The following is a 67,151-nucleotide window of genomic DNA, read 5'->3' as shown; positions in this document are numbered from 1 at the left end:
TGGACACGATAATTCCTGGATAAATATTTCCAAATATTTTGTTGCTTGCCGCTCTACCGCACCAACAACTTTGAAAAGACAACAATGGTATTTCTTATACGTACATTCTCTGCAACTCTTTTCTCTAACACTGGTACTTTGAGTATATTGAGTAATTTGTACAAAATGAACACACTGAATCCTAACATTAATACTCCTATTTATACTAATTCGACCCTAACGGTCTTTCTCCAGGAACATGTCACGTTCGATGTTTGTATGATTCTTTCGAATAATAGACCTTCACGCGTCTCTACAGATAAAACACTTCAATTTGAATTCAAATTCTTCCTTGTTCACAGGCGCTAAGTTTTCGACGTATTGTATCCAAATGACTTCAAATTTAAATCCATCAATGAAAACAATTCTATTCGATCCTTCTGTCTTTAAGACAATTTAGGCTTTTGTGTAAACTTGTCCAATTGATGTCAAAATTATCAGTTAACAAAGTGTAATTTGTTTTCTTATATAACTTAATAGCTCATATTATAATTTTCTAATTCAATTTGAAAAGTTATATATTCGTTAAGGGGTTGGAAAAACACTTAAACCACATACGATATATTAAACCCATCTTCTAAACAAACCTTAACAACGACATACATCAACAACAAACCTTAAACAACACATAAGATACAACAAACAACTTTTAGTAACAACAACAAACTGATCAACATCATACCATAAATAACATAAAACATACAACTTTTATTACTAACAACAAATAACTTTCATCAACAACAACATATCAACTCATAAAATATTTGACAAACATACTTGTCTTACAGGAGCAATCGATGTTGAAGGTCGCATCCCATGGCTTGAAGTTGAAGAACTTCCTAGAGGGGGAGACGCCTGAGCAGGTCAGGTGTATTATTATCGACTTTAGTCTGTTAGAGTTCGTCGATTTCTCATTTTTCATGCTCGACACCTCCCTTCTGTCAGCTTTTATTGAGCGGTGGCATCCTGAAACATCATCCTTTCATCTTTCATTTGGGGAGATAACTATCATATTGGATGATGTCTCATCATTGTTTCATATTCCCATCGTTGGTAAATTCTTCATTGGTCCTTATATTAACCAGGGGACGACGCTGTCACAGGTTGTAGAGGATCTGGAGGTTGATGAGGGTGTGATGCTTTAGGAGTCTACCTTTAACAGAGACTTGGAACTTCAGATATCTTGGCTGAGGTAGAGGTACGATGAGCTTGTGGCGGCATAGAGGTATGAGGTTGCAACTAGGGTGCACATGCTACATCTAATGGCATGTACTCTCTTTGTAGACAAGTATGGTGTTTATATAGATGTTTGCTACCTTTTGCTGTTCAGTAGCCTAGACACTCCAAATTGGGCTTAGGAAGTGGCGACATTGACTATGCTATACGCGTCACTTAAAGTTTCTTCCCAGACTGAGACCAGACAGCTAGTTGGTTACTTGAGCCTATTTCAGGTATACTAACATTTCTTTTTATTTGTTCACATTAATCACATTAATCATTTTTATTTGTTCAGTGTTGGATATACGGGTATTTCTCCCGCATATATGATAGAAGACTGCAATGTATCCTAGTGAGTGCTCAGCTGGTGAGAAGGAAGGGAAAACAGGCAGTTCGTGGTGGTGTTATGGAGTACAAGAGGAGGCTTGATGCGTTGACAGTAGATGATTTTGTTTGGATACCATAATTGGCGCAACGTCCACATCGCCCATTTGACGATGCAACATTATATTCAAGGCATATGTGGTGGGAGAACCACATGGCTAGACATCTGCTTGAGAGGTGTATGTGACAGTTTGGTGTTTTCCAGAGCATCCTTCGTTCTGCACCTGAAGCTCCAACTGGTGGGATTGATAGATGGTTTCAAAGTCGCATCATCAGCTTTGTCCATGAGATTAGAGCTACCGCAGTTTCGGTACAACATCCTTCATAGTGCGAGGATGGTTACTTGGAGTGGTATCACAATATATCATACCATCGCTTCATACCATCGACTGCAGTGTCTTCTGATGTTTCAGGACCTTCTGGTGTTAGGGCTTTTGCCGTTGAGGTACGGGCTGACGACGTTCCGCCACCCCCACCCCTACCTCCCGCAGGGGACCACGATAGTCGTCTCCAGTTGATTGTTGTTCTTGCAGATAACTTCACGGATTTGGTAAACTCGAATGGTGAGGTTTTTATAGAATTATCTAGGATAACAAACATAGCCCGTGGGGGGGCTATGTAGACATATTATATTTTATTTGTATTATATGTATATTTTGTGACACAGACTCGTTATTACCATACTTATTTATTGCATAATATTTTAGGGATTACATGATTCAAAGATGAACACAGCATAAAATAGTACAACAAACATAGATTAAAAAACACTAAACATGAAAACCTATGTACTACTAGATGATTTTGGACGTTTCAACATATTCATCATGTCGTCGACGAATCTTGTTATTTGCGCTCCAACTCGATCGGACCTTTACTTATCCTACGCTAAAATGATTCCCACATGGCCTTGACATCGTCGTTGGTCTTCAACTCAATCAGGTTGTATTTCACCCTTCCATTACTATTAATCCAATCTTTACGAAACTCGGTCTTTCTCACCGTTCAGTTATCGGTATTAGGCACCAACTCATTTAACTTGTCTGTCAAGTTGGCGAGGGATGCGGCGCCATCTGGAAGCTTGAATTCAACAGGAGGGTTGTTTTCGTTGAAATACACTTCTACTTAATTAGAAATTGAGGAAGAGACGTTTTTTGAGATGTCTTTTTCTATAACATATGTCCTATTTATACAAATGGCAATTCATTCTAAACCACAAAAATTTTTCGGTGCAATCAGAACCCTCCAAATATGTCGACAAAAACCTAATTGTTGAAAAATTCCAAATGAGTACATTATCGGAAATTTCAGTGTACCACAAATTTCCGACATTCAGTGGTAAATTTAAAATTTCCGATAAAAATGTACCAATACCAGAAATTTCAAATGCACTACCAAAAATTTCAACTACTGAAAATTTCATATACTCTATGGGAAATTTTTTTTGAAAAAATTGTGCCATTTTCCCAAAGACATTTTTGGAATAATGAAAAATGGGGGTGTGAGGCATAATTTAGAGGATGAGAAGTAAAGTTCTCCGATAATTCCCATGGGCAGGGAGCAAAATTGTAGAGGTCACTTCTTGGCCCAAAAGCTATTAAGAGTGGCAAGAGTATTTGGAAATAGGGGTGGCAAATGGGCATGTCCGTCCCGTTTAGGTCTGTCTTGTAAAAAATGGGACGGACGTAATGGAGGATGCGGGCCTAAAATCTAGTTTTATCCCGCAAAAGCCCGCGAAAAAAATATTTATGTAAATTACCATGCCCGCAAAAGCCCGCGAAAAAAACAGAACATAACGGAATGAACACACTAAAATACGAGCAAAACGGACATGTCCAATAGACCGAACTCATTTTGCCACCCTATTTGTAAGTACTTCCAACAATACTAATCGCAATATAAATACAGAAAAGATATATGTACACTGAAAGTGTACACTACACCGTATAAATCTACACTTAATATATTATTTCTATTTTTTTATTAATTTATATTTTCTTGGATTTTGTGCGACCAACATTTGCTTTGTTGTTTTTTACGGTGTACATACATGTGTAAGAAATAATAGTGTATAGACAGCACCCCTGATATAAATAATCCATAAATAATTGATTGTGTTTTTTCATTAAAAAGAAATTAAAATAAACTCTTATTTATTTTCAAACAACAAAAAAATACATTGAAAACGGTGTCGTTGGCTGTCGGTTGCCTCAAAAAGCAGACGTACCATACTCGCAAAGACACAGCCAACAAATCAACGGTGACAGTAACGCCACATAGGAAAAGAAAAAAAAAACCAAAGTCAAAATAAAAAGAATTAAATAAAAAAAATCCCTGAAACACCAAATCCGTCATTTCACAATTTCCATATCAGTAACGCAGTGCCGGTGGTATCTCACATCACATTCACACAACAAACAACAAACAATTAGATCGGAAAAACAAAACAAAACAATGAAGCTTCAACCGGTGTAGAAAGAAACCACACAGAAATAGAAATCATAACTATTAATCACTAACCGTTGTTAAATCTAATTGATTGTGTGCATCGCGAAACACATCGATTAGATCGAATTCGAGAAATGAAGGATGACGATGGACTTCCAACCTCAACAACAACAACGAGTAGCAAAAAGGAAAACGTGGATTCGTCTTTTCTCGGGAAAGGACGCTACAAATTCTGGGCATTAGCTGCTATTTTGCTTCTCGCTTTTTGGTCCATGTTCACCGGTACCGTTTCTCTTCGTTGGTCTGGTAATCTCAATTCCTTGTCCACTGACCTAGATACCCCAATCCACGATGACCTAGATGTTCTCGTAAGTGACATTTTTCTGTTTTTGTTTCTGAAATTGGTGATGTGATTTGTGAATTGTGATTATGTTTTGTTTTGTGTGTGTAGGAAATGGAGGAGAGGGAGAAGGTGGTGAGGCATATGTGGGATGTGTATACCAACAGCCGTAGGATCAGGTTGCCGAGGTTTTGGCAGGAGGCTTTTGAGGCTGCTTATGAAGAATTGACCAGTGATGTTCCTGGTGTTAGAGATGATGCAATTACTGAGATCGCTAAGATGTCTGTTCGTTCAGTTAATTTTGATCCGCCTCCTATCCAATCTACGGTTCGACATTCTTCTTTGATCCATGATGCTGTTAGTTGATGTTATTGTTTTTGTACTTGTTTGGATCTTTCAAATTTTATATTGCATTAGAAATTTGGATTACTATTTAATTCAAAGTCTATAACTTTTTGGGTTGAACAAACTCAAGAGTGTCAGGTCTGTTTGGATTGGTTTATTTGAGCTTATCTACTTGAAAGAGTACTTGTGAGGCTTATAACATTAAAATCAACTTATAGCATGGCCATAAGTTGTTTTGAACTTACTTCTATAAGCTCTTCTGGATAAATTATGAAAACAACTTATTTTATTTTGTTTTGAGAACAGGTTATATCTAAGTAGGCACTTGTATGATAGTGTTTATGTTACAAATGATAATTGTTATCCAAAACATGAGTTAAACTTCTCCACACAACAACTTGTGAAAAAATAAATACTAAAAGATTTTTGTGATTAAAATTATGAGTTTGTGAAACGAGCTTTTCATGAGTTAAAATTAGTTTGTGTTTTTACTTTTAAAATGCTCATTCGTTTTGCTTCTCCATAAGAACATATATTTAGGCTTATGCTAGAAAATATCTTTTACCTTCTATTACCTATATTTAGATCATGGTTACCAAGCTTCATTGGTTTCCAATTCGTTAGTTTTGTTACAAAAACTTTGTTCTGAATATCACTGCTATTTGCATAAATGGTGTAATCAGTTTGAAGTAGGTTTACATTACAAGGTGTTGCCAGCTTTCTTTATCTGTTTTACTCCAATATGCTTAAACACAGATCTTGCTTGCTTTGATTTATTAGAATTCTCTTCACTTCGTTTGTTGTCTGGTTGCTATGATGTTGGTGAAATAATTCCCAAACATATTTACATTCAAGTAGTATGATCAGATCATCATCTAATTAACGATACTCCTCTCCACTCTCTCATCGCTGTCCCTTTTACTTGGAATTTTGTGTGTGTGGGAAGGACATGTAACCTTGTGGTTATCTTGGATGAAAGAGCAAAAGGAAAACTTGGGTGGGGGAGGATAACATATCCAATGTATAACAAGACAAAATACAACAAAAAGCTTGAAAAACGTATACCATAAAAGTGCTTTGCTGCATGATAGTTGAGCCTAAAAAAACACTATTAGCTGCATGTGTTTTTCTTTTATGTTGTCAACTGGAGTAATTCCTTCTTGCTTCTACATTAAATGACATGGTATTCCCTCTTTATGCTTCCACATCACTTGTAGAGTATAATTGGAGATTAGTTACCTCATAAATGTAGAATTTGTTGAATAGCCACATCATGTGATTTAGGAGGAGTACTTTTGAGGAGTTTTTAATTAACTAGATTTTTTACCAGCGTCACTGACCAACTGTTAATGATAGCTTTATGGGTTTTCCTTTTTGTTTATTTACACTTTTGGTTCTCTTGTTTGATAAAGTTCAATTTGATCCCTGGTTCCCAAATTTCAAGGGACGTGCATGTCTTGTTTTGGAGTTGATGCAAAGTAGTCATGTCCATGTGTTGCGCGACTTCTGTATAACACTGATAGTTCCATGTCAGCAAAATGGCTGGCATGGCTATCTTTTTTTTCACTTAACACCATCTTTGCCGACTTGCTGATGGCATGACTCGACTCCATGGTAGTAATTATGGCTGTCAGAAAACAGAAATGTTCCAATTTGAAACAATATATAGGAAAATGGTTGAAAAATTATTGTTTTGTTAGAAGAAAGTTCGCAAGGGTTGACAAATTCTCATTAGTTAACTGAAATTGTTCATTCATTAGAGTTAGATGAAAGGGTCTGTCGCAATGTTCGTTATTTTATAGTTTAATTGAAAGTTCATGCTGGCTACTCACGATCACCCAAAGAATCAAGGAAGAAGTAGGGAATCCCAAAATGCCTTTTCCCTCCAAGGCTTCCTCTCTTTGTTACTGCAAAAACTGCACCCTTTCTAACTAACTGTACCCTCTCTTACTATACTTTGAGAGCTTTATTTTTCAATTGATCAAAGATGCTAAGTTCATAATTGAACTTAGACTGAACAAAAATTAGAAGGCTTCCTCTATTTATTACCTTTAACTTACTAAATGTACCCGTGTTAACCATACTTTTAGGGTTCTATCCTTAAAATTGGTTATGTCATAAGTGATGCCTGAATGTTGGGTTGATCTGTATGTTGCATAAATTGAACTTTTGAGAAATTAGACAGAACAAAAATTTGGTTATGTCATAAGTGATGGCTGAATGTTGGGTTGATCTGTATGTTGCATAATATACTCTAAGAATACCTTACTTGTTTTTCTTCTGCGAATAAAGCGAGTTGAATTGGAGTTGTTTTTGTCTTTTCAAAAGTATGAATGTATGATTGGTAAAGTGTTATCTGCTTACAAATATTCTTAGTATAGCGTGCTGCAGATGATTATTAGAGTTGGTTGGGATCGCCAGCACCATTGTGATGCCTCTGTGCTCCCTTTTGTTATAGAAAAATAAAATCATACTCTGCATGCATATATTCCGGCCTGATGTATTTACTGTGTATTATTTCAGAGAACACAAGAGTTTAGTAAAACCCTCAAGATAGCTGAGAAAGGAAAAGAAGCCATTGCATCTCGGCGTGCTTAAAGACTACTATAATGAGCAGTCAAGGGTAAGTCATGTGCTTGAGAGTGCCATCAAAAGATTGCAAAGAAACAGCTATGGATGAAGCCATACTGAAATTTCTATTCTTTCCATAAGCAAGATGATTATGTATTTTAATAGGTTGTGGTTCTTTCAAATTTTGCAGCCAAGTTCAAAAGTAGTAGTAAATTAAAACGCTTTTCGTCAGACAAATTTGACTGACTATATTTTCCTATATGACAAGTTGATTTATTTATATCTAAATTATTTGGTAAACCAATAATGGGTGTATAAATTAAATTTACTTGTGGATTACATGTATAAATAAATGTATTTATATTTTAGTGTTAGGTATATTTTTCTAAAGTAAAGATGCGAATAAAACTTAGTGCTAGCCAAGTCTAATTGAAACACTAGTTGCGCCATGTACTCATGGTCCAAACACAGACGTTGCTTTTCCTAGAGCCAGCAATATCCACTGCTGGGGTATGTGTTTGTTAGTTCTCGAGGTAACGACTAGGTATCCCACTTCATTTGGAGTCAATGAAGGTGAAGCTTTTGGAGTACCGTAGGCTCTAATATGTGCTAAGCGTAAATATTTCTTAGTTAAATGCAGTTATTTCTTGCAAAAACAAACTAATTTTACATTTTTGATATCCAAATCCTTTTGGGTTGTAGTGTATTAATTATTTTAAGAGGTCTAGAGTTATTTCTTTTATGTAATTTTTATTCAATTAATTTCACATTACAAAAGGTTCCAAATAACAGAGCTTTTTACAAAAATTGTATTAGGAAACAGTATGATATCACTAAAATCCGCATTACAAAAGATTAGATATCTTCAGGTTTATAATTTAAATCATTTTTATTGTATAAAGCTCTTTGACTATATAAGACCAAATATAAATTTTATTTACCTATAAGAAATTTTTTTAGAATTTCATGCAAACTAGCTATTTCATTTATTAAAGATTTACAGGTTTCAAATTTTTCTGATTGGCTTCTATTATCGGCTATTTCATATCCCAGTGATTTACTTTTATTTTCAAGATATTCAATATAACCTTCTAAATCTTTAACGTTCTTTTCTAATTTGTTATTCTTTTTGAAACAAACGTGTTCTTCTTTTGTTGTTCTGTTGGAGACTGCATTATGTGAATCTTCTGTCGAACTAGTAGAGACATTGTTGAAGGCATACTTGCATGAGTCTCTTGAGGTTATATCTTTTCATGTGATGATGAATCTTTAAACGTTCTTTCTTATGTTGACCTTTCAAAGATTGTTCTTGATGAAGCCTCTTCATAATTTTTTATATCAAGGATTCTACTAGATGAAGCTTCTTCAAATATTCTACTGGATGAAGCTTCTTCACCATGTCTTTCGGATGATGACTCATTAGATGGTCGTTAATTTATTGTGATTGTCCTTTCAAAAGACACCTCTAATGTTGTTCCTTCAATTATTTCTTCTAATGATAAAAATAAAGTCGATGATGACTCTTCTAATATTTTTGAATTCATTCTTTCATCTTTGAATAGCAAGATTAATTCGTCGAGTTTCTCAAAGATCTCCTTCTTCATGGATTTTTTTTTTTGAAATTTAACAAAAACACTTTTATCTTTCAAATCAAGGACTGAATCACATTTTTGGCCTCAATTATTAAATCTGAGATATTTGTTAGACATAAAGTTTGATCTTACCTGATCAGACTGGATCGTCAATGGTCTTCAACAGTTGGGCTTCATGTGAAACCTGCAATGTACTCCATGCCAAAGTGAGAATTCAAGCAAGGGAGAGCAAGTACATAGATTTAGGCCAGATGAATGAATTACCTGACCCTCTAGTGAAAGAGGATATTTATAGCCCCCAGCGCGGGGCCAAGATTTCTTTATTTTAGGCTGGATTGTTGGAGGCCTAAAACGAAGGAAACTGCCATGATGCCACGTTGTAGGGCAGAGTCAGCAAGCGACCCACTTCCTGGTTGAATTACCCATAAGGTTCGGAGAGAAGGTTAACTGATTTTCTCTCTTCTGAGTGACCACGTGCTCTTCATGGAGCACGTGGGAATGAAGCTCCAACTGTCACAGGAGAGCACGTGCTCAGTTGGACTTGGGCCCTGACTTGCGTTTATTGGGCCTGCTCAGCCCAGACCAGAACAAAGTTCTTAACACAATCCTAAGGATTTTAATATTTGAGAACCACCTAGGAAGATTACCTCCATATTCATTTGGTATTTCATCTTCCTGGATATGCATGTTCATTATCTCTTGTTTGATCTTGGGAGAAATTTCATAGATCATCTTAAGAGTGTCTCCTACTTCTTTGGCGGTATTATATTTAAGAACATAAAAGTACCCTCTAGTGATTAAATCACGTATCATCAAGCTCATAACTTTAAAATCGGGTTTTACTTTTCTCTTGTCTTCTTTTGTCCAAAGAAAATCAGGTTTAATTACTACTTTATTATCAACACAAAAAGTAGAAATAAATTGACCATTAATTACAATGTCCCATAATTCAAAATTATTAGTTTCCATGAATCTTATAACATGATGTCACTTATTGAACAAGTGACTCCAAACACAAGAGTGAGAGTGCTTTGTGTAAGTTAAAAAGCGATGTCCAATTTTAAAAAATAATAAACGAAAACGTTTAAAATAATTTTGTAAAACAAATAGAAAATAGGCGGTAGAATAAAGAAAAACAGAGAGAATAAACAAAAATGCACCGTAAATAAATAAATAACTAAAATGTAAAGAGATAAGAAATAAGAGAAATGCATCAATGATTTATACATGTTAGGCCTAACCACTTAACCTATTTTTGTCCAAAAAAAAAAATCATTTGAGAGCTTCTACTGTATCATAAGCTTTTCATAGTTTATGCTCTCAAATGTTCTTACAATCAAACACGAGATTTTACACCAAGACAATCTCATAACCAAATAGAGCTTTTACACCAGGTTGATCTCATGAACCAAACTTCATCGAGCTGAGCTCACGAATCAAACAGGGATTATGACTGGCTAATTTCACAAACCAAACATGAGTTTTTAGTGGTTTAGCTCACGAACCAAAAAACAATTTCTCTCAAGAGATATTACACAAGATACAAAGTCCTCTTGAATATATTACAAGATAAACCCAACACCAGAACAAACAATAAATTTCACTGTTATTTTTCACTCAAAAAGCACTAAGGTAATTTCGTGAAAAATAAAGAAATGAAATGGAGAAAGACTATAAAGTGAGAAAGTAAACAAAAATATCTTTTCTAGTGTGTTTTAAAATGAGGAGAAGCTCTTTATCTATATGAGAAAAATTTGGCTTAAAAAGGAAAAAGATTCATGGGCTTTTAAATGAGCTAATCTATTAAGTCATAGGGTTAATCGAATACATAATCCAAATTCCAAAAAGGAGATCCTACTACGTCTATATGTTTTACCCTATTAGGGGGGTGTTCTTAATCGATTAGAAAGCTTTTTTCCTTTATCTAATCGATAATTTAAGGTATCTAATTGATTGGCAGTGTATACAAGCTTCCTCAATGCCAGAAACACTTCTGGTCAATCCCACAAGTATTTTGATGGTTCCTCTATAAATTTTAAGATTTTTTAGAAAATATAGAGAGATTGAAAACCTTTTTAGGTGATTGTATGGATTGCCTTAGTAAATTAATAATTACTATAATATCTTTATAATAGATCTTTTTGTAACCTTGAAGCTTTAAGATCCCTTACTTGATTCATCATTGTTTTAACATTTCATCTAGGACTTGCTTCTTAAGACTAGTGAGGCTTGATAGAGCTTTTTTATTATACCACCATCAGAAATTTCTTGACTAAAGATCATCAATGATTCCACCAAACATCGTTTGACAGTAGGTATTGAATCTGACTTTATACTTTGATCTCTTGATCTGTGTATTTTGATGCACACTCTTTTACTATTATATCACGACAATTCTAGAGTTTCATACGTTATTTTCACTATTTTAGTGTGCTTTTCTATGTTTAGTTTATTTCTCCTTTTGTTTTATTTTCGTTACTTATTTTCTGAATAAGTTGTAATTTGACACTTTTTACTGTGTAGGGCATAACTGTTAGACGCTGGCCTAAGGATCTAGAGGGGGGGTGAATAGATCCTACACAGTTTTTCCGGGATTATTACAGACTATAGCGAAAGCGGTTCTGAATCGACTTGCGTCTATTCCGGACCGCTATTGCAAAGAGTTATATGTGTTACAAAACCACAAAATATTCGAAATCACAGATAAAGAGATATGCTATCGAATCAATACGTGTCACAACTGAATATCAATTAACTTCTAGATTGACAAACTTTGATTTACAATGCAGTAAGGTGGATTAAGCAAATAGACAAACACTTGGTGACAATATTCAAATTGATGCTAATTCAAGATGTGGTGAATTGTGATGTTTATGCAGAACTTTTGATTCACAATTTTAACACTTGAATCATTAATCAATTCAGCAATTATACCAATAATGAACAGAATGTAACCGAAAAGATAAAAGCGATAAGAACACGATATTTGTTTAGGCAGTTCGTCGACCGTCCTCGCTACGACTACGTCTGCCCCCAATTCCAAATTGAAATTGGGTAATCTTTCATTAATGTTGAAAGTAGTATATACAAAGAAGATAACAAAGCGATAAACGATAAACCAATTATGTCAATCCTTTGAATCTTCTTCCCCCTTAATCTTGAGCCAGATCAAGGTTATCCAAGAGCTTCACTTTGATTCCCTTCTGCAGTGTCTTGATTCCTTGAACTCCCCGTTCCTCAATCGTTACACTCAGCCGAATCCTCAATGAACGCCTCTTGATAAAAACCCCCAAGAACCACCCGTCGTGGAGGATAAAACCCGCAGATTTTATTCACCAACAAACCCCACAAACCTTCACCCACTAGGAATCTTCAATTCCGTTCCATGGACGTTATCGAACTCATCACTAACCCGCAACGCAAGAATGATTATGTGTAATTGTGTTGGAGATGATGAAGAACGAAGATGAGAAGCGTTTGTGTATCTTTCAGTCGTTGGTGTTGCTTGAATAATTACCCTTGCACAATATATATGATTGCATAACAGTTAGAACCAAGAAAAACTGATTTTTGAACTTTCTTGATCAGTTAGGTCGACCACTTGTAGTGCTTAGGTCGACCTAACAGAGCTTGCAGAATTTTGCTCCCAGTTAGGTCGACCTGTTGAAGGAGTAGGTCGACCAGAATCCTCTTCTGATGCATTCTGGGGACATTTTCACAGATTAGGTCGACCTAGTTGATGTGTAGGTCGACCTAGCAGGCTGGTATGTAAAGTTCATCAATTTAGGTCGACCTAAATGATGTGTGGGTCGACCTAGCAGGAGTATATGAATTTTTCTCCATTTTAGGTCGACCTGGGTTGATGGTAGGTCGACCTAACTGCTGTTTTTCTGCATTCTTTTTGTTTAGCTTGTGTTGAGTCAACCTTTATGCATAGTAGATCATCCTGTGCTTTCATGAGTGATTAAATGCTTTGCTTTTCCGATTCCTCCTTGTTGTTTGGATGCTGATTCCTCCTTGTTGTTTGGATGCTCATTTGAGTTTGCCATAAATCAAAAACATTAGAGTGTGATCTTGTATTCACATACTCCCCTTTTTTGATGATGGCAAACCAATAGTCAAAAGCTTTGGTAGTAAGTGACACAGGCTCAACAAGGCTCCCCCGTACATCCAGCATCTATTTCTCAACCAAGCAATCTCTCCACAAAGCTCCCCCGTACACTCAGCATCTATTGTATCTATCTCCCCCTTTGACAACATCAAAAAGAGAAACAAAGAGAACAGAGTAGGAGAGTAACAAGAGAAATAAAGAATACCGGTAGTCATAGAGATAGATAACATGTAAATGGTGAAATCATAAGAACTAATCATGTTTTAAAGAAAGCCAACAACATACATAGTAGTTCAAGAGATTAATAAAAGAAAACAGAGAGTACTACATCATATAATGTTTTTAGCAACAAAAAAAACTTAATGGCATGAAATGCAATGAAATGATGATATGATAAACAATATGTCCTAACGCCTGCCCCTTCTTCCTCTTCCTCTTTGAAATGTATGAGGTCGATCTTCTTCAACCTGTTCCAACAAATCCAGCACAGACATGTTAAGAGTGTTGAAGCTTTGGCTTATGTTAGCATGGCGATGCAATGCCGTTTCCTCAAACTGATTCTGCCTCAATATGGAGTTGGATGCAAATGTTTCAAAATCGTTCCTTTGTTCCTGAACCAAGCCGTACAAAGATTGGTATTGACGTTGTTGTTCCTCATATCTATCTTGTTGAAGCTGCTGCATTGTTTGAAATTGAAGCTGTTGAGTTTCAAAGTTCTGCTGTTGTTGAAGTTGCATAGCTTCAAGCATAGATATTATATTGGATTGATCAGGAGGAGGTGGAGCAGTGTATCCCCAAGGAATTTCTTCATGTTGAGACGGAACATATTGCCAATTTGGATCCGTGTCATGAGCTATGTCTTCCATGGTTTGATCCTCATCATTTGCTATTTCTTGATCGTTTCCCTCTTCCTCATTTCCTACATTGTTTCCAAACTCCGTAGGATCATCATAGTTGTAGATAACCTTCCCTGTTCCTTTTTGAATGAGATAATAGGTTTTCCTAACAGGATTCCAATGATATCCCATAAGAGTCAAGGTGGTTTGTGAGAATTCTTGGGATTGATGTATGCGAGTGTAGTGTAAGTGATCAAGTCGCATACCAAAGTGATTGACAATTGTTTGAATGATTGAACCATAACACAGGGCTGTAGTTTTCTGTTTGACCTCATGAAACTTAGCAGCTAGGAAGTGAGGCCAGTGTAAACGCGTTCTATTTTGCAGCAGATACATGAGCACCACTTCATTTCTTTCAATTCTCGAATATCCTCCTGCCCTTGGTCGAATGATTCTTGAGATTACCCAATTCAAGAGCCTAGGATCTCGCTTCAAATGACCAGCTGTTATTGTTTCATTTGATCTGTCAAATACAGAAGGATCTTTGAGGATTGACTTCATGTAGGCCTCATGGTCATAGTTTCCCGGTACATCCCCGTCTACCATACGGAGTTCATCACCAACAATTGTCAGACCAAAGATACTAATCCAGACCCGTTTGTCAACAATATGCGACCTAGATCCCATTTTGAAACGGAAATTACAACCGTCCCCTTTTGTAAATCCTGCATAGAAAGCCCTAACGGTATTTTCACAGTACGGGGTATCACATTGCACTAAGGGATGAATATTTTGATGTTCAATTAACGCAGTGACATCAGGAATATGCATGTTTTCGACAAGATTTGGATCATAAGTATATTGCTTAACAATTTTCCTTTTCATCTGCCACTTCTCAAAGTTTTCTCTACAATCAGGATGAACAAGAGCACTTACCGGTTGAGATGATGAACTGGAAGCAATTTCCTTTCCTTTTCTTGATTTTGGAGGCATGGTTGGAGATGCTTTGAGTGAGAGAGGGATGATATTTTGACAATTTTGAGTTTGAGGAATTAGGGTTAGCCGTACCAAAAGAGGTGAGAATGAGAGGGAATGCAAGAATGGAATGTTTTGAATGAATGATATTGGGTCGGGTCGACCTAACAGACCCAAATATGGAAAAAATTAACGCAGTAGGTCGACCTAAAGTGAAGCTGGGTCGACCTAACAGAAGTAACAAAGCAAAAGACCAAATTAGGTCGACCTAAATTGTGAGTAGGTCGACGCAACTGGACCTTTTTAGTTTTTCTAAAAAAGCTTCTTATGTAGGTCGACTCAAATACAGAGTAGGTCGACCTAAGCTTCTTTCAATGATGAAAATGCCTTAGAAATGTTTCTATATGATGTATTTTTGTTTTGTCATTTGCTTGAATGCACAACCATTGTATGTTATGAATGAAAATGATGAACACATATACATAAGTATTTGAGAAGAGTAGATAAGAGCACATGAAGTCACTATAAGCATGTTAATTGATAGCATATTATAGCATCAATAAAATTTTTGGAAGTGAACAATAAACATGTTACCGCTTTCTCAATATGTAGGTGTTTTGTCATCATTGTGTGGAGTCTTCTTGTCAGAGTGCCATACTCCTAGATTTGATGATGAATTGTTTTGATGGAATGTTTCACAGGTTGATTTTTGCGAAAAACTCATTTAGTATCGATTACTCGATGTTCTCCCGGATGCGGGACATAGTCCCAAACAATATTCTGCTAAGAATAGGTTTAAAATCTCTTTGCAATGCAACTTGCCAATTTGCACATCAAGTACTGCGTCCTATGTGTTTTTCGGAATATCTGTATTTGTAATGTATCTCATACATTTGCGATGGTTAGGACACCTACATTTCCTTTGCCAAGTATGGTTCTTCAATCTGTCTTCATAGATGACATACCAAGATTGGTATGTCTTCCTTTATGTGTCTTGAGCACCAGCTGTCAAGGAACCACCACCGTTCGGCGATGTCAAGACACTTTTCCTGCGAGATTAAATTAGAGTGGAAGGTCCCCAATCTTCATTGGGTCCTGGATGGTGAGTACACAATTTGTTTCACTTAGGCAACCATTGAAATACTCCTTTAGGAACTAAAATTCTCCTAAATTTGCATTTTTCAATGGTATGTCCCTTTTTGCAGCAATAATGACAGGTAATATGATGAGAATATGGAGTTTTGCTAGTTGATACTTTTGGTACAAAAGTGTATTTACTATATAAAGGAGTATACGATCTTTTGAACTTGTTTGGATCAACCGCAAAAGTCACTTTTGGTTGTAGAGCCTTGTCTAACTTGGCTTTTAGATCTCTCACTTCTTTTTGCCAAATGTGACATGTCTCACAACCAAACCATGATGTAGGATCTATTTCAACTTTGTCCTTTTGAATGTCTAGCATAGATTGTTTTAAAGCTTCCATATCCTTTTCGGTTTTCTCAACTTTTGATTCAAGATATGAAAATATTTTCTTATTTGAGGCCAAAAGTTTGAAAGCTTTAATTGCATCTCTATGTAATTCTTTAAAAGCAAGTTTTAGTTGAGAATGAGATACCTTATCTATGAGTTCAGGTTTAAGATGACTTACAGCTTTCTTTTTCTTGTTTTGATGAGCCATGAAACATAGGTTTGCTGATTCTTCTTCATCGCTTGATGAGCTTTCACTAGATGAATCACTTTCCCATGCTATGTAAGCTCTTTTAGATTTGTTATGACCTTTGCTTTGGTTCTTCTCCTTTTCTTTCTTAAGATATGGACAATCCGGTTTGTAGTGACCGGCTTTCCCACAATTGAAGCAAAGACCTTTGATCTTTCCTTTGTTGTCGTCATCTTGTTTGAACATGTTTGATTGCTTTCTATAGTTGATCAAGCCTTTGTCGGAATGTTTTGCTCCATTTTTCTTTAGATATTTGTTGTATCTTCGCACAAACAGTCCCATTTCCTCATCATCGGAGTCTTCGTCATCACTTGTGTCACTATCCTTTGGCTCTCGTTTTGAGGTCTTGGAGCTCGAAGCTTTTAGAGCTATTGACTTCTTCTCTACCTCTTTCTCCATGTTCTTTTCTTTCTTTGTCCTCTTCTCATGCATGTCAAGGCATTTAAGATGCTGTTCATGTTCCTCTAGTTTACCAAAAAGAGTGGTAATGTCTAAAGTGTTGAGATCATTTGCTTCCTTAATTGCTGTAACTTTAGGTTGCCATTCCCTGTTCAAGCATCTTAAGATTTTGTTAGTAGCAACTGCATTGGAAACAGGTCTATCAAGAGAATTTAATCGATTTTTCAGATGAACGAATCTCTTCTGCATGTTTTCGATGGATTCACCATCTTCCATGTGGAAGAGTTCGAACTCTTGAGTTAACGTATTGATCCTAGCTAGTTTGACATCATCCGTTCCCTCGTGGGCAACTTGCAATGTGTCCCACATAGCTTTAGCTGATCTACAATGGGAAACGCGATAGTATTCATCAACTCCTAGAGCTGAGATTAGAATGTTTCTCGCTTTCCAATCGTATGCATATCTCTTTTCATCTTCAGCATTCCAAGTATCTTCTGGTTTTGGAACAACTGCACCAGCTGCATTTGTCATGGTGATCTGAAATGGACCATTGACAATAGCTGTCCAGATGTTCCTATCAATTGCATTGATATGGACACACATACAATCCTTCCAATAGCCGTAGTTTTCGCCGTTGAAAACTGGAGCTCTATTATGAGCCCCTTTAGGTCCGGAAGCCATCTTTCCAATAAGTGTTTCACGTAGCACGGAATAAACCAGAGCTCTTGATGCCACTTGTTAGACGCTGGCCTAAGGATCTAGAGGGGGGGTGAATAGATCCTACACAGTTTTTCCGGGATTATTACAGACTATAGCGAAAGCGGTTCTGAATCGACTTGCGTCTATTCCGGACCGCTATTGCAAAGAGTTATATGTGTTACAAAACCACAAAATATTCGAAATCACAGATAAAGAGATATGCTATCGAATCAATACGTGTCACAACTGAATATCAATTAACTTCTAGATTGACAAACTTTGATTTACAATGCAGTAAGGTGGATTAAGCAAATAGACAAACACTTGGTGACAATATTCAAATTGATGCTAATTCAAGATGTGGTGAATTGTGATGTTTATGCAGAACTTTTGATTCACAATTTTAACACTTGAATCATTAATCAATTCAGCAATTATACCAATAATGAACAGAATGTAACCGAAAAGATAAAAGCGATAAGAACACGATATTTGTTTAGGAAGTTCGTCGATCGTCCTCGCTACGACTACGTCTGCCCCCAATTCCAAATTGAAATTGGGTAATCTTTCATTAATGTTGAAAGTAATATATACAAAGAAGATAACAAAGCGATAAACGATAAACCAATTATGTCGATCCTTTGAATCTTCTTCCCCCTTAATCTTGAGCCAGATCAAGGTTATCCAAGAGCTTCACTTTGATTCCCTTCTGCAGTGTCTTGATTCCTTGAACTCCCCGTTCCTCAATCGTTACACTCAGCCGAATCCTCAATGAACGCCTCTTGATAAAAACCCCCAAGAACCACCCGTCGTGGAGGACAAAACCCGCAGATTTTATTCACCAACAAACCCCACAAACCTTCACCCACTAGGAATCTTCAATTCCGTTCCATGGACGTTATCGAACTCATCACTAACCCGCAACGCAAGAATGATTATGTGTAATTGTGTTGGAGATGATGAAGAACGAAGATGAGAAGCGTTTGTGTATCTTTCAGTCGTTGGTGTTGCTTGAATAATTACCCTTGCACAATATATATGATTGCATAACAGTTAGAACCAAGAAAAACTGATTTTTGAACTTTCTTGATCAGTTAGGTCGACCACTTGTAGTGCTTAGGTCGACCTAACAGAGCTTGCAGAATTTTGCTCCCAGTTAGGTCGACCTGTTGAAGGAGTAGGTCGACCAGAATCCTCTTCTGATGCATTCTGGGGACATTTTCACAGATTAGGTCGACCTAGTTGATGTGTAGGTCGACCTAGCAGGCTGGTATGTAAAGTTCATCAATTTAGGTCGACCTAAATGATGTGTGGGTCGACCTAGCAGGAGTATATGAATTTTTCTCCATTTTAGGTCGACCTGGGTTGATGGTAGGTCGACCTAACTGCTGTTTTTCTGCATTCTTTTTGTTTAGCTTGTGTTGAGTCAACCTTTATGCATAGTAGATCATCCTGTGCTTTCATGAGTGATTAAGTGCTTTGCTTTTCCGATTCCTCCTTGTTGTTTGGATGCTGATTCCTCCTTGTTGTTTGGATGCTCATTTGAGTTTGCCATAAATCAAAAACATTAGAGTGTGATCTTGTATTCACAATAACTTGAGCAATGTGATTCTGTTTGACGAGTTCTAATATGCGTTGGAAATCTGAGAGGATAAGCTATCAGTTTCGTGTTGAAGTCAAAAGCTAATTCGAAGTGGAAAAGAGTCAATTACTGTTTTGTCGCACCAGACTTACCAAATTAATTAGTTCAGGGCCGATTTTTATGTTTTTTTTGGGTCAGATGCTATCAGGGCCCGATGTCTCTTGTATTATTATTTAATCAAATTTTGCAGCATTAGATTATTCATTTAGTACTTACGAAATTAGAAATACAGCTTACGAATTCTATGGAGAACTAATGACCTAAGGTTGATCTGTTTTTCGAGTTTCCACCGATATTTGGAGGTTTTCATAATTTTCAATTCAATTTAAATTTATTTTCCATTATCATTATGTCTATGAATTTGATTGCTTAATTCGATTGCTATCGTTTGCTTAATCTAATTGTTGCTTACATAATAAAATTGATTTATTTCGATTGATGTATGTTCTTTACCGTAATCGTGTTAGCGTAGCTTTTTTGTTAATCCGTGTTTGATTAAGTTGCGTTTGTTTAATTCCCGTATGCCTTATCTGTTTGCTTAATTCAGAAATTAAGCATATATCATACAGTATCAATTGCGCTTGTTGATTGTTGTTGTAATAAAAAAGGAATAGAATTCGCTTGGGATTTTGGGATTATAATAATTGATGATAAGTTGGAAGCAGAAACAGTAGATCAACTTGTTAATCTTATTCGTAATCAAATTATTTTGATCATAATCAAAAACCTAAACCCTCCTTTGTTTCAATCAGTTGGTTAAAATAATCAAGAGTCCTTGTGATACGACTCGAGTGTCGCTTCCGTTTTACTACATCTTAATTGCTCGCTTTTTACCCGTGTGCGACATCGAATCATCTCTCAAACAAAATATCTTGAACTTGATAGAATATATTTTATCATTACTTCTTCCTTATGGAAAAAAACTATGTAATATAGTGTTGTCATCATCAAAATCATCATGAACATTTGACTAGCGGATAGTTGTAACTGCAATCATAGATCCACAAGCACAAAAGTTCTTTATATTGGAAAAGAATTGACTCAAAAAGAAAATAATTTATGGACAGGTGAGCTCTATCTTTAATCGATTAGATGCCAACTCAAATTGATTAGATAGAATTTCGTCTTCCTAATCATTCAAAATCGATTAGTTTTATAAAAAATTTAAAATAGATGAATATTTTTAAAACTTTTTTGAATATGTGTGCGCTTTGCCTTAGGACCTCAATTAGTCTTTTTTAACGTTGATGTTTGAATTTTAACTTACTTATTTTTACTCTTAAAATTAAAACTTGATCAGCTTTTTCAAAAGCTTATATGCGATGATGCTTGTGACTAAATTTGTTTTGCTCATTTATCATCATCAATAAGCTCACTCACTTAAGATATTTTATTGGCCTTTAAAAATACTTCCAGAATTATAACATTCTTAAGAATGCCCTCTTAGAGCACATTTAATGACCAAAACATACAAGCATTTTTATTTTTTTAAGTTAATTTTTTAAAAAGCTAAAAATACAAAAGCTTCTAGCAATGTGTGTTAAATACCAGCTAGCAATTTTTCATAAATTTTAATCCATACAACTCCTAGAAAAGACGATGAGTCCTGCATACATTACAAATAAAATTTACTTTGAATAGCATACACACCATCTAGCTACTGATATTGAGTTACCTACTAAAGTTTATACAACAATAAAAATCAAAATAACCATCAAGGATCTGTGTTACTATAACTGCGGAACTCTGCTCCACCGCCATGGGAAAAGCAAGGGCTAACAGAATGAAGATCTACAAGAGTATTGCTGTAGTCATCTATGAAGATAGCCACGTTGAAACTACTAACAGAGGAAGCATTGAAACAAGGCCATAGCAAACAACATCGTCAATGCTTTCAAAAGTATTCACTTTGTTGAGAATAGTATTCCACAGCTGTCCAACACCGTCGAAACGTTCCTGCACAGTAAATCCAGTCTCCGTGAGTAACAGCTTATGATGAAATTGAGTAAACTAATTCTATTGGGGAATATGTTCAATTCACCTCTGTGCTTAATTTATTAAATTGGCCCTCATCATCGGAGTTTCTCAAAATTCTTCTGCCACTGTCTGAGGTGGATTGATCCAAAGACATTTTAATTTTAGCTCCACCAAAATTTTTATTCGACCGAGACCTGTAGGCTGAGTTAGTGTGTATTGTTTTCATTACAGAGCCAAAAAAGTTTGTCACAGGTACCTAAAAAGAAGTGATGGAAGAATCATCAATTTAATCAAACAAAGCATCCAAGCTGCAGATATTACATTAATCAATAGTTATATTAATCCAATTAAAATAAAATTTGAGCTCGAAACATACCCAGCGTCACACTACCTATATTTTATAACTTATTGTTAGATTGAAAGATTGGCATACATCAATATTAATATCATTTAATAAATGTACATCAGATATTAATCTTGACATGGCACAAAAACATAGCATCTGATGAAAAGGGCAAAAGATTCAAAGCATGTGCATAACTTTATTACCTTCTCTAACTGTCGTTGATACAGGTCCATTCGATAATATGCAGTTGACATCAACAAATTTGGGTTATATGAGTTGAAAAGACTGCAAAGAAAGAACAAAAATGCAAGATTAAACAATTAAGCCTTCAAAAGAGTGATGCTCCATTGCTTGATATACTGCAGATATAACTTCAAAAACTATTACTGTGTACTCCAGCTGCTCTTGAGTCTTGACTATAAACTTTCTTAATAAATAAGCGAGAGTAATGGTTTTGTGCATATAACGGATATAAAATATGAACAAGCAATAGCTCTGTTAAAAGCCAAAGAAACATACCGCAAGAACATGCAAAAGAGGAACATACTTTATAGATACTTAAAAATAAGGATAAAATACTAAACTTGAAGCAGCTTATAAATATTTTACATGTACCTGCTCAATGAAGCATTGTCATATATATTCAGCCTCTCAAAGAACGCAAGAGTGTAGAATGTAAAACGGTCAACAACTGAAACACCCACCTGTGTTATATACAAAAGCAACAATTTTAGTTGTTCATATTATTATTCAGGTATCGGAGAGAACATGAGAGATACCTCTAAAGACAAATTTAGTTGCTCATATTATTTGATTCTAATCCTAGTTAGCATGAATCAGGGATGCTTTACAGCTAAGGAATAGTAACATTGCCTAACACTCTCTCAAGCTGGAGCATACATGTCATAACAGAAATCTTAATCAACTTTTTCCGCAGAGTAAATGTGATCCCTCCTACAGGTGCATAACAAATATGGCTAATGAATCTATACTTTAATTTATATGGACGAAGATATAATCACAAAGGAAGCTCCACGCATCTAGTACAAACATTGATTTCCAAGTTTTCGCTCTTAAAGCATCCTCTGGGAGAGTTGGATTACATTCACGGAATTTAAGTAAAGCACACCTCATCTGGGTCTATAATTCTGTCTCAACCCAAATATTCAAGAGACATACTGCCGAAGGCTGAAATGTCCCGGCCAGTGCAAAAGGCTACACCTCTTCCAGGGAAGCTCAAACTTTCTAAATGTAGGTCTGGTTATTTTGAAGACCCTGCCATATACCAGTCAATTGTAAATCTTCTCTGAAGTATGTCACAGTCGCCACACCAGAAATTGGCTATCCTATGAACAAGATGTGCCAATTTGCAACACATCATATTTGCAGTCTCATTGGGCTTATGTTAAAAGGATCTTGAAATATCTCAAAGATACACCTGATTTTAGCCACGTTCCAGATTAAGGTTTGAGTTGCTAGAGTGAGCATTAACCTAAAACATTTTTTCTTTGAAGTAGCCACGCCTTCAAATTTGGATTTCACCAAACCAAATGAGCCTAATATCGTTGCAGTTAGGTTTTTCTTATTGTAAAGCATGTTTTATTTTACTTAATGGTTAAGCTTGTCTATTTTGGCCTTTATCTGTTGTTACCAAATTAGGGTTCTTATTTTTTTGGGTCGCTAGAAGAAGTTTTCTTTGAATCATGTAACTGAGGTCATTGCCCTGGTTGTTTTCTCTTTTTAAGGGTATATTTTTAAACAACCTAAAGTTTAATAAGCTTTGGCTTTAGGGGAGCGTTAGAATATTATAAAATATCAAGTTACTATCAAACAATTATCAACAATATTCAAACGTATTATTTCTTTCCTTTTTATATCTAAAACCCATAACTTTACTAAATCTATCACTATATTTCTATAACCACAATAACTATTATGTTTTTACATACATCTGAGTCCAAGTGATGTGAATATGAGTTTTGTCCTTTCATACTACTTCCAATTGCCAAAACGCCTGGTGAATGAAGCTGTCAATATAAGAAAAACGAAGAGCCCCATAAGCAACAAAACTTAGGGAAGAATAATCAGCAAGACGAAAAATACCTTGCTATTGCCCTGTAAGCAATTATAAATTTCAGGAGAACAATTATGAAACAACATGGCTAGTGACAAAGGAAAATATAGTATATAATGAGTTCTACAGGTATATATTTATAGTTAAGAAGATAAAGCCAAAACTATAACACATGGTGTAGGATATTTATAAATTTCCCTTTGATGTGACTATCTAATTGATATGAGTATGCTCATGACTAAAAGCAAAGTAACCATCATTTATGCAGAAGGTAAATATTTGATAATGGACTTGCTTATAGCCCCAAACAAATTGTATAACAACCCCATAGGACATCAATCAATAAAAACCATCTAATGAGAAACACATCGGCTGCATTTAAACACGGGCAAAACCAATTCTAAGAATGGTAGTGTTCATTTTATGAAAATGAATACCCCAGATCTATGCTTGAGACATGTGAGTTTTCTAACAACATTAACATATACCAACAGGTAGTAGCATAATCAGACCTGTGAAAACAGGGTAGAGGCTTGGCAGGTGTCCACCATTATCAGCAGCTCCTTAAACCTAACAATTTACATTATAAGGGGGAAAGATTAGTTCTTTGACTTATTGCCTGCAACTTAGCTTTATTTGTTACATTACAGCATACTTTTTTTTAATACATGCTGACTTGTTTCAATCATTTTGTAACTTCCTCTATTAGCATGCAACGCCAACTGCTATTTCAAATAGCAGATTTTGGGCACTCTGCAATTCCCTATTGAGATATTTTGGGTACTCTGCAATTTTCAAATTGCAGATTTTTGGCACTATGCAAATTTTTATCATAAACATTTTAAAATATTCTTCGTTCAATTTTAAATTTTTTACCACTTAGATCATCTTCATAAATTTTAACAGAAATCTAAAATCATTTCTTGTCTTTGAAATGCATCTAGTTTAATGTCATTTAATGAAAGCACTTGAGATGTTATTCTTGATGCACCTCAATAACATCCAGTAATTTTAGATTTACCTAAAAAGATACCAAGATTATCTATATGATATAAACATTCAACCCAGAGGTAAATTTTTCAAATATGAATCCGGTAAAAAGTTGTTGAGTGGTGTAACACTAATCAAGTGTTAATTATTTATTAAGGTCACAATTTCTTATATTTTGGATATTATTTACTGGTTTGTGTCCCGTGAGTGTCCATCTCTGCATTTTACAGATTTACACACAATTCTCTTATTGCTTTCTCACTTTCCTTTCACAATTCAATTGAATAAGAAATGTGTACCTGAGTTTCTCTTTCATTTGCTTCACAACATCAGCTAAATCGTGGCTTTGAAGCTCTTCTGAGTCCTGAAACTTCAAAAACTCATCACCTCCATGCCCTGTCATGTACAAAAGAATATGACTTCCTTCATCACTAAGCAGTCGTTTGGACCTCGGAACAGCGGTCTCATGACGACCAGTTAGCACCCGCATAAAGTTTTCCACATTTACTTCATAGCCACGATAATCTACCTGAGGAATTGCAGTCAAAAACCATCCTCTAAAAGATATTACATATCAAGAGCACTAAAACAACTAAGTTTAGACAAAATGCATACCTAGAAACTTACCTCCACATTATCCCCATACAGGTTAAGTTTATGGTTTTCATTATTAACAACTTGGGCAGGGTACTTGTTTCTCGCATTGCATGCCATGTCATCTGCTAGCATGAGTATAATCCTCTCATCAGGTATTCCTAGCCGCTTAACAGTCCTGAATGTGAAATATAGTATAATATAATAATCTAGTGAACAATAAATCAATATCAAGCATAATTTCAAAAACTCAAAATAAGGCTAAACTTGTATTATTACCTATACAATGATAAAGTATTGGCCATATGTCGATAATTAAACCTGAAATGTGGAAACAACACATTTAGTAAACTAACCATGTTGTAAATGTTTTGGTTTATGAGACATAAACCAAAACCTTCAATAATTAAAATTCCCTCTATATTCCATGAATAAAACAGAATAAAACTTAATTACCAAAACCGAGAGGTGCAGACTAAAACAGCCCAATTATTAGTGTGCATCGTAGTCTCGGATGAAGGAAAAGAGTGAGCTACAGAGTGGCTGTTATTTGTCAGAAATATCAGCAATAATATCACCATCAGCATTTTCATAGAGAGCTTTAAAAAGTTAAAGATCTTGAATCCCATGCTTTAATTCAGTTATCCTTGCACCACTTTACCGAATTTGTTCTCTTCTATATCTAGAACTGATCATTTGTTAACTGAAAGAAAAATTAAGCCATCATAAATCAATCCCATGAAAAGGATATATCTTACATATAATATTTGGTGCACAAAATTAATTCCATTAAATCAATGAATCACGGAATTCAAAAATACCTAAGAATGTTGACGATTGAAGATTTAAGGGAAATCCTGACACGCGATTGCAGATTGAAATGCTAGGTGGTTCAAAACGCGGTAGTATGAGCCGATGACTCAAAGTGGGATGAGTTTATATGGTATTGAGTGATGCAGTGAAAGAAATTGAATTAGAAAGAAACGGTGAGAATGAATTGGCAATCTAAAAGAAAATTAGGAAGGGGGTCGAATTAATTAGAAACCAATACACTCAATTTACTCTTGGATTATTGATTTTTCTTAGATTTTGTCAAATATCTATTATTTCTAATTCCATCGTACAATTAAATCTAATCTTATAAATATAGTTTCAGTAAATCAATTATTTATGGATTTAATTAATTATTTATTGAGTACCGAAATTAATTATATAATTAAATTATATAAAACACTTCATAATTTTTCACTTAAATCTATCACTAAATTAATATGATATATAAATGTAAAAATGAATAACATATTAAATGAGAAGCATTTTAATAATAAATAATCTCAATTATTTATATATAATTAATTAAAATACTACAAATATAATCTTCACAGTTAATCAAAATCATTTATTTTATATAATATATATATATATATATATATATATATATATATATATATATATATATATATGTATATATATATATATATATATATATATATATGTATATATATATATATGTATATATATATATATGTATATATATATATATATGTATATATATATATATATATATATATATATATATATATATATATATATATATATATATATATATATATATATATATATATATATATATATATATATATATATATATATATATATATATCATTTAATATAATAAACAAAAGGAGTACTTTGGCAAGTTTGCCAAGTGTCACTCGCTTATGTTTTCTAACCATTTCTTTCAATTCTATTTATAGTAATTTCTAATTACTTCTTTCTATTTTAAGTTTTTTTATATATTTTTTAGTTATATTTATTTGTATGATTATTCAGTTTTGGAAATCCGAAAGAATCAATTATTATTATTATTGGCTGATTCTTTAACTTCCAATTTCATATTGAGCCATGCAAAATCACAAATCCATTTTGTGCCTTGGAAACAACCAAAACCACCTTCGCAAAAATTGATTTGGGGAAGAGGAAGATACAAGTCGTTTCGCCTCTTCTCCCTCTCCAAATCACATCCACATCAAAACCACGTTCACCACCCTTCTCCTCATATCTTTCCACAATCTAAAACTTCCCACCACCGTGAGACAACAGCTCCAACCAAGACAACAACAACGTCCTGCTAACCCTGACAGAAACCCCCACCTTCTCTCTATCTCCATAACTTCCTCTCTCTCTCATTTCTAGAAAGATTTGCTTCAACCCTGTATCATTATAAGACAAAGAAGCATGGTGGTCGGAAAACTTTACCCCGCAACGGAGTAGATGGGTGAGCGGCGACTGTGCACTCGAACTTACATCTGTTTGGTTTAACGAAAAGCTCACGTGATAGAAATATCAAATATGGCTATAAACCAAAGATACATTTCATCACCTTTCTCACTCCCTCTCTTTATACTATAAACCAAAGATACATTTCATCACCTTTCTCACTCCCTCTCTTTATACTATAAACCAAAGATACATTTCATCACCTTTCTCACTCCCTTTTCTGATATGAACTGATCTACACCCACAAAATTCGAATTTGATCTACCAAACTCGATTTCTCACCTATTCCTAAAATTCAAATTCACAAAACCTAATTCATGAATCCGTCCATGTTTTTGATTGCCACAATCATCCGATTTGCATTTATTCTCATCAATGGTTTACGTTTTTCAGGTAATTTATTGATTTCAAATTTGAATTGTTTTTTATTTGTGGGCAATCCATAAGAATTCATGAGTATACGTATGTCAAAATTGTCTCAAATTTCATACAGATTTTGATTTGGTATTCATTGTTATCCATCGTGATTTTTTGTCCTGTTTATTGTGTTAGGTTTTGTTCATGGATTCTGGAGGTCCGTGGGCTGGTGCTAAAATCAAAGTTCCAGTTTTGGTTATTATTGGATTATACTTTTTCTTCTGTTTTGGGTTTTCTTAACTATGTTCATAAACTAACATGTTGTTTAATCTTTGTTAGGGTGCGTAGGTAAGAGTGATGTGATAAGCTCAGAACTCCCCCTCAATTGGATGAATCACGACGGTGCAGACATTTCAATTGGATGATCCCCACCGATCTTTCCACAGCCTTCGTCGAAGGAACCTATGCCCATGTTATTGTGGTAGATATATGGTGGCGACAAAGCTTTTTCGACGGCGAGTGTGGTTGTGGTAGGATTGAAAATGGTTACTATGTTTTATTGACTAAAATGGCAATGATGTAAGTTATATATTTTGATTAGTTGTTGTGAAAAGGTTTTGGTTTTTTATGCCTTTGTGAATGGTTTGAAATTTGCTTTTTGACTACTACTATATTTTATACAACTTATTTTATACAACACTATGCCTAAGGAGAAACAATAATTTCATTCCCCTGTTTCAGGAGTCACAATAGTTTCTGAAATGAACAAGTTATTTATTCAAAGCCATGTGTCGTGTCGCTCAATGATATGAGATATAATTTGACAATTTAGTTTTGTTATATTATAATAGTGGATGATTCTTTGTGAAATAGTAGTTATTAGTAAGCCTTTAGAGCATATTTGATTAGAGATGGATCTTCCAGATATTAGTTGGCATTTTCTTTGTTGATTTTGATAAGTAGATGGAACGAATTACATGAATTGATGCATTTTTGTGTGTGAATGTGTCCGTAGTGACGTCGGCTGATGATGGAGAGAATGTGGTAATGAAAGGCATAAAATATGGTGCTTGTGATTATTTGATGAAGCTGGTGTGAATTGAGGCTTTGAAGAATATATGGCAGCATGTGTTTAGTAAGTGAAAGAATTAGTGGAAAGATCTGAAGCAATCTGGTAAATCGAGAACAAAAACTTATCTAAATTTGTTTTAATCTATACATGTTTTGCCATTTGATATTGATATACAAAGGTTGTTCCTAAAAAGATTATGGAAATGATTAATGTTCCTGGGCTCACTAGAGAAAATGTTCCTAGCCATCCTCGGGTATGATGCTATAATGAGACATGCTACTTTTCAGAGTCTCACATTAGATGAGAATGAGATATGACTTGGTGTAGGTGTTGCATTTGCTAAACATTTTAATCTGCATCATCTTTACTAACTGAGATATACTTTTTTGTGAAGCCGATGTTAAGGTAATGTATATGTGATTTACACAATTCTATGTCGATGAATTTGGTTGATATTGCTGTTTTGATCCTCGATGAAGCTGATCGTCTTTTGGAGCTTCGATTTAATGCTGAAATTCAGAAACTACTTTTGAATTTACGTTTTGTTTTGCACTGCTTTTGAATTATTAATTTATTTTCACTGTTCTGCTACCTCTAACTACTACTTTCTCATTTGTTATGCTGTGGAACAAAGCAAGCGACACATAGACTAAGAATTGACGTCGTCGTAAGACATATTTTTCCATTTTATTTCAGTAGCTGGTACTCATTTGGATCTTTTTAACAAGGATTTTTGCTAATGTAAAACTGGATGTATCTTACAGCAACACCATGATTGAGTTGGGTTCAGTTTTTATCACACCATAACCAATCTTACAGCAACATACATTTAAGTTCTAATATATCTTACAACAAAACCATGATTGAGTTCGACCGAAGTGAAAGAAGTCCAATAACAAAGAATCTGGTGTGTGTTGTTTTGGTAGTTTGTTTATTTAATTGGTCGTTTATTTTTCATTACATCAATTTGTTCTTAGTAGGTAGTTAATTTGTACTAATTTCATATTCACGTGATTGGACCAAAACGTATATATTTTGGCTTACATTTAAGATCGAAATAATTATAATTTTTTTCCTGTATTTATCTTCATTGTCTCTATTACTCATAATGCAAATTGGACCATTGTGCAGTTATTGCTAACTCAAGTGGGATTCGTTCATGGGTTGCGACAGGAATAAGAGATCTGTTCGCGCATCAAAATATCACAAGTGTAAAACATGCTTATATTGTAGTATACGCTTTAATGCTTCTTTTCTACGTCCTAATGATAAATGGTTATGCTGTTATATTGGTATTCAGGAGAATTGTATCTGGCTTTCTTCAATCTGAGTGAACAGCAAATGACGATAGAAACAACGACATTAGATTTGGATAGGTTTGTCCCTTACGGAGGCTTCCATACATGTCAAGGTAATGAAGTATCGATTGGACCGAAAACTGTACGAAGGGCTTCCGTACATTTCAAGGTACTGAAATATGGACTGGACCGAAAGTTGTACGAAGGGAAACGCGAGGGATGATAGCAGCAGACGTTGGAGTTAATGGATGTGCGATATTTCATTTTACTTGCCAATAGTTTGGCTTTCTATTATTCATTTATTATTCAAAAGAAAAACAAAAGATAAATTTATGAATAACATCTCATCGTTGAGTTTTTTTATACACTTTTCTATTTTCATTTGGTGTGGTGCTGTAAGTGTTGGATCCCACCAAAGTATGTAATGGAATAGTTGTTTATTTTTTATTTTTTTTGAATAAAACTATGAGTTAATTGATATGCACCTTCCAAGTGTTGCTGCCGGTTTAAGTTACAATCTACATTGAGGTAAACTAATACAACCTTACAAAGTTTGAAAATAGAGAAATATTATATTGCTAAGTTTGCATTTTATATTATCAAAAAAATGTAGTACATATATTAAATAGTACAATCATCAAGATACAAATTAAAATAAATCATCTTTTCATGTGTATAATTGTGTTAATCTTTACACATGTATGATAGGTTCAGTATGTGTTTTATTATTATTGGACTTTTTTTTTTTTAATTAACTAAATGACTGAATTTAAGTAAAACAAATAATCTATAAATATTTAAGTAATATATATATATATATATATATATATATATATATATATATATATATATATATATATATATATATATATATATATATATATATATATATATATATATATATTAATAATAAATACTATATTTTTTTAACAACACTTTTTATTTTTCTATTACTTTATTTGGAAATTATTGATAAGTTGTAATTTTTTTAAGGTAAAATTATACGCAGGGTCCTTTATCTTATTTTTTCGTAACAAGGTGGTCCTTTAAGTTTATTTCGCTACAAAGTGGTCCTATATCTTAACTAACGTTTACACCGTTTACCTTTTCCACAAACTCCGTTCCAAAAACGCTTATGTGGCAGTATCCATTGTTGATGTGTCATTTAACTCTGGTGAACTAGTTATTTGTCACATGCAAAAATAGGATTATCCCTAATTTTCAGATTAAACCTAATTTCAAGTCGTGTGACTGAACCCAGAGCTTGAAGACGAAGCGACTGGAGACGAACACGAAGCGGCTGGAGACGAACACGAAGCGACTGGAGAATCATAACTCGTGTGAGCAAACGAAGCTAACATAGGTAAGAAAGCTGCATTTCCAGTTTTTATTTTGTGTGTTTGATTGTATGTTTAGGTGTAATGTTACGTTGATAGTAGCTTTGATGTGTTGATGTTAGGGTTTGTTGTCTATTTGATTGTTGGGTCTGGAATTTCATACTGTTAACAGGTAATGGATGGGTTTAATGTTGATTTCCACCATGGGGGGTATTTTGATGGTGACAAATATGAAGGAGGGGAACTGACTAACTGGACGTGTGATGGTGATAGATGGAGTTACTTTGAGATCTTAGGGGCTGTGAAAGAGATGAAGTACGAAGGGGTCTTGGAGATGTGGTATGACTTTGCTGGAACATTGAAGCCGTTAGAAGATGACTTTGGTGCAATAGAAGCACTTAACTGGTCCAAGACTAATGGGAAGGTAAAAATATATATTGTCCACCCTATATCTCAACCTGATATAATAGTGACCCCTGAGGAAGACCAAACTGAGGCCCAAACTGAAACCCAACCTGAGGCCCAAAATGACAACCAAACTGAAACCCAACCTGAGGCCCAAAATGATGACCAACCTGAGGCCCAAAATGATGACCAACCTGAGACCCAACCTGATAACCAACCTAAGGCCCAAGTTGATCCACAAGCTGATGTGCAACCTGAAATCCAAACTGATAACCAACCTGACAGTGATGATAGTGCATTGGGGCACAGGTTTGATGACTCAGATGATGAGGTCCTAAATGATGGATTTGATGAAGTATTGGTAGAAGAAGGTGTTCAGCCCGTAGATGAAATACTAGTAGATGAAACACCTGTATGTAGAAAGAGGAAGGGTGGGAGACCCAAGAACAGTAAGAGAGCAGGTAGTTCCAAGAAACATAAGGGAAGACCAAAGAAAAAAAAGGTGTCTGAACTTGGCACAAGGGAAGTAGATGTTGAACCACCAAGTGATGAGGATGTTCTTGAATTTGGAGTTAGGGAAAGGAGTACAGGTAAGAGGTCGTGTAATGGTTTGTCAGATTCTGACTATGTAACTGAAGAGCTAGAAAGTGAAGATGAAATGAGTAGTGATTATTCATATGAGGGTGAGAAGGCTAAGCATCCATCATTTGTTGCTCCTAAGAATTTTAATGACTATAAGTGGGTCTTAGGAACATTATTTTCAACAAAGGAGGAGTTTAAAGAAGCTGTTGCAAGTTATGCTGTCCACAATGGTAGGGATTTAAGGTTTGTTAAGAATGACAAAACAAGGGTAAGAGTGGGCTGCAAGGAAGGATGTGGATGGGTTGCTTTGTGTTCTAAATTGCCTAATGAGGATACATGGCAATTGAGAACATTAAATGACAACCACACCTGTAATAGAGAGTTCAATGTAAGGATGTTTAACACCAACTGGCTTGGAAAGAAGTTATACTCAACTGTTAGAATTAACCCTCATGTGAAGTTAACTGCTATATGTGAGAAAGTGCATGAGAAATGGAATGCTGGTATGAATAGGATGAAGGCTTATAGGGCAAGGAAGGCAGCACTCAACATTGTTGAAGGTTCATTCAAAGAGCAATATAGAAGACTATATGACTACACACATGAGCTGTTAAAGTCTAACCCAAACAGCACCATCAAGTTGAATGTACAAGCAACTGAACAACAACCTGAAGAGCATGTTAGCAGACCACTACTTCCAAGCTTTCATAGATTGTACATGTGTCTGGATGCTTGCAAGAAAAGTTTTCGTATTTGTAGACAAGATAAAGGATTACAATGAATCTGTATTACCAAGAATTAAGAAGGGACTTGAAAGAAGACAAGAAATCTCAAGGTTCTTTATAGCAAGGTAATTTTCACCCTTTACTAAATATATGTTGATGATTTATTTAAGCTGACATGATATATGTTTGTTGTATAGGTTGTCAGGTGACATGATTTATGAAGTGAGACATACAAATATGACTGGAGAAAAATACACAGTTGATCTAAAGAAGTTTGAGTGCTCTTGTAGGAGTTGGATGCTCACTGGCATTCCTTGCTATCATGCAATTACTTGCATCCAAAGTAGATCCTAAAGCTCAACTGACTACATTCCCTCCTTCTATAGAAAGGATACTTACCAGGCTTGCTACCAACCATTGATTTATCCAACAAATGGGGAAAACTTATGGGAGTTGACACCATATTCGGATATACTTCCACCACCAACCAGAAGAGCACCAGGTAGGCCAAAAAGAAGGAGAAACAAGGATGCTGATGAAAAGAAGAATGATGCAACACATGTTTCAAGAAAGGGGCTGCCAAACAAGTGCTCAGTATGTGGTATGTCTGGACACAACAAAGCATCTTGTCCAGCTGCTCCAAGGCAATCCCAAACTGCCACCAATATGGAATCCCAAACCGCCACCAATGTTGAATCACAAACTGCCACCAATGTGGAATCACAGACTGTCCAATCTCAACCAATCCAAAGAATGCAAACAAGACAGTCATCTCTAAGCCAGCCCCAAGTTGGTGAAGCCCCAACAACAAGAGTCCAAACACGACAAACCATCACAATTGCTCAGTTGCTTGCAATGAGAAGGGCAAGACAAGGACCAACTGCTGCATTTCAGCCACCAACAAGCCAAAGACTAAAGCTGGCCATAAAGAGAAAGGGAAAATAGATGATACTGCATTCTGTTGGATTGGTGTTACTGCATTTTGTTTATTTTGTGTTTTTTTGGTGAAATCTTGTTGGATTGTTACTTTGTATTTTGGAACTGATCTTGCTGTACTGATGTAATCTTGCTGTACTCATGCTAGACCTTTAATTTTGAATATATGGTTCTTATTTTGGAGTTTGGTCCTAATATGGATCTAAAACATATATGATTCTGCCTTTGTATTTTGAGTACTATATCAATGTATTATGGATCTACAACATTGTGGATGTGTTTCAATCTAGTAAGTTCTTCTTTAGGTTATTTTTGAGGTACCAAATATATAAACAAAACCTGTAAATTATATTTAAGATTGTAACAAAACATGACTATTTGTTTTAAATTTGTAACAACCAGGTCCTTCTACTTATATTGTAGTAACATAATTCGTACATTGGTCAATGCAGAATGTTATACAAATACAACACAAAATATGCAGAATTGATATAATCATTAGCTTCATGTTTTACACTGCAGTACAATTTGGTTATTCATTCACCATTGCTTGATCAAAATAAACATCAACCCTACAACAAGCATAACTAAAAACATAATGACATAGACTTGTAGCTTCATCATTTTTATCATATTCTTCAGCATCTCATTGTCATCCTTTGCAGAGGCCCTTCTAAGCATCTTTATTTCTACATCTTTTTCTTCACATTTGGAACATTTGGAAATTACTGAAGCATCAATCCCTAGATTGGTTTCATCATTGTAAAGGTTCTCATACCACTCAAAAAAGTTGCATCCAACATTATCAGGTTCACTCTGTTAAAAAAACATTAACAAGTTAAGAAAATAAGTTAAATATGACTCAAGAAAATAAGTTAAACTTACCATAAAGTATCTACATCCCCAAAATAGCTTCCCAAGGTTCCTTCCTTTCTTCTTAACTGTTCTAATAACTGCTTTGGCTCCACACAAACAAGTGGGTGCAATTTCATATTAAGAAGCACCTGAAATGAATGTATTAGAGCTCTGACTTCTTCGATTTGGACCGCTGCTACCATATGAGGCCGTTGATTGAATTTGGGGAAGTTAGGGTTTTAAGCAATTTGAAATTGGGGAGATTGAATCCTACGTATTTCAGTCCTAATATAGAATAAATATTATAATTAATGCTTATTCAGCACAGTTAAGTGACACATCAGCGACGTTACTGCCACCTAAGCGTTTTTGGAACGGAGTTTGTGGAAAAGGTCAAACGTGCAAACGTTAGTTAAGATAAAGGACCACTTTGTAGAGAAATAAACTTAAAGGACCACCTTGTTACAAAAAAATAAGATAAAGGACCCTGCGTATAATTTTGCCTTTTTTTATAAAAAAAATCTAAACCCGTGCCTCGCACGGGTATCCTACAAGTATGTGTGTATATATATATATATATATATATATATATATATATATATATATATATATATTCTACTATCTATCTAGTTTCTAGCCATTATTAAAAGATGTCACGGCTTTGGCTAATATGCATAAGGATTTTTCTTATGCACCATGCATAAGCCTATATAAGCCATTGGATCATGTTTTTTTAATTCAGTATTGAGTATTGAGTATTGAGTATTGAGTGGTGAGTATTGAGTATTGAGTAATAACAATTGATGTCTAGAATTGATCCAAGGGTCCATAATAATCTATGCATGGTGCATAGATTTTTATTTATGCACGGTAACTGCACCCAGATGTCACCATTCTACCAAAGTGTTCTTTAAGAAAAATGGTTGTTTTATCTACTCATAATCAAGTCAATATTTCAACCTTTCAAACAAATGCTCAAACGCTACACGTATTGACCATTGAATTACCATTTATGTCATCCTCACTTCACATGTTTCACTCTTGTCTTTCTCTCTCCAATGTTTTCACTTTCATTTTAATTTTCTCTTGCTCAATTTTTTTCCCTTTTTTATTTTTTTAAACATAAATAAATTAATAAATTATCTTTTTTAATGTAACGAAAAGGAACACATAAATATTTACTCAACGGACAACATATTATTTTATGATTATTAAAAAAATATTCATAATGATTAAAAATAAATATTTTCAAATGTCAAAATTTCTACTTTACTGACAGGCCACTATTGGCAAAATATTTTTTATTTTAATTAACAATTGTCTTTATTTGAGACACAAAATTCTTATTTTTAAATGTCAAAATTTTTATTTTTCTTACGGGACACTATCAGCAAAACACTTATTTTATTTTAATTAACAATTGTTTTTATTTGAGACACAAAATTCTTATTTTCAATGTCAACATTTCTATTTTTATTATGGGACAATATCAACACGATACCTATTTTATTTTAATTAACAATTTTATATAAATACAAAAATGAATCACAATTCTATATATATTCATTGCTACATAAGAACATTATTTAGCTTTGTTATGATTTTTACAATATTTATCTCAAAATCATATTACATCTTGCTCATTACAACTTTGCACATGTCTTTAATGTTAAGGGACACAACAAGTTAGATCAAAGCAACAAAGCATATATAAATGTTAATTTGCACTTGATGAACTGACACTAAACATATAATCAGTTAGATCTAGACAAAAAAACATACATAAATTGACATTTTCAATAATGAAATATTTAAATATTAATATTGTACTTCAATCTTTTCATTGTAATATGATTGAATAACTGATTCATTCTTACTCGCAAGATAATTTGTTATTTAATAGGTGTTGAGTTATCACTCATTTGCACTTGTCTTTAATATTGAAAATGTGAATGAAACACTTTATGAAGTGTCATGGGACACAACTAATTAGATTCTAAGCAACTAAACATATATAAACATAACCAATTAGATTCTAAGCAACTAAACATACATAAACATAACACCTCCGATAATTCTTCACCTCATGCCCGTATACTAAAATCCGCTTTTTGGTTGAAAGTTATTATTATATAGATTATGTTTATAAAATTTAACATCAATCGGAAATCATCTAACATGTCAACGAAATGTATAAAAACTAACGTCTTACAAAACTTCAAGAAATGATAAAGGGTTAGAACGAGAAAAATTTAAGTTTCGAGCAAAATCCAGGTCTCTGAATCGATTTAGAAGGGGCCCTTAATCGATTCAAGCAAATAGAGTCAAATTTCATTTTCTAGAGCACTTCATGAATCGAGTCATGATAGTAAAATTTCAATTTTATGCATTCTTCAGCATTATGAATCGTGTTAAATTAACATACTTAGGATTCATAGCATGAAAATCGACGACTTTTCATGAATTCATCGGCAAAAATCATTTATAATCCTCTCAAAGCATTTTGATCTCACGAGTTTGCATTCAAGGGATGTAGAAATCAGAACATACATATGGTACATTCACAATCAACACAAAAGGCACAACATGCATAGAACAAGATAACATCAACACTCATTGATTTTCCCCAACTTCCCACATGCAACCCTTAAAACCCCAAACTTGGTCATAACTATGAAATCCACCTTAGGGAAAAAACCTAAAAACAAAGAGGAATAAAGAAGATGGTAGAGCAATAAGGAATTGTTGTTCCTTCAATCTATTCTTTGAATTCAATTCAAACAAGCAAAAATGATAGAAGCTCTTCATCCTCCTCTCTCATTATGCGTTTCCTCTGCCTCTCTCACTAATTCGTACACAACTCGAAATTTTAGAGAGATAGTGAAGTGAAGAAAATGAGAAACTTCTCTTAAGATAGGATTTTAAATAGGTGTTGGGTCAAATATCATTTTACCATCACCATTAAAACAAAATCTCTAATCAATGTCACTCTTACTCTTAATAAGGACTTAGTCTAGATTATTGATTATTAATGACTATTAAAGACTAAACACTAAAAAACGATTCATTAACTATAGGATTATCACATTCTCCCTCCCTTAAAATAAATTCATCCTCAAATTTAAAAATCCTACCTAAATAAATAGGAGTAGGATTCCCACATCATCAAAATGACATTCATTTTAAAATAAATATCAACTACCTAACTAATAATAAAACATACCACTAAACACCCTTATTTACCCTTAATGAAAAAAAATATTACCCTTACAAAAGCCCTTAATTGTAATTTGCTAAATCAAAATTTATTCTCACCAATCAAATTTCTCCATTCTTACAAGTGGCACACATATTTTCCACTTTTCCCTTTCTCCATCCATCTCATTTAAAAATACCTATTTTCCCTCACTTTTCTCTTTCTTTCTCCTCCTCTCTCCCGAAACCCTAGCACTTTAGAATAGCATATTCTCCCTTCAAGATCCTCCTTTCTCTCACATCAGATTTGTTCTCTCTCCATACCCAACCAAGACCTGTCCTTCCATCTTCCTCTTAAGCTTTCAACATCCTTGCACTAAGGTAAATATGGTTTACTTGTAGTATCTCATTCTTTTCTTCTTTTAGATCCACCGATTTTCCTCTCCGATTTCATCTTCCTTCCTCATACCTTTGTTGGTTATTATTTTTTCTCTACTATTATTTAGTTTTTTTATTTACAGTTCTAGATCTGAATAGTTCGATCTAATTTGTATTTCGTGTTATTTTTGTTTTTTTTTTGTAGATTGAAACAAAGATGGTCGAACGGGAAGAAAATAGTAGAAAAATGTTGTTGTTTATAATGTTTAAATCAAATCGGAAGACTCTGTGTTTCATCATGTAAAGCTCTTCATTTCTGGACACAGTTTTTGGTTGTTTACCACTATAACTGATAAACTGTGTGTTAATCGTTTTTTTTTTCTGGTTTGCAGACGTGTTCGATGAAAGGTCTCCGCCGAAAATGCCTCTCTGTGCTTTCTGTGTATTCCTGTTTGCAGGTATATTTATCTTGCTTTCTTGGTGTTATATTGCTGTTGGGAAATGTGTGTTCCTTAAAAGAAGAATAAGGTATAAAAGTTACAGAAGAGTGTGTATAAAAAGTTACAAAAAGTTTCATTCTTATGTTATAGTGTTCTGCTGTTTCTATTATCATGTTATAGTGTGTTGTAATATGTGTTATTTTTATGTCATGGTTGTGTTTCGCCGGATTTGAGATTTGGTTGGAGAATCACTTCAGATTTGTACATATATTTGCAATATTAAGGATAATAACTTGATGATTCTTTTCACTTGGTATTTATTATTTTCTCTGGATTTGAAATCAACAGGAAGAAGCGATAGAGAAAAGGAGAGCAATGATGCACCAGGATCTCGAAAACCTGTGAAACGAAAGTGTGACAAATTGAGTTATAGTTTTCTCTTTGTCTAAGTCTGTAACTTACAGTGATGGTTGCTTCTCTCTACTGAAGCAAAGACGCATTAATGGTAAAATACATGTGATAATCTCACAACTTTCTTTGTTTTCTCTACTTTTTAAGTCAACATTTTCTTCTTCTTACAGTGGCGTGGATTAATGGTTTAGTTCTTAACCATTTAATTGAACGTGCAAAAGAAGAATGCTGAGTTGGATGAAGAAAACAAGAAAACAAGTTTAAAGGTGAAGAAGATTCAAATTGTTATTTGTTGGTTTATGTTTTTAGGTTAATAAAAAACAAACGCTTAGGCTGATTGTAGTTTTTCTGTTGTTGCAGCTTCTACAGCGAGAACATGACAAAGTGGGCAAAACACAAATTTCTAGCTCAACATTGTTGTAACAAAACCTTTAAACTAGCTTTATTTAATGGTATTCCTTCTGTTAAGTTTTAGGGGACTTATGCCTTAACTAGCTGTTTTTTTGTACAGGGTTATCATGTAGCTTTTGCGGAAATACAATCCCCACGTTTTCCGCAAATCCTTAGACTTACAAGTCACAGGCATAAGAGACTTACATTGCACTTTTTAATTGGTTGATCATTACAGGAAAATCATTCAAGTCTGTTTCGTGTATATGTAAGTACATAACCTTGCCTGTTTTCATTTGCATTTTAAATTATCCATTACATGGTTAAATGAAGTTGAATTTGCTTGTATGCAGATTGAATGGAGTGTCAGGGCTGGAAATTTAAGAAATATTGATTCTGTTCGAGTATCGGTCCCCTGCCACATTAAAATATGTTGATTCAAAGAAATGGTTGGTACTTCTCTCCTGGCCTTTCATTTCACCGGTAGAATTATCCAAAATATACCTCTAGCTATTCAGTCTCATTTTCATATTGTCTTTTTTATCCTATTGTCTTTCGATACTGCAGGGAATATAAAACCATCACTAGATTTTGATGATAAAGATTATGACAATGTTCCTTTTACACCGAAGGAGGTAACTTGCACGAATCTGTTTTGGGGTTGTTGTGAAATAGATTTATTTTGGAATGCTCTTGAGTTTTGGGGTTGTTGTGAAATAGATTTATTTTGGAATGCTCTTGAGTTTTGGGGTCCGTATGAGTTTTATTGGTAGTAAATGTGGCTGCCTGCTTTTGTTTTGAAATGGTGTAGTAATGTATTTGATAGAGTACGAACGGTACAACCATGTATGCATTTGGTTTGATGTGAACTGTTTAGAAATTTTGGCTTTTTACTTAATGTTAATCGCTGCTGGTCTGTTTTGACGAATTGGTTTTGTAGTAGGATGTGTGGATGTGTTAGAATAATTAGTGCATACGTTTTGTTTGAAGATATTATTGCGATTGTGGTTCGTGCTATTTTTTCTGCTCAATTTTTTTGTATAATCGCATATTTCTGGTATGTCGGAGCAACTTTATTGGCAATGTTGTTATGCCTTCAATACTGACATTTTGAGGAATGTTGTGGAGGCGCAATTATCAGTCCATGTAGCTATGCCTTCGACGCTGATGGGCAGTTTTCGGGACTGTTGTGGAGGCGCAGTTATGATACCACAGTTTATCATATATTCCTTCTTCAGTTAAATAAATCCCACCTATCATTTGCGGCTGTTTATGGTACAATTGTTTACTAACAACATGTCTACTAACAAAACTCTTCTCATTCTTGTGTCAATATAAGTATAGTAATCTTGTCTCAAAATACCGTTCTTCATGCCGGGACCAAGCATATGAAACTAAACATATATTGTTATAGAGAAGAGAACATATTCAACAAAAGCCAAATTGCCAGTCACATTTTAATCACTGATCAATATGCTGTCATTTTAATTATCAATTTGTTAAAGCTATCTCTCTTTGATTTGCAGCTCAAAGGGACATCTCTGGATTTTGAAATCAAATTCATATTTATTATCACCCATCCTGAGTTGGAGCCTTTGTGATTGAAATGTTAGAATTGTAAGTAGTTTATATCATCTATGTATTTGTGCACTTGTAATTCGTGCAGACTTATCTGTGTATTGGATTGAAGATTATTTTAACAGTTATTAATAAGAATCTGTCACTAATCAGTTAGTAAGAAGTCAATTACTCCTCTATAAATGTACACTTAATTGAATGTTGACAATTATAATTTAGAGTTACAATGTTCAGAATTCTCTAAACTCTTTCTAATCTGAAGAACTTCAAACAGGGAGAACCGATTGAAGCACAACTCCCCTTCCCTGTGTTAATAAATAAATTAAACCTTGGAATTGTGCTAGCATGAGTTGTGTTCTTATGTGGTACATAAGATTGAGATTTCCTTAAAATTTATGATTTGTTTTAATTTTTCGTTTCACCTGTAGAACATAACTACTAAACCATTTTTTAAGTTATCTTTAATTGTGAAATTATATTAGATGAGGAAGTTGTCATTTATAGTGTTAAATTAGTGACTAGAATTCTTTATTAAATATTTTAAGATAGAAAGTGTTGCTAAACTTATAAATCAGGGTGGTGTTAAAGTGCATTTGACCCTTAAGTTTACAGTGATGCTATATGTCGCGAAAGATTATGCACGCGAATTTCCCGAACAATATTGATTTCCTAAAATTATTTTCAATAATCAACTTGTACTTGTAGCTTCACATATAAAAAATTCTATAGATTAATATACTACTAGCTTCACATAATAAAGATCTTTAGTTTGTCAGACACAACAGCTATAGACTATTTTTTATAAGTATTTCAATTGATGGTGGTCTACAAATAACTCACAGCTCAAGAAATCCTCAGCTAACTATTTTCTTATATATAATGTAACTAATATTTTCATTTTTATCATGATTGGAACAAAGAATTTGAGTGTTGAACAATATGGTGTTTCTCTTTGTAGATGTTGGGATCAAGTTTTAAAAATAAGTTTTGAGAAATGGCTTCAACTGGTAAGTGTAGATATAAATTTATCATTTTTATAATAAATATTAAATTATATTTAATTCACACCGTGAGAATCGTGTAATCAATATCACAACACGTATACGGATCGAAATTGTAAAAAAATTTACGTAACCGCAATGCGACCGCGGCCATTATTTGTTGGTATATCAATATTCAACGCTAACACCCACATCTTAAATTGGATTTATCATTAAAACATATTTGTAATTAAACAATACTTTAAAAAGTACAGAGTTATAAAGTATATTGCTAGCTGGAAGTAATTTTTCATTGGCTGCCATAGAACTATTGAAGTTGAAGTGGATGTGCTGGAAGAAAACAAGAGATTAAATTTTGAAAAAAAAAATGAAGAGAAAGATGTGATAAAAAGAAACATGAATAAAACATTGTGTCATAAAAGAAATAGAAAAATAGACAAGTTACTTACTACCTGCGCCACATTGTTCGTGATACCTTCAATGATGAAAATACAATTATTCTTTTATTGCTATGTCTTCATGCGCCTGTGGTGTTATAGAAACATTAAGATGAAACTTTGTAATGATTTTTCTTCCATTCTGTATTGTAGTTTGCATATCTCAGTTTGTGGTGATGTTCACTGGCGGCGGTGGCAAAGTAAAGGTTGATCCAAAGTTGTATTCAGTTAAATTAAACTAACATGGAGAAGAATTTAAATGGAGAAGAATTTAAATAGAAGAATAATAGTGATACACAAGAGTTCCAACTGCGTTGTGTTGAGGATGGAGAGATGTTCGGAAGAGTTCTAACTGTTTTCTTTTGATAATGGAAAACACAAGTCTCGCATAGAAGATATAAAACTGAAAAGATATACATTTACAATGATTATAATGATTTATAATTATTTATAGTGTTACTAATAATTAGTGTTGATTCTTATCCACATTTTATGTTTGTGTCAATCAAATGCGGAATGAATTATTAAACTTTCAAATGATTTCTTATTGATTTACATTTAATTGAGTTTATAATTTAATAATTTTTTTTAAGCTTTAAACCTATTTGAAAATATTATATTTTGTAATGCTATCTAAAAAAAACAATGAGTGATATTTGTAAATTTTACCAACTCTTGTGAATTTTATTATTGAAACTCACTATTTTTACGGGTCACTATCACCACAATACATTTTTTTTAATCAACAAGATATTTGTAAATATTTAACGTTATTAATGATATTCGTAAATATTTATAGTTATTAGATATATCAGATTGATCATTTTAGTGATTTGCTACATATTTATTTTGAAATATTTTCATTCCTCACTTCTACAACTATGAGGTATGGAATCTTTGATATAAGATGAACCAAGTACTGAAGAATGGAAGCTGGTGGTGAATTTGAAGACTTTTTTCAGGATACAATGAGCATTCATTTCTTATAAACAGTGTTTCAACGAGAATGCCTAATTTCAAGGGATTTTGTGAGGATGTTGTGGATGGTATAATGCATAATTTCAAGGGATTTTGTGACGACTTTGTGGATGGGTTCATTTTATAAACATATTAAATTTATCATGTCGGTGATTTGATAAATATTTCGTTTTAAATATTTTCAATTATTAGTAATTTTATAATAACAATTGTATATCATCAACAACCTATCTTTATCGAATGACCTAAGATATGAATGACTATTGCATTTCCATGTTATTCTTTTTACATAGCTATTATATATAGATTCATTTCATCTATATTATGTTTTGTGAATCTTAAATTAACATTCTTCAATTGAATTTTTAAACTTTTTTTTTGCGTTTGTAATATATTATTCATCTTAAGATTTGATTTACCCGTGCGGACGCACGGGTCTTCTACTAGTTTTTTTCTAAAATAGAGTCATTGTATTTTTGTTAAAAATTTCTGATATTTCTTAAGAAAAAATTCAATAAATATATGAAAAGTTCGAATTTTTTTAAAAGACAGCCCCTTACCAGTATGGACTAAGATTTCTCCAATGTTTTGACTTAGCAGTTGTTTTGACTATAGAGTACTAGTACTACCAGTATAGACTAATTGACTATCGACCAAAGGAAGAGAGAAAGAAAAAATGAAGTGTCCGTACTGTTCAGCGGCGCAGGGTCGCTGCGCCACCACAACCACCGGAAAATCTATCACCGAATGCACCTCTTGCGGCCGCGTCGTAGAAGAACGCCAATCCCATCCCCACCACATATTCCACCTCCGCGCCCAAGACAACCCTCTCTGTCTCGTCACATCAGATCTCCCTCCTCCCACACTCCATCAAACCAACCAACAACAACAACCATACACCACCAACGACGAAGAAGAAGAGGACCCGTTCGAGCCCACGGGCTTCATAACGGCATTCTCCACGTGGTCCTTAGAGCCCAGCCCGCTTTACCTTCAATCCTCTCTCTCGTTCTCCGGCTACCTTGCCGAACTCGAACGGACGCTTGAGTCTTCTGCTTCTGCTTCATCGTCTAGTGTTGTTGTGGATAACCTTAGGGCTTATATGCAGATTATCGATGTTTCTTCGATACTTGGATTGGATTGTGATATTTGTGATCATGCGTTTCAGTTGTTTAGGGATTGTTGTTCTGCTACTTGTTTGAGGAATCGGAGTGTTGAAGCGCTTGCTACTGCGGCTCTTGTTCAGGCCATTAGAGAAGCTCAAGAACCTAGAACCCTTCAGGTCTGTTTTTTTAATTCAATTATTGGTTGTTACTTGTTAGTACTTTGTTAGAAGTTAGAATGATTTCAATTCATACAAGATTATGAATGTGATTAGAATTCCATTAATTCAAATGGAGAGTATACTTATTGATTTTGTCATTCAGTATATGAATTTGGTTAGAAGAATGTGCAGCAAACTTTTAGAACTACAAGTAAACAAACCTAAAGATGATGAAGGTTATAGATTGAAATGAACTTAGTTATAAAATAGAAAATGTTGTGTTGACATTGATACTTGAGTAGAGAACAACACATCAAGAGTTGTGAGTTGAAATTGTAACTTTGATGTCAAAGGGATTGAATAGTAGTGTGTTTAGAGTTTTGGATAATAAAGGGTCCTATACAATTTACAAGTCCATTAAAATCTTTGAAGTTTCTCGGTAAGGAGAGTATATCAGATGGAGAGGAGTCAAATAAACTTGAGGTAGAGAAAAGAGTAGTCAATGGAGGAGAGGGAGGAGACAGCGACCGAAAGGAGGAGCAACGGTAGAGGTAAGAACAAAGTGCGAGAGAGGTGAGGGATGAACTCATGATTTTTCTTTGGAACAATTAAAGTGCAGAAACACCGGTGAAGGAAGGTTAGGGTTGAGTCTCAACTCAAATTTGATTGAAAAACTCAAAATTACCTTTAAAATGTTTTAAATTTAAGGAGTAATTTCGGTTTTTCAAGAGGGCAAAAGGATAGCGGGACATAAACCACTCTGGGTCGGGAGTCGCTCTGCCCCCTCTGCCTACTAATTACCCTATAGCGGCTGCTATTGTGTTTTGCACCACTAAGGCTCTTCCCATAGCGGCCGGCCTCCGCTTCGCTCTCCCATAGCGGGATAGCGCCTCTATTGACTACTCTGGTAGAAAAAGACCTAGAAAAACTATAAGAGAAACTATTAAGAAAGATCACGAGATTTACGAATTGGATAGAAACTTGGTCTTCAATAGAATATTATGGCATAATTTGATTTATGTAGTCGAGCCCACTTAGTGGATAAGGCTTTATTGTTATTATTGTTGTTGTTGAAATTGTTGTAGTTGTGCCGTAAGGACCACCATGCAACTTTTGTCATGAAAAATTTGACTCCGATACTTAACAAATAAGTATTGGTGAAGTATCCAAAGTACCGGTATCAGATATGAGATATGTACTTCATGTCAGTAAAATCTTGATATTGACTAATATGCAACACTTGTGAAATGGCAGGAAATTTCGATTGCAGCTAATGTGGCACAAAAGGAAATTGGAAAATACATCAAGATACTGGGAGAAGCTTTACAGCTAAGTCAACCTATTAACAGTAATTCTATATCAGTTCATATGCCAAGATTTTGCACTCTTCTTCAGCTCAATAAATCTGCTCAGGTAACCTGGGTTTGCACCAAAATTTGACTTCTAGACCTAGTCTCGGCCTTATTTCGTTTTGAAAATCTTGAAACGGTTGAAATGTGTGTGTAAAGTGCAAGCAGAAGAAGCCTATGAATTATACCATGATATGATTAGTAATAGCTTTTGAATTTACTTCTTTTCACCTAAAAGTTAAACAGATTTTGAATATAGTCTATGATTTTTCTGTTGGGGGATGGTGGATTTCAGATGGAACTCTTACATCACATATCTGCTTTTTTTACAAGATTCTGAATTTTCTACTACTGTTTTTGTTCTATCTGATAATGGCTCCTACATTGCATTTTAGGAACTAGCTACTCATATTGGAGACGTTGTGATCAACAAATGCTTCTGCACTCGCAGGAATCCAATTAGCATCTCAGCTGCCGCCATATATTTGGCCTGCCAACTAGAAGACAAACGAAAAACTCAGGCCGAAATTTGCAAAGTAACTGGTCTTACTGAAGTCACTCTCCGTAAAGTGTACAAAGAATTACTGGAGAATTGGGATGATTTACTTCCCTCTAATTATACCCCAGCTGTTCCTCCTGAGCGGGCCTTTCCCACGACGTTAATTGCTTCTGGACGTTCTTCAACAACTAAGATTGATGCTATAGAGGTTACTTCTTTGGACTCAGAAAATTTGCCGGAATTTAAACCAAGCAAACCTAATGAGGTCTCGGTCATGGTCCATCAGTCAAGAGGAAAGGATGAGGCCGATGGTAAAAGTAATGCTCGCGTAAGCAATTCCACAGCTATTCAACAGTCAACCTTTTGGCAATCCCAACTTCCTAGTGCAACACACAATCATCAAAATCAAAATATTTTAGAATCAATGGATATTGATGCGTTGCAACGAAACCACCAACAACCTGAACCCATGGTAGAGGTCACAAATGGTGCTGCCATTGCTAGTTCGCTAAACTCAAACCAACTTTACAGTCCTCCTGCTTCAAGTTCAAGCTCTATTATGAGGTCGTTTTCGGCTCCTCCTTCATCTGCTCCTCCAAATATTCGACTAATGCAATCCTCCAAGACAATGCCAAGTTTTCCAGAGTACTGAGACAAGATCCTTATATGTTACTAACATAGTTCAGATAAATGAAAGGAGTAGGTTTTCGGAAGTGTACTATTGTATATATGTATTGTGGCATTTGGTTTGTCTCTGTGTACATTTTGGTGAATGCTTGAATTTTTCGCCCCAACCTTAAAGATGAGACTTTACACTAACTCGTTTCATATTGCGTTGGATTTCATTCTTCAAAACAGGGTAGATTTGCATTGAATATGGAAAACATTGGATTCATCTGTATGTATCTGTCTTTTTCACATTTGTAATTTTGAGGGCAAGCTTGGGTTAATAATTGGTAAATACATTTAAATAATGCTTAATAATAATTTAAAGTAATTCATGAAAATAAATGACTGTAATGTATTAATAATTATTACTTATTAGTCTTATAAAATAGTACGGGGTTAATGACATCTGTATAATGGATTTATTCTTTAAAAAAACTACCTAATAGAATATTAGATATTGATATCTGTAATTCTTAGTATAATTTGCAAATGTTGATATTGTTAGTTTTAACACAATTGCTTCAATTATAGTTATTATCATTTCCTCTGCAGAATAAAAAATGAATATTGAATCATTAAAAACTAGTATAATGTTTTAGTTTATTATTTTCTTTCTTCAAATAAGACTAGATTTAACTATTAAATTGAAAATTTTATAATCTAAATATAAATACTTTTAAAAATATATAATATTATTAATTAAAAAATAATATAATTTTCTAACTATCAATTTATTGTGTCAAAAAATATATATCAATTTTTTACACAATTTACACATAAATCGAATATTTATTCTGAAATTATCTCTCTGCAAATATCTTATCCTCTCAAGACACTCTCAAAAGCTCTCAGACTTAGATCAAGTTCTGTAACCATGGAAGCTTCAAAGATATTACTATTCTCCCCAATATCAACCTCAAAGTTACACACAAATCATTCAAATCACCCACTTAGAAAGCCAAAATCTCATCAAATGAGACTCAAACTCAAGATCACAAGCATGGCAAAACAAGAAACCGACACAAACATCGGCATAGCAGAGAAAGCAGCAATAGCAGGTGGTTTAATCTCATCTCCAGTTATAGGTTGGTCTCTCTACACACTGAAAACAACTGGTTGTGGTCTTCCACCAGGACCAGGTGGATCAATTGGTGCATTAGAAGGAATAAGTTACCTTGTTGTTGTGGGAATTGTTGGTTGGTCTTTATACACCAAATCAAAAACTGGTTCTGGTTTACCTAATGGTCCTTTTGGGTTACTTGGTGCTGTTGAAGGGTTGTCCTATTTGGCATTGGTTGCAATTGTTGTTGTTTTTGGTTTGCAGTATTTTGAACAAGGCTACATTCCTGGTCCTCTCCCTGCTGATCAGTGCTTTGGCTAGATTTTCATTAGGATAATGTGATGAGTATTAGCCATTACAATTCTATCATTATATTTGTGGATGTGGTTGCTCCATGTATGTTTAACTTTATCATTTCCACTGCCTCTTGCTGTTACTGTAATATTGAGTTAACATATTTTTATGATAATTGTTTTGATGGTATATAGGAATCTCCTAGGTCTACTATGTTTTATTTTGTGGCATTTTCTACCATTGAAAATACATGAATAATGCTCCAAGCATTGAGATTGTATCTAATTTGGAAATAGATTCTCTCCTGATAATTAAATAAAACAGTTTTGAAAAGAGTGATAAACTGTTGGTATCTGCTAAAGCAGATGTAAAAAGTGTTAAGCTCTCTCAAAATGAGTGCCAAACATATTTAATGTCATTTTACTTTTAAGCTTAATCACTTTTTTAGTCTCCTAACTTAATTTTGAGGTCCATCTTTTATCCCTTAACAGCAACAAAAATGTCATATTAATCCTTTAATTTTATTAAGTTATTCCTTTCCATCCTAACCACCGAAGCAGACCAAAACTTAGACATAGCTTGGTTGGTGCAAGAAACTATCCTTTAATTTATGCTAACAAACTAGGAAAATAAAACTTGTTCCTCTGGAATGCATGCATAGTTAATATTCAATCCAAGAATTTTTTATAAATATTACACCATCAAAATTTAATTTAATATAACAAAATTGAAACAATATGTAAAAATGATATTCAGAAATAACAGCAAAAATAAAATAAGTTTATAACGCAGCTTCATATTTGTTGCCTCCTATTGCCAGGCTTTCCTCCCTCGGAATTGTTTGCCAGACCTCTGCCTCTTTATCTTTTTCTCTAGCTTAACTCTTGCAATCTTGTTCCTCTTGGCAATTAGCGGCATACTTTTCTTGTGTTCCTTTTGTCTGTTACTTAGACCACCCGTCTGTTCGATACAAAAAATACACTTGCATCAAATTTGAGTGCACAAGATTCAAATATTTTTAAAAATGAGCAAATACGAGCAACTAACGTACCTTTTTCTGTTTTACAGCTGCTCGGGAATGGTACTGCCCTCTTTCCTCCCTCCCTGCTCTAACCATTGCCAACCTCTCTTCCTTGTTAAGCTTTTTCTTTACATGAGCCTATAAGGGGTGCATATGAATAGGTAGATTTTATTGCCTGTGTTTTTTCTTTTTGGCATGGCAGATAAAGACCATCTACAGAAAAAATTTAAACAAGCCAGAGAGCTACTTACTTCAAGCATGGAACCATCCACTCGCTTTAAACTTAGTTGATCAGAGCTTGGAATCTTATTTGTTGATGACTTTACAAGCCCATGTTGCGCTAATGCAGTTCTTGCTTCTTTTTTGGCCTGTGAGTTTAGTAAACAAAATTCAACATGATAAAAGCTACTGAAATTAGACCTGAGCCTACTGAATAAGAGATGAGCAAACCTACCTTTAGTTCCTTGATCCTCTGGAAGTCTTCATTAGAAAGAATTCCATCTTCCTTTTCTGGTAGGGCATTCTCTATTGTTCCTGCCAATTTCTTTAAAGCCCGGAGACTTGTATCAGCAGATGTAAGTTGATCACTGAAATCTCTAAACTTTCTCTTTTTAGTTGAGTCATTTAATGTAGTTTTTTTATCCACACTTCCATCATGACTAGGAGTATGCAGATCATCATCTCCATGATTTGAAATCTCATCATCCTCTTCATCGGCCTCTTCACTGTCTTCTAGATCATCATCCTCATCTTCAACATCGTCGCTGGTTTCATAATCAGAACTTCCATCATTTTCATCATCTGATACAGCATCGGGATCTTTCTCTTCATCATCATCATCATCACTCCCAGTGTTATCACTGCATAGCTGGTTCTCATCGTTGAGATTTAAACTTATCTGATCATCTTCCTGGTCATTGTCTGAGTCACTATATGCAGAATAATCAGAATTATTACCATCCTGCAGTACATCATCGTCACTATTCTGCAGCAGTTCAGCACCAGGAACGTCAGTTTCAATATTGACTTCTCCATAAGCCTTTGGTTTAGCTTTGGGGTTAGTAGGCCGCCCTCGGTCCTTCTTAATTAGTAGTGAAGGGCAAATCTGCAAGCAAACAACATTAATCAGATGTTTTCCCGTCTTAACCAGATGCTTTACCATACATGCACACACCGCAATACAAAGGAGTGACGGTAACCACCTCTCGGAATAATGTAATCAAAGATCGAGCTGCTATTGAAACTCCCTTCTCATGTGACTTCTTATAGAGGACAAGGTCTTGTAGTAAATCTTCACTCATTAACTACAGTCCACAAACAAACGATCAACATATGATAATGGAAGGAGTTTGGGAAGTTAACAAAAAACACAGAATATATGGTTTAAGGAACGGAGTTATCCCATTCCAAGGATCATGTTCCAATCCTACTAGTTAAAAGCAATCCGTATTGGATGTGCAAGATATAGTCAGAACATAAATCATTAAAATGCACATATGTCCAAGAACCAGGAAATTGCAGTAGTTACCAGTGGTATCCGCAGGCACATCTCCCTTACTGCATTTATTCCAACAGTGATAGCCTAAACAAATCAACCAAACTCATCAATAAATCAAAGTTGAGTATCACTATCATAATAAAAACTCCATAGTACTACATCAAATGATAAACAGATTCAAATAAAAACCTCTGGGCGTGAGCGATCATGTACAAACTGATTAACAATTTGTTTGAACAAGGGCATAACATCATCGGCAGGAACCTGTGTCAAAAAATAACACCTTGAATGAATTAGGATAAAAGAAACAAAGGAAAGCATCATACTTCAAAATTACTTAAGAATCAAATTTTGAAAGTAAAAGCTAATAATTATAAAAACAAATCTGGTTAAGAGAAATCACAATATATTATACCTCGTCATGGCAAGCCTGGACCGCTGCTGCAAGCAAATTTGTAACGTCTCGTTGATGGGGCTGAATGCAAAAGGTGTACATTACAATTGTCACACTTTAGTTATTTATAGAATACCAAACTTCACCAAATTTAACTAATGATACCTGGATATATTTCTGAAGATAAGGGTAAAAGTTGAGTAAAATTAAATGGTGAAGCCCAATTGTTCGAGCAATCACTTTCAACATCATCATCTTGACCTAAAATTATGAGAGTATAATTGTACAAACCAGTAAAAATGGAATCTTAAAAAATCATTGGAAGATTTGAAAAGGAATTGAAAGTCTTCATTTACAACAATATAGGCATATGTTGCTTTGGTTTTTATTAGAATTGTGTACCTCAAATCGTTCGTTACATTTCTGCAGACGAGAGAACAGCTTCTCAACAAAACCCTGCAGATCACATGGAATCAAAATGTTGATTTTATAGAGCAAAACAAACAGGAAATGCATCTATGGTGACAATGACAAAAATTTACAAACCTGGGGATCTTTCAGATGGTTGAGTGGTGAATAATAGATGTTGTTGGTCCTTTCAGACGAACCACGCTGTTTCTTTTTCATGCCGCGTATTATGCGGTCTAATTTCTTCTTCTTTTTCTTTTTGCTAGCTGATGTGCCTTGGTGGCTTGCCTAAAATTGCGTAAGAAATAACAATGACCAATGATTCCAGATAACTAGTGCAATTTGCAAAATTCATCAACAACTTGAAACATATTGCATTGCTACTATCATCCTTATCTCCAACGTATGAGTGCAAGCACAAAAGGTACTAAAGTAAAATCTGCTCTTGAGCTGAATTCTCTACTTATAAGTTATAAGTGAGATTAATTGTAACCAAGCATTTCTCGTTAATTGAAGTTATCTTGTTTGATGCTATCCTGCACTATTGGGTTCACTCTCTGTATGTGAACTGGATACCAGACTTGATAACACAACTTAACAGACCCCAAGTGAACGAGACATCACAAGTCATAAAGTTAAACAGAAAGTCAGAGATAGACCCCAAGTGAAGAGAACATAAATTACACAGTGATCAAGGTAACATTCAAGTCAAATGGATATCTTCAAAGTTCCAGAGTATGTGATATGATTTCAGATGAATATTTCCCAATACTACCCAAATGCGGTGTCATCGATGGCGGAGAGCCAAAATCCCTCCATACCGGTCACTTTGTGGCGGCGTTATAGCAGATTTTGGTGGAAAAAACCACAATACCGGCCAATATCTATCGTTGCGGAGAGCCCAAAAACCGCCATGAATATCCTCCATAGCGGCCATCGCACCACTATTTGATAACACTGCCCAAATGATATAACAGTAATGATACCTCATCTGATATTATATAATGTTCTTCAACTACCTCATACTCAGCCCCATACTCTTCTTTCTCAAATATACTCTTGATTCTTAGCTTCTCGAAATGCCAACTCAGCACTTGCTAATTTCTAAATTCTGGGTCTTACAAGTGTGTACCTTGGAAATTTGGGCTAACTGGTATGTATCTAATATTCTCTCAAGACATGATCGCGTGCCAAGTATCCTATTCACCAAGGCATGTTAGTTAAGGCATATTTTTAATAATGAATTAGAGCTTTTATCGTATTTTGGATTGCAAGATCTGATCTGTATTGCATTATTTATAATTTATGAGTTATATTTATCACCTTTCCACTCCATTATGGACCCCTCAACCCCACCCTCTTCAAAATTCTTAAATATATCCTCTGATAATCAATGCCAATATCACTAATATCAACTTATATATATCATTCTGTTTGAATTTAGAAAACAGATATATGAATATATAAAAGCTAATTTAGCTAAAGATTAAAAGAATAACAGTGTTAATTCAACTTCAATGTTTATCAGACAAACTCACCTTGTAAACTGTCTCCCTTGTAAGCATAACTTGAGGTGTTACAGTCAATTCCTCATCACTGTCTGAGTCATCACTATCGTGGTAGTTTTCAATCTTCTCATAATCAAGCAGAAAACATAATGTTGCTATCAAGATTCTGAGAAAAACATGAAAAATTGTAACATTTAGCCCACTGATTAAAAAAATTCACAATACAAACAGAGCAGACAAAAGAAAAACAAACCTTGAAGATGAATGGAAGGAAGCAGTGCAAATTGCATTAGCCGTTCTCTCATCAAACCATATTTGCCTTTTGTGAAGGTCGCAAAGAGTCACAAGCGCCCTCTTGGCCCGGCCTTCATCCTCATCCTATTCAAATAATACAAAGCCATTCACTAACTTAGAAATATGTGTGTTAGGAATAACAAATTTTACTTTATCCACTTTTACGCTCTGAAACATATTTTTAAGCTTTTAGCTTATAATCTCGTATGACAATAAAAGACTTGTTTGGTAACCGTCTTTTCGTCACGAAATTATAACTTATTTTCCCGAAGCTATAATCAAAATCTAACAACCGGAAAAGCAAACTCCAACCAACCCAACCAAACAAACCTGTAGCATGGCAAAAAGAATGTTTTGAAGTGCGCGATTTTTAGCTTCGTCCTTACGCTTTAAGTTCATCCGCTTAATGCTTTTAACAACATGACTAAAGGCCAGTTCCCTCAGCGGTTTATCGCCTAGGGTTTGAAGCTCCATGAACAACGGAAGCGTATCTTTAATATTAACAATCTGCAAAATTCACAACAAAAATCAAAGACGCTACTTTCAACTTCAAAGCACATTCACAACAACGAAACCAAACACACAAACCTCTCTATTGATAAGCAGAATAAGAGAGCTAGCTAGGTCTTTACGAAGTCCAGAAGGAAGCGTACGTGCGGCGCATCCAAGTAAATCAGCGAGTTTGTGAGGGAAATCAGCGAGGTGGTCAGGGTAGAATCTGGTCATGTGGGAGAGGAACATGGCTTTCTCGGCGAGATCTTTGGCAATGGTAGGGTCGTTACTGATTCCGGAGATGGAAGTGAAGTTCATGGCGGCTTGTTGCTGGAAGAGTTCGAGTGAGGAGTTGAATTGGCTGCGGATGAGGAGAAGCTCTGATTCGTAGCCTTCGGGGTCGCACTTCATCTTTGATTGGAGTGCTGGGAGGCTGAGCTTCTCGGAGTTTCGACCGGAGGCTAGAAGAGCCTCCGCCGCAGGTACGCCGTGAGAAGGCATGGTGATAATTGGTAAAAGCTATGTTACGGCGTCGCGTTTTTTGTTAGCAGTATCACTAGGTTAAATAGGGATTGGGATTGTGTTTTTGTTTAGCCCCGTTTTGATTAATCAAACGATCGAGAAATAGCCACGTGTGAGTGAATCTCATTTGGACTTAATATCAATTTATTTTTTTTGGTTACAAAGAGGGCCGAAGCCCGAAGCGAGAAAAAAACTAAAACGCAACAGATCTCAAAGAGACACAACCAGATTTGTCTCTCTCAACAAATTCATCCAACCATCCAGGAACCTCTTGAAAGAATTTGATCCCATCCTGAAGATTCTTCCCCTCCTTAGCAAGGACATGAGCACAAACATTACTTTCTCTGAAAATATGTTTTAACTCCACCATATCAAATTCTTCCATCAAAGATCTGATCTGGGTAACAATATTACAGCTTCTACTATTAATCTTATTCTTCATACTGATATTATCAACAGCTACTTTAGAGTCAGACTCAATTTCGACCTTTCTATACCTTTGCTCCCTCACCATTCGTAATCCAGCATATATTCCCCAAAGCTCCGCCATCAACAGACTACATTTGCCTATGAACTTTGCAAAACCACCACACCAATTGCCATGCTCGTCCCGAACACACCCACCGCAAGAAGCAATACCATTCCCTTGAGCACCATCCACGTTAAGCTTAACAAAAGCTTGCTTCGGACACGTCCAAGCAACATGACAAATCTCGATATTCCTATTAAGGACTTTCTTGTTGATCATAACAGCATTTTTATAGTCTTTAACTCTTCCCTCTATATTCATCCCCACATCATGAGGTCTCACAAAGTTCTCTTCATGAGTTTCTTTGTTTCTCCAAGACCAAATAGCATGGCACCCCATCGCCCAGTAATTGCACCATTCCAAATCATTCATCCTTTTGCTTGAAAGATTCAGTAATATCCAATCATGGATATCTGCCTGGTAGAACTCATCACTTATATGCATGGGAATTTTATTCTGCCAAACTAGCTTCGCAAAACGACAATAGCATGTAACGTATGCTCGCTAGCAGCCCCACAAAGTCTGCAATCTGCATTACCAAAACCTGCAACAAACATCCGCTGATTAGTGAGCAGCCTATCATGATTGAGGAGCCATATAAAACTTTGCACTCGCTCCGGAACCTGCAGCTTCCAGATTAAATTCCAAACTGTTTCCATAATGTGGTTAGTTTCCTTCATCATCACCCGATACATATGCCCTATGGAGAAAGTTCCATCTTCACACGTCGAGATTACAAATTTGTCTTCGCTATCGGCATTCATAGGAGGAAGAATAGCCTCTATACTCAACTTAAGCTTGATTGGAATCCAGTCCATAATCTGCCAATTCCAATCTCCATCTGCACCAACCAAATCAATAACTCTAGCATCAACCAAATAATCCGGAATTATGATTCCACTGTCACAAAAGTTCTCCCCTTTATCAATCCAATTATCCGTCCAAGCCTGAATCGTATGCCCATTTCCAATTCTCCAAATTCCTTCATCCAACAAGTTGGCATGAGTTTTCACAATTGCTTTCCAGAGATTCGAATCTGACTTCTTCGCTGTCAAGGTTCTGCTTGCAGTGTCAGGCCGATACTTCCCCTTTAGAATGCTACACCATAAATCCTCATCACCATTGAGAATCTTACATCCCAATTTCATGATGCACACTCTATTCATGACAGCAAGATCTCTCAGCCTAAGACCACCATCTTTCTTAGCCATAGTAACCTTATCCCACCCTACTGCATGATATTTCCTCTTCGTCTCTGTATCGCCCCATATAAAATTTCTTTGTATTCTTTGAATATCCTTAATACAGGAAATAGGGAGTAGATTTGTCATCATAGGATACACTGGAACAACTTCTATCACACTTTTGGCTAGAGTGACTCTGCCAGCAAAGGAGAGATTCCTTGCTTTCCAACTTGTTAGCTTCGCCTTTATTTGATCCAACACGTACGCAAAATCATTCTTCCTTATAGCCTTGCCAGTTAAAGGAATGCCCAAATACTTGCCAAAACCATCCGTCTCCTTAATATTCGCAAGATTAGCCAATTTTGCTCTCATCCCTTTAGGAACATTATTGGAGAATAGCATACTAGATTTCTCTTTGCTGATTTCTTGACCTGACATTTTACAAAAGGTCTCCAAAGTATCAGTAACACACATGACTTGTTTCTCCGTCGCTTCACCGAAAATGAGCAGATCATCCGCAAACATCAAATGCGAGATGTTAACTCCATTAGTACCAACTTTGAAAGGCTTCCACTTTTTATTAATAACCGTCTGTTCAATCAGATGAGACAGCTTGTCCATACACAAAACAAAAAGATAAGGCGATATAGGATCTCCTTGACGGATACCTCGCTGGGGGCGAAAGAAGGCACTTTTACTACCATTCCAGTTAACATTAGTTTCCACGCTTGTGACTCCATGCATAATGACATTAACAATCCTAGCAGGGAAACCAATCTCCTCCAAAATCCTCCAAATGAACTCCCAATTCAATTTGTCATAGGCCTTGGACAAATCAATTTTGACAGCAAAATATCCTTTTTCCCCTTTTTTATTGTACATCGTATGCATCACTTCCTTAGCAATAATTATGTTCTCATGAATAGCTCTCCCAGGTACAAAACCTGTTTGAAATGGGGACACAAGCTTCTCCATTCGTCACTCATTTATTATTTTTCTCACTTTTTAAAGCAACATCTTTTTATCTCTATAATTTTTATCAATTCACAACCATTAGATGAAGCATGAGAGATGATACAAGAGAAAGGCATGAGATGATTTATTTTACAATTTTTTAGAAATAGACAAATTTGAATCGTCTGATAGAAATTACTAATTCATCATACTATTAAGCGAGACGGTGAGATTGGATCGTGTTAACAAGTTGATACAATTAAGAGTAATTAATTTGGATGGCATAGAGTTGCTTCATTCAAGTTCATATAATTAATTAGAAGTTAGAACCGTAAAAAACCGAACTCAATTAATATTTTTAGTTATTTTTATTACAAAATTTGTCCATTATAAAAACTAGTAACAATAGTTTTTTTCGTATATAAAAATATTTAGATCAATAATAGTTTTTTTTTTGTATATAATTTTTTGATTAAAAATATTTGATCATAAATATCATTTATCATATATAAAAATATTTAGATCAATAATAGATTTTTTCTTGTATACAAATATTATTTTTGCTTAGATATCATTTACAATATTTGGATCAATAGTAAATTTACGTATATAAAAATATTTAGATCAAAAATAGATTTTTCTTCCTATACCATTTTTGAATAAAACATATTTGAATCATAAATACCATTTTTTCGATAAAAATATATAGATCAATAATAGATATTTTTTCTCGTATACAAATAGTATTTTCATTTAAGTATTATTTACAAAAATATTTAGATCAATAATAAATTTTTGTATGTAAAAATATTTAACCAAATAATTTATTATTTTTAAAAGTGATAATAAATTGGATATATATATATATATATATATATATATATATATATATATATATATATATATATATATATATATATATATATATATATATATTATTTTTGTTTTGACATTATTTATAAAAGTATTTGAATCAATAGTAAATTTGTTCCCGTTATTAAAATATTTTAATCAACAATATATTTTTTTCTCGTATATAATTTTTTTTTCATTTTTTCATTATTTATACAAACATTTGAATCAATAGAAAACTTTTTTTTTTGTAAGCAAGAGATATATTAAAGGGAGAACTAAGGGTTCTCCAACCCAAGTACAAAACACACGGCCCAAAGCCGATAGAAAACAATATTACAACCAATTACAATTACGACATAAAAGACAATGGGTCTTTGTAAAAATCGTAAAAACAACAATTGGAATGAGTAATATTGCCATAAGAAGACCACCTCCAAACCATAAACTTAATGCTCCAAACCATATTATTTATATTCCACACTTCATTCTTAAAACAAAAATCATTCCTTGTCAACCATATTATCCAAGTTGTGGCTAACCAAAACACCCCCAATTTGCCGCTTTTAACCTTTGTACGACGGCTCAAAGAATGCCATTCCATAAAAAAGGGATACATTCTTCCTCCTCCCAACCCGAAAAACCCACCCACGAAGCAATTTCTTTCCAAACCAACTTTATCACCATGCATTTGAAAAACATATGATTCGCCTCTTCCACATGAGAATCACAAAAAACACAATTTAAATTAGCATTAGTAAAAGTCATACCTCTATACACCAATAAATCTTTAGTAGGTAATCTATTCAAAAAAAGCCTCCAACCAAACGCTTTTATCTTGAACGAAACTTCCGCTTTCCAAATCAAATTGAAAGCTTCTTCACCCTTAATCGGAGGACCGAAAGGAATTCGCCTAGAAGCATACGAACCATAACAAGAGGCGACCGTGTAACCTTTCTCCAAATCCAACAACCAAACCGCATAATCCTTCGAATTATTTAAGCTACCGAAATTATCCAAAAAATCCGTTTAGAAATTTTAACTTAAAATTATTTTTTTAAATATCTGATCAAATTTATTTTAAAAAAAATCAAACACATTAAAATCAATTATACATCTTTAAAATTAATTTTGATTTTTTTAAAATAAAAATTAAAGATACATTTATCAAAATTTTGAATTTTTTTGTTAATCATTCATTATTAGGGTAGTTACATGTAACCAATTGCTTCATCATCATATTTAAATTATTTGTGGTATTTCTATGTAACTAAGTTAAACTCATAATGTTGAGAAAAAAGGAAAATGTAAAACAAAAGTTGATTAATAAAAGTAGGTGTATGTGATAGGATATTATGCTACAAATTTTAAAAATGTGGCAGGTTCTATTCTCTACTAGGAGTTGACATGATTTAGACAAATAATTATTATGATATATAAATTGCAAAATAATATGAAAATTTCTTTACCCACCTCACTATGGTGGTCACCCCAACGAAATTTTCCATTTGCCCCTATTTCGGAGATGCATCTCCGAAGTAATTTTTTTTTTAAGATTTTTTTAGACTTCGGAAATGCATTTTCGAAAACACCAAAAAATTGGTGTTTTCGGAGATGCATTTCCGAAATGCATGAAAATTCAAAAAATACGTTGTTTTTTACAATCAGGTAATATTTCGGAAGTTCATTTCCAAAAATAAATCTGCATATACAATTTTTCCTTCTTCACTATTTCATCATTTTACTCCAAAACTCCTACAAATCCTCTCCAAAAATCAATCAATCTCAATCCATTTTTCGTCTCAAAATCAAGTTTCAAACCGTTGATCACGTTAAAGGGAGCATAGAAAGCTACAATCTGAGGTAAACATCTCTCATTTCATCCCCTATTTCACTACATTGATTGAAGAAATTTGTGCTGAAAACTGCGATGGTTCGGAAGTACATTTCCGAAATAAGTTGTCTAACAAATTTCGGAAATGTACTTCCGAAATAAGCCTTGACAGTAAAAAAAACAGTTTTGGCCAATTTTGCTAATTTTTGCATATGTTAGGTATGGTGCATCCGGACAACATTGTCAACGATGACGTAGTAGTTCCGGAAGTTATTAACGTTAATAACGATCAGGTTATCGACGTTAAAACTATGATCGATGCGGTTGATGTACGACAACATTTTACAACTGATCGGAGCTTCGCTTGTCGTGAACAATCGCTTGATTGGGTTCGTAGCGAAGCTAGTAAACTTGGATTTGGCATTGTGACTTTAAGGTCTGACAATGGAAATAGTAGACGGAAAGCTTTTGTCGTTTTGAATTGCGAGAGGGGTGGGAGTTATGCACCAACAAACCGGGTGTTAAAACACGAAGACACGGGATCGAGAAAGTGTGGGTGTCCGTTTAAGTTGCGCGTGACTCGGAGAGTTGATGATTTGTGGCGTTTAAGCGTCATTTGTGGAATTCATAATCATGCCTTTGATGCCAAGTTACACGGGCATCCAATGGCGTGTCGTTTGTCCCGCGAAGAGAAGGATGTGATTTTGGATTTAACGATAGTCAAAGTGGCGCCTCGCAACATACTTGCCGATTTGAAGCGTAAAAAACCGAATAGCGTTTCAAATTGCATCGGGTATCTAAGATCGCGGCAGTTCGTGCAAGTTTTTTTGAAACTGGGGTGTCTTATACCGGCTACTTCTTGTCAATGGACGGCACATCATTCAAATGAGGCGGAGACTTGGTCGGATCCTTTCGTTACAAGAATGGCGGAGTTTGAAGAAATGATGAGCCAAGAACGTGAGCAAAATAGAGAGCGGTCGAAGAACATACCTATTTTAGATTTAGGCGCCACCGATTGGTTCGGCGAATTTTAGTTTTTACCGGGCCGTTTTTTGTTTGTAATGACCGGTGCGTGTCTTTTTTGTATGTATTGTCGTTTACCATGTAAAATCGGACCGATTCAATACATATATAATATAAGTATGTTTTATGTTGTCATTGCCTATTTTGTATGCTTTTGGTATTGTTAACACAAAACAGAATGCAATGCACAAAATGCAAAATTCACCTATGTTTTTGCATAATTCGGAAATGAACTTCCGAAATATACATGTTTTCAGACCAATTTCGGAAGTTCATTTCCGAAACTTCCACTGAATGCAGGATAAGGTTTGTTGGGTCATTATTACTCCAATAAGTCTATAAATACAACACACTCTTCTTCATCCTCTTCACACCACAAAACACAAATGAAACAAACCTACCCCCACCTAGCATTCGTCTACTTCACCAGTGGCTACCAATGTCGTTCCAATTCCGCTTCTCGCGCGACACGTCGTTTGCGGACTTGATAACGCCACTCAACACGCTATTGCAATATCCGGAAAATCAAAAGGTTGTCAAGCTCGAGTACCGCTCGCCATCGCTTAACGACGACGGAGACTTGAGTTCACACCTTTTGAGATCAAGAACGACGAAGATTTAGCGGTTTTGTGGACAACTTTCGACCGATTTTCTTCGAAGGGTCCGATCGAGTTGGATGTGAAACTTCAAAGATCGGGGGCCGGCGTTATCAAAATGTTGACTCATCCTCACCTACCAGTGTTTAACAATATGTAACTTTAATCTTATGTAACGTGATCGATGTAATCTTCATCCGTTAAATAAATCGAGTCGTTGTTGTTTGTTATTTTTCTTCTGTCCAGACCTTATTTTGGAAGTACATTGGGTGAATTCGGAGATGCACTTCCGAATTCACCTATTTTTTGGAAAAAAACATTATTTCGGATGTACATTTCCGAAATCAGTTTTTTTCATAAAAAAAAAACACGTTTTCGGAAATACATTCCCGAAACCACATTTTTTAAAAAAAACACGTTTTCGGAAATGCATTTCCGAAACAGGTGGTATTTTGGAGATTTCACCAGGGGTGACCAAGAAAGTAAAGAGGTGTGTAAAGAAAATTCCAATAATATTGATAATGCTAAAATCGGGTACTATGTTGCACTATATTTTTTACAATTATGCTATTGTATTGATGATTGATAATTTTTTTCCTTATGTTATTGCCATGTGATTATGAATTTCTTGTGTATAATAGTGTAGCCATTCTTGTGTATAATAGTTAATTCGTAGTAACGTCACTTGTTGGTTTGATTTTATAAACCAAATCGGGTTATATATAAACTTAAATAATTTACATTTAAAACTATATTTGATTAAATAAAAATTAAAAATAATAAAAAATATTTTATTTTTCTTAATAGTAAAATTAGAGGTATTAGGAAGAAATTTATAACTTTAAACAAAAGTTTAGATCAATTTTTAATAATGTGTTCCCATTAAAAATTGAAACAAACCACATATATGGATTTAGACCTATTAAAAATTAAGGGTTTAGACCCATTAAAAGTTGTGATGATAAAATATTTATCAAATATATACCATACATAAATTATTGAAAAAAATTCACATATTTCTTATATTTAAATCAATCATACATGTATAATGGTATAAATATGTATTTTAATATTTTCCCGTATTTCTCGTATTTGAAGTAGTCGCACCAACTAATAATAACATAAATTTAAAATTTTTAAAATTTAATACTAAAAAAGATTTATTTTTTTCTATTTCCATTTAATGTATCTTAAATACAAATTAACAATCAATTATAATGAAACATTATCTAAACAAAAATGAATGAATACAATTATTTGTATATTATTTCTTACCAAATTAAAAGAAAGGACTACAATAATAAGATAATATTATGTGATACTGTACTACTTATACATCAATGCGCATCACTTTATTACTAATAAATTGATACTGTGTTAGTTTTTTCATTTTCAACTGCAAAGTTTTTCTCCCGTTGAATTTACACTTTTAAAAAAAAACTTTGTCTAAATTCAATTATCTATAATTTAAGAATTTTTATTTGATTAATCACCTATTCCTTTTCATGTTTATCATGCAGAGAAAAATTAATGATGGCAATACATGTGTCGCATCGCATGAAGGTGAAGGGAGAAAAATTGCAGATCATCTGACGATTGAGGGTTGTTGTCTCTCGAGCAGTATGAAATGAAAAAAATTGATCTAATCTACCTCATCAGTAATACACTCACAGTCACTAAGACCATCTTCAATGGTAGTTTCTTTTATTGAGTTTTCCACCTGTACCATTAATTTAATAATTAAATATTTAAAAAATTTGTCATGTCATAATAGAGTTGCATTGCAATGCAACAACTTAAAGATTGTAGTACCCAATCAAATCAAGTTATGGGGTAAAGTTGTGGGACCCATATCAGATTTTTATTAAAGTTAAAATTAAATAAATTCTTTTAATATGATGTGGCTTAGTGGGTCCTATAAAGAACTCAAATATAAGTTGCACCATTGGAGATGCTCTAATACACTCTCAATCACTCATCCTCTTTTGTTACCCTTTATTTTAAAATTCTAGAAACTACTTCATCCCACACATACACTTAGATTAAGTCATAAAGACAAGTTCATATTCTTTTCTCTATGGTTCACACAACTCCAACTTAACCTCACCATAAAATTCTCGCCACACTTTCCATCAAACTTTTTCATAACAAAACTAAACATATTCAAACTCTTCTCTTTCCATCTCAATTTTTTTCTTGTCTCCATATTTTTACGCAAAAACGACATAGCTTTAACATATTGGAATTTCGAGACACTCAATACAACTTCTTAAATGAGTTTGGATTTAAGTTTTTTGTTTTCTTTTAGATCTAGTTTTGTTTGTTTCTAAATGGTAAAAAGAAAATGAGAATTTCTTCACCCACCTCCTAACCTTCTTGCTCACCCCTGGTGAATTTACAACACTACCCCTTGTTTCGGAAGTTCATTTCCGAAAAGGTACTTTTTTTTGAAAAAAAAGGTGTTTTCGAAAATGAACTTCCGAAAACGTGTTTTTTTTAATATAAAATATTGATTTCGGAGATGCATCTCCGAAATAAAGTTACATTTTCAGAAAATGTGGTGTTTCGGAAGTTCATCTCCGAACTCACCCCCCTTGGAGGAATTCGGAAATTCAATTCCGAAAAAAGGTCTGGACAGAAGAAAAATAACAAACAAGAACGATTCGCTTTATTTAATCGGATGAAGACGATGGAGGAGACGCTGCAACAGGTTAGAAAGTCCTGATCCTCTAGAAATCCATACCACATTGTAACTTACCAACATAATAAACAACAAAAAAAAAACTTATGAGCAAACTATACTTACATCATAGTGGTGTAGATCCTTATCAGCCACTCGCAACTGAAAATGATTAGCACGAACTTGAATTTTCCTTCCCAATTTTCCTTCTGAGACGACGGAGCCGACTCTAGAGTAGCCTTCTGTTTAACTTCGGCAGTCAGGCTCTCGATGGAGATCAGAGCCGAACTCAAGGAAGCAACCGGCGCTGCGACAGATGGAACAAACGGCGCTGAAACAGATGGACGAACAACCGGAGCTGCAACAACAGACGGAGGAGAGGTAACCGGGGCCGGAGCATATGACGGAGGAGGTGGATGTCCGGAGGAAGAAGGATTGGAGGTACGTCCACCGCGAGAGCCACGGCCACCACCACCACGGCCTGATCATGCAGCATTGATGGATGATTGTTGAGAATGTGCAGGAGATGGTTGACTCCGGCGATTTTCGGGATGATTTCCTCCACCGCGGCGAGACATTATGATGAAAGCAGTAACAAGAGATAGAAAACGTTAAAGCAAAGAAGAAGACTTAGGATCGAAAATGATTTGGGATATTTTGAAAGAAAAATGGGTGAGAAGCTTTTAAATAGGAAAGTGTTTTAGAAGTTAACCGTCTGAGAGTGGTGGGGAGAAGGAAAAGGGAACTTCGAAATTTCAAAAGGTTTTTTATTCTTTTAAATAGGGCTTGCATGTGGAGCTTCCCAATTTTTGTTACGTAGGCTTTTAAGTAGGAAAGTGTTACCACATTTCTTAGAAGGTAACCGTCTTAGAAGGCTTACGTAGGCACATGTGTCCACATTTCTTACCTGATCAGGGGACGTCATTACAAAAAAATCAAACAAAGGGGTGCGCTGGGAAAGTCAAAGTTCTATGTTTATAATCCAGAAGATGGATAGTGTTCGCGGCGATGAAATCCAAGAATCTACATATTGAAATTAGAACAATCCAAAAACTAAGATGATAAATCCAATACAAAAACACTGTGCGATACAATGCGAAATCAGAACAAAACCAAACAAAACACGTCAAACAAAACAAAAACACGTTATTCTGCCCGACGAGCGTTATAAAATACACATCAAACAAAATAAAAACACGTTATTCTTCCCGACGAGCGAACTCCTCCGAATGAAGATAATTATACCATTCCTCATCCCACTCAGTATCAGAACCATCAGCGTTGATCACGCCTGAAGACTGAGTCTGCACGTCCGAGCCATGGACCCCCAGGGGACGAGAAGCAGAACCAGTCAAAACCTTCTTCTTCTCCTTCACCTCCTTCACCTCCTTCACCTCCTTCTTTGAAGAACCCTTTCTTCCCTAGCGCCACCCATTTCTGCGTAAAAATGAAGAAAGAAAGGTCCATGAGACCTCCTTTTATAAAAGAAGAAAGGCACACAAACTTCAAAGAAACAGGCACAATAAACAAAGGCGTTAAAAATAAAGTACTTGCAAATTAAAACGGACACTCCCCACCCTCTCTAGAAGACGCAGTCCTGCGTGCTGGTTGATTGTCTGACATGTTCCTGTAAACAATTGAAATCGATTAATATGCGAGACAAAATAAAAAAACAAAAAAATTTGAACTTCTGATACATTTCGGAAGTTCATTTCCGAAAACTGGGATGGAGGTGTTTTCAGAAATGAACTTCCGAAACACCCCTGCGAGGGAGTTTTTTGCAACTTCCATGGCAGACCCCTAAACCAAACTTCAAACCAAATCAAAATGCTTCTAAACAACCTAAATACTACTAACAACCTAACCATATATCATTTATGCAATTAAAACCCTAAATAACATGCATTTGAATAATAGATCTAAAAATTTCAAAACTACAAAGTGTTAGGATTGAGGGCTTTTGAATGTTGTTTAGCAGTGTGATTAGAGCCTTGATGCAGCTTTGGAATTCTGTTTGCACAAATTTTCGCCTTTGCCACTTTTTGTTTTGATTTAGGGTAAATGATTGGGGGAGGGGGAGTGTTTTGATAAATCTGCAGAAATCGCAGTATTTCGGAAGTGAACTTCCGAAATAATGTTTTCGGAAATGAACTTCCGAAATAAGTCAATTTTTTCAAAAAAAGACGCTTTCGGAAATGAACTTCCGAAGCAGGGGTATTTTGGAATTTTCGCTGGGGGTGACCCCCCATAGGGAGGTGGCTAAAGAAATTTTCAA

The 67,151-nt window shown here is 34.7% G+C and overlaps 5 protein-coding genes and 1 long non-coding RNA gene across 8 annotated transcripts; 4 read left to right on the top strand and 2 right to left on the bottom strand.

Moving 5' to 3' along the window:
- Positions 1-4,005: 4,005 nt before the first annotated feature.
- Positions 4,006-7,652, top strand: LOC131652116 (uncharacterized). Its single transcript, XM_058921894.1, has 3 exons — positions 4,006-4,457; positions 4,541-4,756; positions 7,298-7,652. Exons 1-3 carry the CDS (start codon positions 4,224-4,226, stop codon positions 7,370-7,372), a joined length of 525 nt encoding a protein of 174 aa, XP_058777877.1. The 5' UTR covers positions 4,006-4,223; the 3' UTR covers positions 7,373-7,652.
- Positions 7,653-20,852: 13,200 nt separating this feature from the next.
- On the bottom strand, positions 20,853-26,353 carry LOC131652113 (uncharacterized). Its single transcript, XM_058921889.1, has 11 exons — positions 26,119-26,353; positions 25,754-26,000; positions 25,577-25,618; positions 25,331-25,475; positions 25,003-25,232; positions 24,226-24,283; positions 23,589-23,666; positions 22,255-22,343; positions 21,843-21,924; positions 21,358-21,549; positions 20,853-21,272 (listed from the first exon to the last, which is right to left on the bottom strand). Exons 2-11 carry the CDS (start codon positions 25,924-25,926, stop codon positions 21,132-21,134), a joined length of 1,230 nt encoding a protein of 409 aa, XP_058777872.1. The 5' UTR covers positions 25,927-26,000; positions 26,119-26,353; the 3' UTR covers positions 20,853-21,131.
- Positions 26,354-38,512: 12,159 nt separating this feature from the next.
- On the top strand, positions 38,513-43,388 carry LOC131652112 (uncharacterized). 3 transcript variants are annotated; one of them, XR_009298582.1, is made up of 10 exons: positions 38,513-38,720; positions 38,923-39,017; positions 39,110-39,175; positions 39,506-39,662; positions 39,739-39,834; positions 39,929-40,226; positions 40,312-40,407; positions 40,526-40,593; positions 41,485-41,575; positions 43,128-43,388. It is a non-coding gene; the product is annotated as an uncharacterized LOC131652112 (long non-coding RNA). The 3 variants fall into 3 exon arrangements; XR_009298583.1 differs by lacking the exon at positions 43,128-43,388 and having other exon boundaries at positions 39,929-39,984; positions 40,080-40,226; positions 41,485-41,704; XR_009298581.1 differs by lacking the exon at positions 43,128-43,388 and having other exon boundaries at positions 38,514-38,720; positions 41,485-41,704.
- A 1,152-nt stretch (positions 43,389-44,540) lies between these two features.
- On the top strand, positions 44,541-48,049 carry LOC131652111 (plant-specific TFIIB-related protein 1). Its single transcript, XM_058921888.1, has 3 exons — positions 44,541-45,234; positions 46,471-46,629; positions 46,961-48,049. The coding sequence occupies exons 1-3, from the start codon at positions 44,629-44,631 to the stop codon at positions 47,714-47,716; spliced, it is 1,521 nt and encodes a 506-aa protein (XP_058777871.1). The 5' UTR covers positions 44,541-44,628; the 3' UTR covers positions 47,717-48,049.
- Positions 48,050-48,532: 483 nt separating this feature from the next.
- On the top strand, positions 48,533-49,276 carry LOC131652110 (uncharacterized). Its single transcript, XM_058921887.1, has one exon. The coding sequence runs from the start codon at positions 48,608-48,610 to the stop codon at positions 49,112-49,114; it is 507 nt and encodes a 168-aa protein (XP_058777870.1). The 5' UTR covers positions 48,533-48,607; the 3' UTR covers positions 49,115-49,276.
- Positions 49,277-49,709: 433 nt separating this feature from the next.
- Positions 49,710-55,254, bottom strand: LOC131652109 (uncharacterized). The gene is made up of 15 exons (XM_058921886.1): positions 54,799-55,254; positions 54,541-54,717; positions 54,170-54,294; positions 53,947-54,082; positions 52,547-52,696; positions 52,403-52,456; positions 52,166-52,261; positions 52,022-52,081; positions 51,796-51,870; positions 51,637-51,690; positions 51,311-51,412; positions 50,563-51,213; positions 50,360-50,476; positions 50,139-50,246; positions 49,710-50,047 (listed from the first exon to the last, which is right to left on the bottom strand). The coding sequence occupies exons 1-15, from the start codon at positions 55,201-55,203 to the stop codon at positions 49,898-49,900; spliced, it is 2,460 nt and encodes an 819-aa protein (XP_058777869.1). The 5' UTR covers positions 55,204-55,254; the 3' UTR covers positions 49,710-49,897.
- Positions 55,255-67,151: the final 11,897 nt, after the last annotated feature.

Source organism: Vicia villosa, linkage group LG2, assembly GCF_029867415.1.
Source record: "Vicia villosa cultivar HV-30 ecotype Madison, WI linkage group LG2, Vvil1.0, whole genome shotgun sequence".
NCBI lineage: Eukaryota > Viridiplantae > Streptophyta > Magnoliopsida > Fabales > Fabaceae > Vicia > Vicia villosa.
Note: the sequence above shows the minus strand (reverse complement) of the source record. Positions and strands in the feature narration are given on the sequence as shown.

Excerpts from the sequence above, each read along its gene's own strand:
- LOC131652116 (XM_058921894.1), top strand. The coding sequence starts at position 4,224 with ATGAAGGATGACGATGGACTTCCAACCTCAACAACAACAACGAGTAGC. Across the intron at positions 4,458-4,540 it reads ACGATGACCTAGATGTTCTC|GAAATGGAGGAGAGGGAGAA; the intron begins GTAAGTGACATT and ends TTGTGTGTGTAG. Across the intron at positions 4,757-7,297 it reads CGCCTCCTATCCAATCTACG|AGAACACAAGAGTTTAGTAA; the intron begins GTTCGACATTCT and ends GTATTATTTCAG.
- LOC131652113 (XM_058921889.1), bottom strand. The coding sequence starts at position 25,926 with ATGGGATTCAAGATCTTTAACTTTTTAAAGCTCTCTATGAAAATGCTG. Across the intron at positions 21,925-22,254 it reads GACAATGCTTCATTGAGCAG|TCTTTTCAACTCATATAACC; the intron begins GTACATGTAAAA and ends CTTTCTTTGCAG. Across the intron at positions 21,273-21,357 it reads TTAATAAATTAAGCACAGAG|GAACGTTTCGACGGTGTTGG; the intron begins GTGAATTGAACA and ends TTTACTGTGCAG.
- LOC131652111 (XM_058921888.1), top strand. The coding sequence starts at position 44,629 with ATGAAGTGTCCGTACTGTTCAGCGGCGCAGGGTCGCTGCGCCACCACA. Across the intron at positions 45,235-46,470 it reads AAGAACCTAGAACCCTTCAG|GAAATTTCGATTGCAGCTAA; the intron begins GTCTGTTTTTTT and ends GTGAAATGGCAG. Across the intron at positions 46,630-46,960 it reads AGCTCAATAAATCTGCTCAG|GAACTAGCTACTCATATTGG; the intron begins GTAACCTGGGTT and ends ATTGCATTTTAG.
- LOC131652110 (XM_058921887.1), top strand. The coding sequence starts at position 48,608 with ATGGAAGCTTCAAAGATATTACTATTCTCCCCAATATCAACCTCAAAG.
- LOC131652109 (XM_058921886.1), bottom strand. The coding sequence starts at position 55,203 with ATGCCTTCTCACGGCGTACCTGCGGCGGAGGCTCTTCTAGCCTCCGGT. Across the intron at positions 54,083-54,169 it reads TCCTTCCATTCATCTTCAAG|AATCTTGATAGCAACATTAT; the intron begins GTTTGTTTTTCT and ends TGTTTTTCTCAG. Across the intron at positions 50,477-50,562 it reads AGAGGATCAAGGAACTAAAG|GCCAAAAAAGAAGCAAGAAC; the intron begins GTAGGTTTGCTC and ends CTAAACTCACAG.